This window comes from Acartia tonsa, chromosome 5 (genome assembly GCF_053477335.1).
Source record: "Acartia tonsa isolate MP-2025a chromosome 5, ASM5347733v1, whole genome shotgun sequence".
In the NCBI taxonomy this organism is placed as follows: Eukaryota; Metazoa; Arthropoda; class Copepoda; order Calanoida; family Acartiidae; genus Acartia; species Acartia tonsa.
The window spans coordinates 50585748-50657836 of NC_137264.1; the positions used below are offsets into that span (position 1 = coordinate 50585748).

The 72089-nt window shown below is 32.3% G+C and overlaps 2 protein-coding genes and 1 long non-coding RNA gene across 3 annotated transcripts; 2 read left to right on the top strand and 1 right to left on the bottom strand.

Annotated features, from left to right (window-relative positions):
* The first annotated feature begins 5548 nt into the window (after positions 1 to 5548).
* Positions 5549 to 8921, top strand: LOC145320193 (uncharacterized). Its single transcript, XM_080162632.1, has 4 exons — positions 5549 to 5675; positions 7251 to 7312; positions 8304 to 8463; positions 8860 to 8921. Exons 1-4 carry the CDS (start codon positions 5603 to 5605, stop codon positions 8919 to 8921), a joined length of 357 nt encoding a protein of 118 aa, XP_080018758.1. The 5' UTR covers positions 5549 to 5602.
* A 560-nt stretch (positions 8922 to 9481) lies between these two features.
* LOC145320375 (uncharacterized) lies at positions 9482 to 16872 on the top strand. The gene is made up of 8 exons (XR_013880176.1): positions 9482 to 9620; positions 10132 to 10193; positions 10594 to 10642; positions 14606 to 14679; positions 15447 to 15492; positions 15894 to 15939; positions 16372 to 16429; positions 16767 to 16872. It is a non-coding gene; the product is annotated as an uncharacterized LOC145320375 (long non-coding RNA).
* Positions 16873 to 18128: 1256 nt separating this feature from the next.
* Hn (phenylalanine hydroxylase) lies at positions 18129 to 38454 on the bottom strand. The gene is made up of 17 exons (XM_080162091.1): positions 38395 to 38454; positions 33429 to 33536; positions 32883 to 32957; positions 32123 to 32212; positions 31052 to 31104; positions 30432 to 30515; positions 29511 to 29546; positions 28920 to 29007; positions 27179 to 27287; positions 26223 to 26298; positions 25805 to 25865; positions 25368 to 25436; positions 20189 to 20245; positions 19736 to 19844; positions 19381 to 19501; positions 18991 to 19048; positions 18129 to 18606 (listed from the first exon to the last, which is right to left on the bottom strand). Exons 1-17 carry the CDS (start codon positions 38416 to 38418, stop codon positions 18508 to 18510), a joined length of 1317 nt encoding a protein of 438 aa, XP_080018217.1. The 5' UTR covers positions 38419 to 38454; the 3' UTR covers positions 18129 to 18507.
* Positions 38455 to 72089: the final 33635 nt, after the last annotated feature.

Here is a 72089-nt window from a genome sequence, read left to right on the forward strand (position 1 = left end):
TAAGATAAATAGTAAGAAGGAAAAATAATATTACAAGCATTTTCACACAAAGTGCACTGCTAAATGCAAATAGCATGAATATGATACATATATTTCCAAAAACTAGAGCTTATGACAATTCTAACGGTATGCATAAAATTTTTCTACTATTAACACAAGCCGCGCAATTTGATTTTTAAAAATGTACCCATTTTTGCACACTCTTTAAATTAGTCATGATCCAAAAATCTTCCAAAAATAGGTACTTTGGAAAAACCGGTTTTTAAGGCAGAATTTGTTGAAAATCGCCAAATATTTTTTTCTCATACAAAATGTCCCACATCAATAAAGAAATTAAGATATAGATTATTAATTTCTGTCAATGGCAAGTGGGTTAAATTAAGCAATACATTTAACTCAATAAAAAAAACACCCTGTATAAAGTAGTAAGTTTTTTTTTGTCTGGAGGGCCAAAGATCAAAATAATCAATGAATATCTTTTTTAGATATTGCTCGTTCAACTTAGTAGTACTTTTCAGGGAATCTTATTAATTGGAGGTAGGTTTTAAGGTATTTTTTTACCTCCCCGCCATCCCCGTGAGGCTAGGCGCGATGCAACTAGTATTCAATCAAAGTACATAAATTGATATTATGCAAGAAAGTTATAATTAATTATTTTTTGTCTGCGACAAATTATTAAATTAATTAAAAATGCGGCAAGGACTACTATGAAAGTTCGGAAGTGGAGGGGGAGGGGGGGGGGGGACAGGTTTCTTAATGCAGATTTTATTGCTTAGTATTTCCTTAACCTTCTACTTTAACCCTTTAAATACGCAATAGATTAATAAATTGCAACAATATTCATTGTTTAAGTGTCATCAAAAACGTTTGTATTTTGAATTAAATTTTATTTTAAAAAATTTAATCCGTAAAAAATATTATTTAAAATTTTGAATAGTGTTGGCATAGAAACATACATTTGGTGATAGTAGAGCTTGACGACTTTTTTTACTTACTTTTCTCCCACGGCTAAAGCTTAATATACATTAAAAAGGATATAGCCATAAATATCGCATCAAAATCATGCAAATTTTTAGCGGACTATCCTCCCCTGTGGAGTGAAAACGGCTTATACTGTTAAGGTTAACACCACCCCTCCCCCCTAAAGAAAATCGCCCATTTTAAAAGATGTCCCCCCCCCCCGTCTAAAATTTTTCTTCCTAATCTAAAATTAAAAGTGGGAGAGGGTCAATTTACTATCCTCTAGAGGCCTTTAGGGGCGTAGCCGCTAGTTAATAAATAAACTATTAACCCTTACAGATCGGGGGGGGGGGGCTCAAAGAGCCCCCCCCTCTAGTTTTTTTAATCTCATTTTTTTTGTAGGTAAGATGGAGAGCTATAACTTCATGACTTTTTAAGTTTAGTAATTATACGTCGGCAAGAGTTGATTTTATTAGGATATCTGGTCTGTGTCGGTCGTGGTGTCCGGTCAAAGTCGGTTGGGTAGCAAAAAAAATTAGAAAAAATTCTAAATAAATCTTAATTTCTACATTATGACTTTTGTGTATAAGGTAGAAACCTAAATATTTTTTGGTGAATACTTAGATATCAATGAACATCTGAGAAAAGTGGTGTTATGACCATTTGACCGCTCCCTGACCGACTTTATGACCGATTTTTGTCCGGCTTTTACTTCAGATATATATCATGAATATCGTGGCTTCTATTACAGCTAGAGACCTATAATTTTTTTTGGTAAATCCTTGAGCAATAATAAACAGATAAAAATATTAATTTGCGCCGCCAACCGCCGTTTTACCGCCGTAACCGCCGAAAATGGCGGTTTCCGTTATTTGCCGTTTTTCGGCGATGATCAGAAAAAGTAATTTTTTTGTTATGATAAATAAAAGTTCGCCCTAAAATTTGGTCATCCTAGCTGCAAAATTGGCCGCTCTACAGCTGTTTTAAAATTTAGCGGCTGGCCGCTAAAAAGCGGCTAAGGAGCCGTCTGACTGCTATGACTAGAAAAAGTAATTTTCTCTAAAAATACGAATGAACCACCAGAAAAAATTTTACGTCTTTATCTGTACCAGGAGCCGAGATAGAGGGGGGGGCTCAAAGAGCCCCCCCCCCCCCCCCCCGATCTATTAAGGTGGGAATTGGGGCCCGATCTGTAAGGGTTAAGCTAAATAGTAGATGATATAGCAAAATCTGAATATTTAATCATGTATTGTATTTTGAGACTATCAGGATGACGTACATATTATTAAAAGCTGTGCGAAAAGCTGTACGAAAAAGTAACATTGCATGTGACTTGACAAAAAAAAACATTTTTGTCAAATTGTTTCGTCTATTCAAAAAATTACAAAAGAATATAAACAATTAAATTTATTGTTTACCCATTTGTTGGAATATTTTCAGTAGCAAAGCTACTTAATAGCTAGCAGATTTTGTCCGACGTCCAGTTACTTTAAAGCATAATTAGAGTGCTTTATCTAATTAACACAACTGGAAAAATAAAAAAAAAATAAACCCTTTGCTTCTCATAAACATACTTATCCTTGAGAGTAACTACAAGGAACTATAGGAAAATAACAAATTTTCAAATCACATGCATTAACTTAAAAACTTATAGCCATTCTTGGTCATATATGAAGCTATCCTAAAATGGATATTTCAATTGGATTAGTGATTCTTAACAAGATCATAACGAAAAAAACAATTCATAAAAGGCTAATCTAAGATTAGTTGTTCATTTACAATACCTGTACAATGATGCTTCCAAAGATTTGTCTCGCAATATTGCTATATCTTTCTGTTTCTTCTTTATCCAAAATATTAGTAAGGCTCCATAACTTTTGGACACAACTGTCCGTGTTAAGTTATTTTTAAGCAAGCTCGTCTGTAAAGAGTTTATATTTAACATTTTATAATACTTATTTACCTAGTTGGTTAGAAGATCAATCTTTTGATAAAATATATTTAACTTTTACACAAATTAAACAACTCACAAAATAAGCCAAATAATCGAATACATTTTGATATACTAGTGGCTTTGCACCTAGCCTCTAGGGGCTGTGCCCCAAGAGGTTTGATTAAACCAATTTTTCTTATTTTAGATTTAGAAGAAAATTTTTTTTAAAAATTTCTTTGGGGGGGGAGAATTTTTTTTTTTGGGGGGGGGGAAGTCGACCCCACTATTTTAATTTTAGTTTTAAAAAGAAAGAACATTTTTTTATTTTTTTTGGAGGGGGTATTTTGCATTTTTGGGGGGGTTAAGGGTGTCCCACCCTCCAAGAAAATAGTTATAAACCTTCCCGGGACTTATGCGAAGCTACCCTGCAAAGGAGAACCCGATCGGTTCAGCGGTTAGCGAGATCCTTCGCTACAGACAAACAAACAGACAGACAGACAAACAGACAGACATCGTTCTACTTTGTATTATAGATTATTGAAACTGATAAAACTTTAGACGGGCCATGATAGATTGACGAGGGTGGGGGGGGGGGGGGAGTTCATCACCTTCATATTTAAGCTATAGGTGAAATTACTGTGCGGTTTCCTTTTTAGAAAAAAGATTGAATGACCAAAAAAATCACAGTCAGATATTTAACCCATTTATTTAGTTACCTTTTTTTGGCCTTTTTTATGCTTAAAATGAGTATAGAATTATCATTTTTGTTATAAAATAACGTCGGATTTTCACAAAAGTTTAAAATCTTGAAGTGTAAAAATGCAGTCATAATATGAGATCTTAGATTTCTTGGAAACCTGGAGGACCAGGGCCTGCAGAATCATACCCGCAAACTAAACTTGGATAGAGCACTAAGCTTGGATAGAGCACTTATCCGAACCGTTTGTACAAAAATCGATAAAAGTTTAGGGTATAGTCCCTTTCGTGGCAACGCTCCTTAAGGGGCGATTCCTCGTTTTTTCACAGTAGCTTTTCTCCTATTGCTAGCACCTGCGGGGGGGGGGCACTAACCCTGTGGGGCTTATTGCCTAACCCTGTGGGTAAATCACCTGACCCAATATAACCTAACCTAACCTAAAATAACCTATCAAAAGCCATTTTAAAGATACATCGAATCAAAGTTTCTTGGCTTTTGATAGCTTAATATACTTTTGTGATGTCGATTTTATTATTTGAGAAAACATTCCTAAGATTCCTAGACATTTATAATTGTTTTATTATTTAATAATACCTTTTTTGAGAGATATGTGCAATGTACAAGAAACTAACATTCTGCCAATAATTATGTAAATTTTACATACAAATAGATAAACTTGTAGAGTGTCAAAACTGACTAATCATAATTTAAATGTAAAAAATCGAAACAAAATTGTAAGTAAATTTGTTGGAAAACTGCCTATTACAGGATGATGTTTAAGGATATACTTTCATTATTAGGACTTGTTGTCCTGGGATTCAGTATTCCAAAAATCAGATCAATCGGATTATTATATCACACAAAAATTTTCTGTTAAAATCAGTATGTTTAAAATTGACGTTTGGACATTCTGGTAACGACTAAAGAGTTGCTACATTTTGCGCAAAATGGCACCAAAAAAATGACGTCATACAATAAAATAACCAATGAGAGGCGAGTATATATTTTACCATTGGACAATTACAATGTATACTGGCCTCTCATTGGACAATTTTATTGAATGGCGTCATTTTTCAAAATACCATTTTGCGCTGTCTCGTAATATCAATTATTTTCATTCTTATTTTTTTTCTGTATATCACTACAAAATAATATACATAATTATATATATATATATGTATTTATATATAAATATGTATATACAAATCCATGACAAAATCATATGATAATAAAATTCCACCTTAGTATTATTCTCCCCAGTGAATGGTTATCAACAAACAACCAAAGACAGTATAAAAATACACAAAAAGGAAAAATTTCAGCCATTCAATCGTTCAGTAGTCATTTGGTTGCATACAGACTAAATTAAATATTATGCCTACACATTTTAAAATGACAGTCTCTCTAACCGTATGATATAAATTTTTTTTTTATTTTTTCAGATGGTTAAAAATGGGAATTGATTCGGAAAGTATTTTATTTTTAAAAATGCAGATCTTACACGAGTAGTAACAAACGCTTTGTTAAAATCAAGCTGACATTTATAAAAGTATTATGTATTTTTTTCATACAAAAGTTTGCATCTTCAAAAGGAGAAAAAAAAATTGGGTGGGGGTGTTATTCTTTCTAGGGGTTATTACCCTCCCCAAATTAGTTATAAACCTGTCTCTGGGCATATGAGGTAGTTCACTGTTAAGAAGAATCATATCAGTTTAGCAGTTAACAAGATCATTCGCTACAAACATATATACAGATAAAAAATACAGACAGCCATTATGTTACTTACTTTTATATTAAAATTAAAAACCTAAGCTGGATCTTTAAATCATTTTAGTGGTGAGCCAAATCGGGGTGAGCCAACTTTCCACCAATGAGAGCACAGCATTTTATGAAATGCCGCGCTGTGATTGGCTGAAATTCGGCTCACCCCGATCTGGCTTACCACTAAAATGATTTAAAGATCCAGCTCTAAATTGTAACCGCTGTCATATCTTTAGGAGGAAAACAGAAGTATGAGTAAAAGTAGTTTCGGCGGAGAAACTGATTATTCTACGGAGAGTAATCAAAGGTCGTCTTCTAATTCAGGTTTAAAATGCTTTAAATTATTACTAGCGGTTACGCCCCCTAGAAGCCTCTAGGGGCACTGCACTGGTAGGAGAAGGAAAAGTCGACCCAAAGAAGATAAAGTATAGAATAGAATCCAGGTAGAAGATTCTGCCTGGCTAGCCTAAAGTAAAATTGGAACTTTTAAAAGACCAAAACGGCTATAAGGCTGTTAGTATATTACATGATTTCAGTAATTATACAGAAAAAAAATTTAAAATAAATTCCTTTTGCAACAATTTACTAAAAGCCATATAGCCGAGCATTCAGCTTTCTCTTCCCTATTCACAATGGATAAAATTGAATTTTATGTTCAAAGCCTTAAAAATTTTACTAAAGTAAGAAAATTATTTTTACTAAGTTTTTCATAAATATTGGTCTCAGAATTTATAGTATAGGTTGCGCTGCTAAGTTTGTTTTCAAACAGCTGATTTATACATACTAGCAACTACATTCATACATTGAGGTAGGAGAGGGGGGGGGGGGAAGGAAGGGGTTGACCCTTTATAATTATAAATGTGGTCAATCAAACTTTTCAAAATAAACAAATTACTGAACATTGCATCCTATAGTATTTGTTTAAACCAACCAAGCAACAATTGCTGTAATCACTTCCATATGAGGTGTGTACAAGAGATGTTAATTTTAACTAGATTCTGTATATATTAAGGGTCAAAGAGTACCTACTATCCACTGATTATGATATTAATATATTTTAAAGTCAATTCTTACAAGACACAATGCAAAATTTAAAGGCCTGAAGATGAAAGAAATATTTAACAGAATATATTTAAGATTTTGAAACAATTAAACTTTTCTAGTTTATCCAACTAGTCATTGTGATTTGTACTTTAGAATTATTGTCTTCACTGCGCAAGTCAAAGATTCCTTCAAATTTTCCAGAAATATTTAGGGTTTTTATTTCTATTCCTCCTTATTCTATGAGTCGACCTCATCCTATTTTAAATTTGACAGTTATAAAAATTATTTTTGGGTGGAGAGGGGGTGAAGACACCATCTCGAAAAATAGTTTAAAATCGGTTCAGCGGTAGCGAGATCCTTCTGGACAGACAAAAAACACTTACTACTTTACATAATAGGATATTAAAACATGAAAGATTACGTCCAATAGAAGCAAAAACTTATGTAACATTAAGCTTAACATTTGGACATGCTTGAAGAGTGATTGAGAGTTTAAAGGTAGAGGGATAGGGAAAAGAAAATTGATACAGATGATACCAATATTACCAGAGCTAAATTTTGATGAAGAAGGACAACAGTGTTATAAAATTGTAAGACATATACAAATGATTTGTTACTAAACCTGCCCACAAGGCCCGAAAAAGCAATATAATGTCTGTAAGTCTTCTAAAATTGATTTCAGAGAAGTTTGATAATCCAAACATATTTTTAGGACGTTGATAAATTGCTTTCCCCCACACATATTTTTAATGCTAATACAATTTAGAAATGTGCATCCCAAACCCTTAAAGTTAAAATTAATTTACTTACATTTAAATTTAATAATTAAGCCATTACAAATATTTTTTAATTCAGTGGATGCAAGTACCTACAGCGTTTTTACACTTTGCTTTCCTGGATGTAATAAAGCTGTAAAGGTAATCATTTCATTAGAAATTTTGATAGAAGATTTAAATTATTTTTTGTAACCCCGCAAAGGTCGTGCAATTATAGATTTGGTTTTATGATTTACAAAGATTTGGCACTTTACCAAAGTAAGTATTACACCGTAGTTTAGTCAGGACTGACAATAGTAAGGTCATATACAGTAAAGAACACTGGTTAAAATTCAGGGTTCTAAAGGGATAAGACAATGGCCGATAAACTGATGTACATATCGAAAGATGATAAAAATAAGTTGTTGAAACGTTTGAACACTCAACTCAATAATCCAATCAATCAAAATGCACCAAAGTCCCCAAAGTGATTAAGCTAACGAATAAGACGCTATTATAAAACTTTGGGGGCTAGTGTAATGAACAGCCCATTGTCCCTCTCTCTCCATACCCTTAATTCATAACCATAAAAATAAATGTCTGGAAATTTCCTACAACAAATTCATTAATTGCAGTACATAAAGTTTTGATGTAAAAAATAAAAAGCTGTTATCAATATGACAAATTTTAGCAAACAAGGTTATTTAATATGGAATATTCTACTCAAGTTTTTTTCCCATTAATTAATACGATTATCATTTTTTATAGAACAGTTTACTCTAACTTTTAACAATTTAAAATCTTAACCATAACATAAAAAAAATTAGAAAATACTACTGCTTCATAACGAAATATATTTCAAAGAAAAAAATCTTCATTGTCAATCGCAGCTGTAATAGAAAACAACATAAATAAATGAAAAAAAAGCTTTGACAATTATACAAGAAGAGTCAAATTGTTCAAATATATCATAAAGAAAGCACAGCTACTGTATAGAGGTCAAACTATTATTTATTCTAAACTTACTCCCTTGCCAAAAAGCAAATAACTTAAAAAGCAGAATTATTAAAACTGTATAAAGAGTATAGAAGTATTTTTTGTTTGAATGTCTTTCTTGTGTAAATTCTATGGCTAAGGTTAATGTTTAATTCAGGATGATTGTAGCGCAGCAAGTAATAGTTCATCCAACCACCAGTTTTCAGATCTTGACGCCAAGTTGTGCCTGAAATTGGCGGCAATAGAATCATCCTCTTCACTTTCATCTCTGGCAACTTCTAATGCTTCGCAAGCATCTTTTACTGATTCGGATACACGTAACGTTGCAGCGCAGATACTCTTTAAGTTGGATATCCCGCATTTGTCTAATATGAAGAGTTTGAATACAGTTTATATGGCTGATTGTCGTTTGGAAATTGCTTTTATTGAATATTTAACGTGATTGCTAATACTATGGTGTGTATATTTAGTACCCAGTCTTCTGGATTCTGTGTAAGTTTTACAACGGTGAACACTGTGAATGGTCAGACGTATGGACGGATATATCCTAATACATATATTTATATATATACAGCTTCGCTTCCTTGATTATAAGCAAGAACAGGATCATGTATAATATAACGAGTATTTGACTAAAAGGTCTAAATAGAACTTACATCTTCACTTTTATGAGGTATGGATATTGTTAACAAATTGAAAACATTTTTGTTTAGGTTTCAATTATGTATATAAAACTGGCGAAAATAATGGTACGATTGGAAATCATCAGCAGTAAGCTTTAATAATATTAATTATATCCTTATACTAAAGTAACAGGATGTCTGTTTGTCTGTGTGGTTGTAACGAAGGATCTTGCTAACCGCTGACATGATCGGGTTCTCCTTAACAGGGTAGCTTCTCATAGGTCCCGGGAAGGTTTATAACTATTTTGGAGGAGGGTACCACCACCCTTCCAAGAGAAATCATAAAAAAAATATAAAAAAAATTGAAATATTCCTGCCGCATAGTGTCGCTAGCGTAGTGGCGCTGCGTAGAGACATGAATTTAACAGCTGATCGTAACATAGACAAATTATTTCTCAAATTAGAAATTTAAAATATAAAAAAAAACATTTAAATGCCACTAGAGGCATCTAGGGGCGTAGCTGCTAGTTTAGAATATAACAGTTACGGTAGTAAAGCTAATATACAAGCCACATATGTACGTTGGTCTGTCTGTCTGAATGTTAAAATAATACTATGGTAGATTATCTTAAATTACATTGTTTTCGCCCTTCATGACATTGCAATACTTTTGTTTGTATAAAAATCTATTTTGCCCAAGTTTAATTATATTTGATATGTTGGCTAGTTTTTTTAGAAACTTACTTATAATTAGAAATAATCGTTCGTGATTTTTTAATTTGTTTAAATTTAATAGCAAAAATGATCATGTCTGCCCAGAGTTTCTGACCCATTTTAGACGCAGTTTACAGGTGATTTATAAAGCCATTCAATAACAAATTCAGGTCAATGTTTATATATTACAATTCTATTATTTTAAAAGTCCTAACTTGGCTTTTTTGTGCTTTGAAAGCAATGATTTTTCCTTTTACAAGGACTAAAACAATTAAAGTATTTAAAATCTGGTTTACCGTAAAAGAAGCTTATAAATGCAAAACGTTATGCCTATTAACATGATAATCCTTGGTGTTTATAATATGATTTATTGACACATTACAAACTGTCCCAATTTTGTATAACTTTTGCGGAACAAGTTCCATTTACGTCATATTTTTCTTTCCCGAAAAAGGGAAGAGGGAAAGAAAAAAAAGGGAAGGGGGGAAGAAAAAAGAGATGGGAGAAAAGGGGGTTTTCCCCATCTCTTTTGAAGAGATTTTCTTCCCCCCTTCTCTTTTTCGGGAAAGAAAAATATGACGTAACTAGAACATGTTCCGCAAAAGTTATACAAAATTGGGACAGTTTGTAATGTGTCTGATTTATTAGGTGCTGAATGCAGAAGAGCTTGTATGTGTTGGAGCCAAATCTCTTGCCAATTCGTTAAACAGGTATTTTTTCTCATGTTTTATAACTAGGCAATTAATAGGTAATCCTTTTATTTAAAAAAACTAAATCTAGTTAATTGAACATTATCTTTCTGTTCCTTTACCAATCATGCCATCCCAATCAGTTGCGTGCGCAGTGATTCGCATAAAGTGGTTTACTTATTACTTATAAAAGTGAAAAATAGGAAGGAAGCTCTTTCTAAAAGGACGGGATTAGTGCATTTCCCTTCGGGATTTTGCCGGTCCTAAAAGTTCAGTGCCCGCTGGATTTCCTAACCTAAAGCAAAACAACAACACACGTGAAATGAAACCCCAGTGCCTAGTTTTGCTCGACTAGGCACTTAGAGGGAAACTGCACAATCTACTTTTCCAATTTAGTAATATCTTGTTAATTTTTTTTCAGTTCATATTCTGAGTCCAATATATTTCAATCTCAAGCACATGTAGCAAAGGTAATCGATATATATATTTGTATGACGTCATTTTTATTAGGCAGTATAAGCTGCTTCTACGATTCTGGATAAATTAAAACTTGTTGCCTGCAGCTGAGTTAGTTTAAGGTTGTGGCTAAGGGCTAGTGCGGCTTAAACGGCTGATTCTTCCTCCAGCTTAGTCTGAACTGCACGGATGACTGCGGCCACGGGTCAAGCTTCTAAAATCCGCGTTACTGCGAATGGCTAAATTGGTGGCTGAATAGACCGTAAGGATCGGAGCTGCATGTAGCTAAGGGTGCCGAGCCCTGATTATATTACAAATATATTTAATATTTATTAGGAAAATTATTTTGAAAAGATTAGCTACAGACATGATGAGAAGTAATGACTGCAAATAGTAAAATTTAAACTTATTTCAACTAACTAAACAACTAACTAAACTAACAAGGATAATAATCTCCATACGTAGGCCAGCTTTTAGAATTTAGCAGGTGGTGTTATAGAATCCCTAAAAATGACACTATTGAACAAGAACTAAATTTTGAGATGCTGTGAGTATTGGTTTAAAAAATATGACGTAACAAAAAAAATTAGCCAATGAGAGGCCGTTATTGACCAATGGCGGCATGCGTAGTGGACTCTCATTGGCTAATTTTTTTTGTTACGTCATATTTTTTAAACCAATACTCACAGCATCAATTTTGAGTTTTGAAGTTTATCATTAAACAAAGACAATAATAGTTATTTCTCGCATCGTAAATTAAACGGCTTTCCGCGGATATAGAATGTACAATTATGAGATTAAAACCAGTTTTTTTAGCCCCGAGGTGCCGAAGGTATCTAGGGTCTTTGCCCCAAGAAGTTTGATCAAACCAATTTTTCGTATTTTAGATTTAAAATAAAAATAAAAATTCTTTGGGGGGGACGGAGATTTTTTTTTTGGGGGGGGGGAGTCGACCCCACTATTTTGATTTTAGTTTTAAAAAGAAATTTATTTTTTTAGGGGGGGGGTATTTAAATAGTTATAAACCTTCCCGGGACCTATTAGAAGCTACCCTGTAAAGGAGAACCCGATCGGTTAAGCGGTTAGCGAGATCCTTTGCTACAAACAAACAGACAGACAAACAGACAAACAAACAGACAGACAGACAGACATCGTTCTACTTTGTATTATAGATTGACGTAGTACGTTTGGACAACAGCATGACTATAGAGCAGCTGTTCTACTTAGATTGTATTCAGCAGATGTTTAACTGACAATAATATGCAAAAAAATTTAGAATATGATCACTAAAAGTCGCAAGAGAAACCTATTGACCCTAAAATATGAGATAATAAAATTTTCCAAATGCAAATTTTAACAAGACAGGGTATACAATATACAAGAATGAGATGATCTATATTGACATAGCTGGTGGCAAAATGAAATGCAACGGAAGGAAGGTGCCGACTCCTCATTAAAATGGGGAAAAACTGCCTTTTTCCCCCATCCCCTAACGCCCTTTGTGTATCGCTGTGCACGCCCAAGTTTAAAAAACTATGAAAAATAGAAAGGAAAAAAGAAAGAATTACTATTGACAACAAGATATATGACAAGGACAGACAGATGAAAGATTTAGACAATAACCAATGAAAGACATACATAAAATTGACATGTCATAGACAGATGGAAAGGAATAGGTCGTAGACAGATATATGTAACAAAACAAGGATGACAACATCCATAAAAGCGAAGCACTGAAACGGTAGGACAAACGAACACTAACACTTGTATACTAGTGTCAGAACTGAATAATCAGAATATAAATGTAAGCAAAATTTTAGGTAAAATTGTTGAAAAACTGCTTGATACAGAATAATGTTTATGGACATACTTACATTTTTAGGACTTGATTATAGAGTTGCTTCGCATATAATATTGTACTTTGTTGTTACAGGAATCAGTATACCCAAAATCAGATCAATCGGATTATTTGATCACATAAAAATTTGTTGTTAAAAAAGTAAAAAAATTAACATGTTTAAAATGGACGTACGGACATTCTGGTTATGATTATAGAGTTGCTACGCTTTCTAAATCGTACCTAACTACTACAGGAATCACCATGCAAAGTTTGAAATCAATAGGACAATTCTAACATGCCTAAATTAGCGAAAAAAGCTATCCGTTACGGACGGACGTACGGATGGACCGACCCTAATTATAGAAAAGCTTCGCTTTAAAAAGACCCAAAGGACAAAATAAAGACATAGACAAATGAACGTTACAATACATATGAATGTAGATATACATTTTGTCACATATACAAGCTCCTACAAAAATATAAACATGTAAAGTTAGGGAAGAGCACTAGATTATAGAGTAGCTTGCCTCTTTAAATACATACATTGTTAACAACTATATATGCTCTTGTTCAAAAGAGATAAAGGATCCATAGATTTCGCTCAGTTGGTGTATATAAACTATACCATTTATTAAAAAATGCCGCTGTTCACAATTTTTGATGAAAAATTTGATAAAAAACCAAAACTTTACCTGAAAAGTATCAAATATATCCAAATGAAAAATTATAAGGATTAAGTAAATAAGATATTTTTTTCTAAAGATGGCAAGTTTTTAAGATTATTATTTCTGGTAATTTTTGCTACCTAAAAGACTTTTAAAATAGTCCTAATATTTGAGTAATGGTGCTTTCGTGCAAAGTGTATGTTGAGCAATTACAATCCCCCCACCCCTTTAAAATAGATTGAATATAGGGATTTGACATCACAATATGAACTAGGGGGTTTCATTGGTAAACAAGTTACTTATTTGGTGTGTAAAATCCGAAGTAAGTTTTCTATCTTATATTGTTTCTTTTATTGAACTCCAATAAGATAAAATCTATGGGTCCTAACAACTCTTTTACGTATTGTAAAACAGAATAAGAAATAAACTTGTTAATGCCTTTTCAAGCCACACAGTATAAAAACTGTATAAACCCCAAGTGATACATTTAAATTAGATAAAACAGACTTAGAAGTAAAAACATTAATGTCTTTTTCTTTCTAAATATGCCGTCATGTAAAAGTTGATATGCTTTGCATTTTAACAAGATTGAAATCATTTATATGTAGCGTATCATAGAAATTGTACACTAATTATTTATTTATTTTAATATCAGGAAAAGAAAATAAGAAGGGAGGACATAATAACAAATATTTTTTTACTTTAAATAGAAAAAGGAAAAGTTAGATTAAAACGTAAATAAATGTGATGCGTTTGTACAAACTTATTATTCGATTATACATATTATTATGTATATTAGCTTTTCTTATTTTTTTATTGATAATTTGTTAATAGGCTAATTCAGGGCTCATTTTATAGACATATAGATTTTATCGGGTATAGAGGCGATTCTTCGTATTTTCACAGTAGCTTTTCTCCTATTTCAAGCCACTGCGGGGGGCTCTAAGCCTCTAACCTTCCGGGCCAATTGCCTAACCCTGTGGGGCAATCACCTAACCCAATATAACCTAACCTAACCTAAAATAACATATAAAAAGCCATTTTAAAAATACGACGAATCGCTCATTAAGGGGCGTTGGCATGAAAGTGACTATTCCCATTTTATCTAGTTCAGAAAAAAAGTTTATTTACTAAAGTGTAAAAAAAACCCTAATATAAATACAATTTTTATAAGCAGTAATTTAGTTATAATTTGACCTTTTTCTTTTCTTTCCATCTGGCTAATAAAACGACTATATTAGCAATGCAGAGCTGGATCTTTAAATCGTTTAGTAATGCGCTAAATCAGGGCGATCCAGTTCGGCGCACCTAGATATTATTAGATTTCAATCTTTAAATCAAAATGGAATGGGCGAATCAGCGCGCCTAGTGGTGAACTGGATCGCCCCGATTTAGCGCACCACTAAACGATTTAAAGATCCAGCTCAGCTAAAATTAAGGACAATATCCACGTTTTACATATTTGTTTTTAGGCATTATTCAGTGCCTATCCAGATCATGATAAAGAAATACTTCTCTCCTCTCCTGCTTTATCCATGGCTCTAAGGTATTGCTTCTTCTAGAAACTAATTTTTTTTAAGTAAAGATTTTTTATAAATAGGGTCAGTACTTTTTGACATCAAATATTTGTATGTTAAAATTATCCTGTTTATATGATTTTTGGAATACTGATTCCTATAACAACAAGGTACAATGTCAAGCATCTCAATAATCAAGTTCTAAAATGTAAGTATGTCTTAAACAGTGTAATGTATTTAAGCAGTCTTGCAACAAATTTACTTACAATTTAGTTTTGACTTATTATTCTGCTTATTCAGTTCTGACACTCTACAAGTTTTAATGTTCGTTTGTCCCTAGCTTTATATCTGAGCTTCGCTTTTATGAATGTTGTCATCATTGTTAGTTTTGAAGCCAATGAAAGTGTCTCCTAAAAAGTGTTACAACGTTCGGCAAAAATATTCCAATTGACGTCATATCAGTTGGAAATATGGAACCTAGTAATAGTGTCTAACTTTTTATCTTTGTGACGTAACAAAAATCCATCTCTTTTTTAGGGGTTTCCTTTCCCACCTCCCCTCTCATCCTTCGATTTTTGTTACGTCACAAAGATAAAAAGTTAGACACTATTACTAGGTTCGAAATATGACGATTTGGATACTTCGGCCAAAAGTTCTTTTATGTGTTTCCTTTTTAGAAGACACTTTTACCAGCTTCGAGCCTATTCACTTTAACATTTCTACTTTATTTCCATCAGTACGGATAATGAGTAAGGTTTTGAGATTTTAATTTATTTATATTTTTATCTTTTTATAGGAGTTGTTATGAGGACACAACTAAAGAAATTGTTCTGCCAATAGAAGTAAGATTTGAGATAACATCATCATCTTCAAGTTTTATATCTATTATCTAAATTTCACAGATTTATCACAGCGCAGCTACTTTACAACTATGGTATGTGAAACCGTCTGTATTTTTATAAAATGCTCTACAAAGAAGCATATGCAATGGCATGACTGTTTGTATATTAGGAAAGGATCAAATGCTAAAATATAATTGTTTATAAGTGCCTAGCGAGCAAGGAACCACTTTATTATTTTTAAAATAAATTTAACATTGGAAAAAAGGGGTATTTTCTATTTATGCCTAATCCCTTCGGGGAGCCTAAACCTATGGTGCCTGAACATATTACATTTTAAGCAAAAATATTTTTTATTCAACTTGCTGCGCTACTTATATGTATACATTATTATATATGTTTAGGTAATTATGGGATATATAACACCAGTAAATGACGTAGAAGAATTGGGTAAGACGTAATTTAAAATTGAAAGGATTTAACCATTAGAAAAAGTATTTTTGATTTACCTCTATACTATATTTGTGATAAACCATTAGAGCAAAATACTAGAGGTCGACTGGGTTAAATAACTGTATGTCCCCATCCCAAGGACCTTGTACCGACACTCAATTGGGTCTTTGAATATCAACGTATAGTGTCGTGAATATTAATACAGCCAAGTAGTACAAAAATAATTTGCTAGCAGACGAAAAAGGTCCTAGGAAAACGGAGGCAGGTAGTTATATGTATTTACATCAATACTATAGATATGTTGTTAAACCTGTTTTATGAATTAACTATGACAAACTAATTGGTTTAGCTATTTCAGAGATCTGTTGAAAAACACTTTTACTACTTTAAGATATAATACTTACTTTTTTAAAAGCATGTTATTTTCAGTATTTGTTTCCAAGGCAGAAATAAAACGTCACCTCACTTTAGTAGATTCTATTGATAGGTAACTTAATTTTAATTAGTTGGATGAACTGTAAAAAAAAATTAAACAAAAATGTATGGCTAAAATAAATAGTGACACCACTAACATTGACATCACCCTACAGATACTTAGTTGTCACCAACGAAAGGACCACCCCTTAGCTTTCCAAAATTCAGTATTAAACTGTTAAGTGGAATTTTGACCTAACAACCGACAAATAGATTTTTAAAAACTGATAAGTTGTTCCTGAAGTTTAATGACCAATTTTCAATTGATGTCCGTTGGACATAGACATATAAAACCTGCAAGTTAAGTATATACTATCTAGACCGTTGTTAAGTTTTTAATTTGATTTTAGAATGTTGGCTGTTTCTGATGTGGATGGTAAAACTCATGTAGACCCAAAATATTTACAATTTGCTACCTCAAACAATTGAATAAAACAAAGATACTTATATTAATAACAAATCAGACATAGACCGCACGTTCAGTGATTATGAAAAGAAGTCCTTGAAATTTGAAAGAGAAGAGAGAAAGATATTGAAGATATTGAAAATCACAAAACCTTCATATCTATAATACAAAGTAGCTTGATGTCTGTCCGTCTGTCCGTCTGTCCGTCTGTCTGTCTGTCTGTCCCTTAAGATCTCGGTAACCACTGAACCGATTGGATTCTACTCTTTAGGGTATATACCTATTGGTCCTGTGGTGGTTTTAAGCTATTTTCTTGGGGGATGGGACACCTAACCCCCCAAAAAACAAAACAAAATCCCCCCTATTTTTTTTTTTTTTTTTTGTAAGAAATATTCTTGGTCCTTTGTAGGAGAAATCCTTTGTGGAGGATTTCCTTTGTGGAATATTTTTTTTTACAAATTTCACCTTACACTTTTTTACCATCTCTTGGGGCTTCGCCCCTAGAGGCTAGGGGCGAAGCCGCTAGTATAATTATAAAGACAGTTTCTTTTTGTAGCATGACCGACAGACAGACGGTTCAAGTAAATTTTATACTGAGTGCTCATTGGCACAGGGAATATTCACAAAAAAAAATCAGCTGTCTACAGACAGCCAGAGGGACGGATGGACATTTTAAATTATAGAGTATGTTTGCTACTAAATATTAGATGTTTTGAGCTAAAAGATTAAACATATCAAATAGTTTATTTAACCACCAATAACTGAAAGTAGCGCAGCAATGATAAGTTGACAAATTTCCTAAAATTAACAGAAAACTGCAATTAAAATAAAAAATTTAAAAATAGGTTTTTATAACAAATAATCAAATCCAGTCAGGCCTTGTTATATGTATTTGGAGACTTTTATTAATTTTGATTTGTTGGTTCATTTAGTTGAGTATCAAACGTTTCAAACACTATTTGTAATCTACAGAAGGTGGAATTCGCAAAACTTAATATTTCAAATAAATAATTAATTAATTTTATGGTTGGGCATTAAAAATGCGTCACTAAATTAGAAAATTGTAGCCACTTGCTCGGATGAAGTGATGTAGTGACGGACAGACAAACGGACATACCCTAATTATAGGGAAGCTGTAATACATATTTTCATAATTATTTTTAGGATTCTGTAAAACTAATTCTAAAGTACTATATGTGTACTTTGTAGTGATTTATTGTTAAATTCTATGAATTTATATTTTAGATTTCTTTGTAATCATTTTTCGTGTGTGTCGCTTTTATTGTCTATTATAGAAAATAACAAATATATGTATTCAAAATTTATTATATGTATAAATATTTATTGAAGAAATGGGTTAGTAGGATTTCATTTATTTTGTCTTTTCTTATATTTAAGTCTTTTTGATTTTTGTACTTTTTAAGTTTTTAGGTTTTAGATAGTTTTTTTTTGTTAGTAATTAGTAATTTATTTACAAATGGTTAGCATACAACTTTTAAACTTTTATAATACTGTTCTGAGATGTATAAAATCATATTTACAATTTGATTCGTTAGTTTCAAAATAGATTTATTTAAACGTTCCGTAGTGATTTAGACGTAAGCTTTTTTCTAAAGTGAATTTGAATTTTATAATCTTATTTAGTTTTTGAGGGGGACATCGAAAATTTAGATTTCAAAAATAGCCTAGAACTTGCTGAAGGCATCAATGAGGGTCCTGATCTCACAGTTGATGTTTGTAATAAGTTTCTGAATCTGATATTTGGAGTCCAACAATTGAATACTCTGAAAATAGAAACTTATGAAATTTGAATGTATTTATTTACATTTGGATCTTTTTCGGTGTATGTGAGTACCAAAGAACCGATAAGGTTCTCCTTTACAATATAGCTTTCATAAATCCTGGGAAGGTTTATAGCAATTTTAGGGGATGGCGCCCCAACCCACCAAAAAATACTATACTAATATGATAGTTTTTTTTATGTCATTTGTCTGTTATGGAGGGACCTAACATGTAGTAATCTAACTTGTAGGGTTATTCTCTACCCAATTTAATCCTAAAGTAAAAGACAAACACAAGTATTAGAACCCTCCTTCCTTATTAGAGGGGTTCTTTACTTGACTTGGCCTTTAAGGGAAAGGACCGTAACCTCGTAAATACAAATGTACCTGGGTATAAGGATCGTATCTGACTCCAAAAGGACGTGGGATAGTTGCTGCAAAGTCACTAAAAACAATATAATTTATTTATAATTTGTTTTTTATTTTATCAATTCTAATATTTTTTTGACCCATTTCATGATTTATCTTTTACTTCAGTTTTAGTAGCTAAATATCTTTAAAAGTACAAAACAGGGGTTGTAATATTCCAAAAAAAGCTTATGAAATGAAAATGTTTACCACTTATAAATCCTAAAGGTCTACTAGAGGCTGTCCCTGACGTATGAACTCTAATTACTTTTCTTTAGCGAGAGCTAGCAGACAGACAGACAGGAGGCTAAACATTATTACCGTCATACCTTGGGTATAGAGTAGCTGTGCTATTAAAAAAAGACTTACATCATTTTCTGTTTAGCATCCTCGAATGATTCCGTGACAAAGTATAGAGGTTGATGCTGGGTGATGGGATACTCAGTCACTCCAGTCTTAGCTGGCTCAAATGCACGCAGCTCAGGGCCATCTGTAAAATAGGAAAAATGATGCCAATAACCATTAGAGTAGCATTAAACTAATGAGACAAAGTTTTTCTAAATGTAGGGTGCATTTGTCAGAAACCTTTTTTACCTTCACTCTCCTAAGAAAAATCACCCCTAGAAAACTCTCCCCCTGTCCAATTTTTTTTATTAAAACCTAAAATTGAAATTGAAGGTTCGAGTTTCGCCTCAAAATTGTGAAGGTACGTCTGTCTATCTACCTGACAGGCACCATTCCAGTTCTCCAAAGGAGGAGAGAAGTCCAGCTCCGTAGGCCTTGAGTTCTCCATTCTGACGACAGATTCCAAACTCAACAGTGAACCAGTAACACTAAAAACATGTTGTAAGAAGCGCTGCAATAACAAATAAACTAGATTTTTATTAAAAAAAAAACACTACAACAACCTCTAATACATTGAATTGAAATGAAAACAGGCTTAATTTGCAATCTTGCCGTGTAGAAGAAATCATTGAAATTGCTCGACGAGAAAATGAATCACATTTTTTTACTTGTACTTTAGTATTACATTCGATTAAAAAAAAAACCATGAAGCAAAGAATATGGATTGCAAATAAATTTCTAAAGGTGTAATAATTGTAATGTTAATAATTAATCACCATATTCTATGAAATTTTTAAGAAAAATATTGTTAAGCATTAAAATTATTACTTACCGTGGCTAACTTTTGAATATATTCATCTGATGCACCCAGTGACGCCAGTCCAATTTCCTAAACATTTATCAAAATCATCAGTATAATTAGCAGTTCCTGATCTGCTAATTAATTATATTTTTTTGTATTTTAAACCAGATATGTTGTAAAATGCGTCTTCGAATTGTTTGCAATCACAACAAAAGATTGCCCTAATTTTGGCTGCTGAAGAACAGCTGTTTCTATCAAAATATTATTAAAGGTGCCTAGCTTATCATTAACGTATAAGACTTAATTTCACAAATAAATTAGTAGGAAGATATGATTATCGTCACTTGTCTTATCTCTGAAATCCAAAGAAGACCAGAAAGGTTACTGAGATCTTAAGCTTCAGACGGACAGACAGACGGACAGACGGACAGACAGACAGACAGACATCGTTCTACTTTGTATTATAGATAGTCATATTAGCCAACAGAAAGAAAACTTATATCAGGGTATGCGAGAATCTCACACAATATCCACATTATATTTGTCCATTATTCCAGTTTAAGATTTATCTGAGATGGGTTCTTAAAAGATGCCGCGTTTTTTCGACAATTTTTTCGACATTGATTGATTGAACGAAGACGATGAGATTTCAACACAGAGTATACAACATAAGAATTTAAAATAATACAACTTAAATCCATTTTGCGCTGCATATTTATTAATGCATCTTTTTAAAGCTGTGTTAGACATTATACAAATGGCTAAAATAATAATTTAAAATTTTGAATTCTCAAGTTGAATACTCTGTTAAAATCGTACGGGGCATTGATCTTCGAGATGGAATAAGGTTTTTAACAGAGTATACAAATTTAGAATTCAAAATTTAAAAATTATTATTTTCGCCATTTGTATAATGTCTAATACAGATCTAAAAGGATGCATTAATAAATATGCAGCGAAAATGGATTTAAGTTGTATTAGACATTATACAAATGGCTAAAATAATAATTTTAAAATTTTGGATTCTTATGTTGTATTCTCTGTGTATCGTCTTCGTTCAATCAAGCAATGTCTAAAAAATTGTCGAAAAAACGCGGCATCTTTTAAGAACCCATCTCAGATAAATCTTAAACTGGAATAATGGACAAATATAATGTGGATATTGTGTGAGATTCTCGCATACCCTGATATAAGTTTTCTTTCTGTTGGCTAATATGACTATCTATAATACAAAGTAGAACGATGTCTGTCTGTCTGTCTGTCCGTCTGTCCGTCTGTCTGTCCGTCTGAAGCTTAAGATCTCAGTAACCACTGAACCGATTGGGCTCTACTCTTCAGGGAATATACCTACTGGTCCTGTGATGGTTTTAAGCTATTTTCTTGGGGGGTGGGACACCCCCAACCCCCCCAAAAAATGAAAATACCCCCCCAAAAAAAAATTTTTTTTTTTACTTTTTCTTTTTAAATCTATAAAATACGAAAAATTAAGTTGATCACACCTAGCAAAGCCTCTAGAGGCTAGGGGCGAAGCCGCTAGTTAGGATATATAAGTTGGAAGGAATTTTAATGTTAGAGGGAGATTCGAAATCTGCATCAAATTTTAAGGATTTTTAAAATAAAATTCGTTTTTTGTATAATTCTTATTATTTGTACAATTAAAGTTCATAAATTTTGACCAATAGGATAGGTGGATTGGAAACTACCTGAGCTCTAATTGGTTGAATGATGTGCGGCACTTAAGCTTCTCCAATCAGAGCGCAGATAATTCCAATCCACCAATCACAGATGTCAAAATTAATTAACTTAAATTGTATTTCCGCTTTTAGATAAAGAATTATACAAAAAATGAATTTTATAAAAAAAAATCCTTAAAATCTGATGCAGATTACAAATCTCCCTATAACATTCAAATTCTTTCCAACTTATATATCTTAATGACTATAACCCCCCCCCCCCCCCCATGACTTTACTCCTGACCACGGAGGAACGTACTATTTGAGGACTATGTTAGCAACCTTAATTGACGACAAAAACTGCCCTGTTACAATATCCACTTATTCTATATCCATTAATAGAATACTTTGTTTGACAAGCCTCCATATTCAAAACAACAAATCTGTTATATAATCAATTAAGCCAATTTTCAGGTTCTGACCAGCTCATACCAATAACGAAATTAATTCGGAAAAAATCTCGAAACCTACACGTGTTTTTCAGCTTTCGATTGGGGGCAACACATCGTAAAATTTACGACCTCTCCATTTGCCCCCCAATTATTATTTTATATTAATTTCGCTTGTTGGTTATACCTTATTCCTGGGTTCTGACGCTGCAGCTATGTTTTAAATCAAACCACAACCCTTTTCCTTTATTGAGTCATTTCGCAGCCTCACAAATCCTTGGATTAGCTGCAAAAACATGAAAAATCCCACAAATAAAAACTAGATGGTCAGTCTGCAGCCGTAAATACCAATATCGCGGCTTGATAGCAGATCTCCAACCAACCAGTCATTTACTAAGTATATTTGCGATTACTTTTATTTAATGAAATCTTCCAATTTTTAACATGTACAAAACGGCCTGCTTAATTGCTTCAAGATCCATGTCAGATCTATATAGGAAATAAATGTCTATAAACAAGCTCAAGTTTTCCAAGGAATATATGATTAAAACTCATAGTGCTCCAATAATCCATAATAAACTCTCATTGCCCAGAACGATAAGACCCATTATTTTACTTTATTAAAAATAAATTCATTTTTTTCATTTCATGTTGCTATTTACCTTATATTGATGTATTTAATTTCTAATCATAAAAAAGAAAATTTAAATTTATAATATGATAAATTTAAGAAAACTATGTTTTAAAAGAATTCGATTGTGGCGACATTTTGTGTGTTCAAATATTAAACTAAAATTGTAATCATCATCATTAACCCTTTGGTGATGGTAATGTAAAGAAAAAAATATAATTTAAAAAAATCTTTTAAAAATCATTTAAATTATTAAATATTTACTTTCTTTTAGATAGTAATGCCGGGTGAGGAAAATAGATTTATTGAGAAATAGATATGCATATAGAAAACTAGCCAATAGGAAGATAATTATATCGAGCCAACTCTAGTTTAAGATAACGACCAAGCTAATGTTGCTTGATTCACTTCTACGAGAAATAAAATTAAAAATGATTATTAAAATCGAAATATATCGTCATGTCTTAGAGTAGTGTATTAGTAAAAAAAATAGGTTGAAAAACTTTATAATAATCATTTAAGATCAAATGAAGTTTACAATTATCTTTATGAATTAAAAAAAAAAATTATATATTTTGACTGTGAAAGACAAACATAGTAATCAAATAACTGTTTATAATTCGCTCTGCAACGTCCCAAGAGGAATCTAGGGGCACTCAAGAGAATGGGACAGGTCTCAATTCAACCACTTTTAATTTGAGTTTTAAAAAATAAAAATATTTTTTTTGGTGGGAGGTATTTTTTCTAGGGGGAATTGCTTTTGAGAGGGTTGGTTCCCTTTCTCAAAAGTAGCACCAATTATAAGCTTCGTTGTAAAGGAGATCCATATCGGTTCAGCGATAACCAAAATCCTACGCAACACACAGAAAGATCAATGTTTAAGGAAAGTATCAATTGAATATTTGTTTTTTAGTATACTTATCCTATCCTAGCATTTAAAACCATTTTAAAAATGAAACAAGCCCCACCAATTTGAGCGAAGTTAAGTAATTAACGTGGGTATACAAGTTATTTCAGACTTGATTAGTTGGGATATAAACAGAAATTTCTTCCAAATATTGCATTTTTAAAAGCAAAGCTTTTCTATAATTAGGGTCGGTCCGTCCGTCCGTACGTCCGTCCGAGATAGTTAGCTTTTATTCGTTATTTTAAGCATGTTAGAATTGTCCTATTGATTTCAAACTTTGCATGGTGATTCCTGTAGTAGTTAGGTACGATTTAGAAAGCGTAGCAACTCTATAATCATTACCAAAATGTCCGTACGTTCATTTTAAACATGTTAATTTTTCTACTTTTTTAACAACAAATTTTTATATGATCTAATTATCCGTTTGATCTGATATTTGGTATATTGATTCCTGGGACAACAAAGAACAATATTTTAAGCGAAGCAACTCTATAATCAAGCCCTAAAGATGTAAGTATGTCCATAAACATTATCCTGTATCAAGCAGTTTTTCAACAAATTTACTTACAATTTTGCTTCGAATCTTATACTTTTATGTTCTGACTATTCAGTTCAGACACTATACAAGTCCGTTTGTCCTACCGTTTCAGTGCTTCGCTTTTATGGATGTTGTTATCCTTGTTATATCAAAGAAGATGTTGATTTGTTTCAATAGTACACATTAACAGAATTTTGGGTCCAAGAAAATATATAGCATAATGTCTAACACCATGTTTTAAGAAATAGGATTTTCGGATCATGGAGAGAAAAAGCGGTTGCAGGTTTTGTCATATTTTCACGGTAGCTTTTCTCCTATTTCTATCTAATCAATAAGTCGATTAAATGATGCTTAGTACAATCAAAGTTACCCGTACATTATATTGATTATTAAACTCATCCCCATAGTAGTTTTTCTTCCTATTTGCAATTTTTTTAAAACAAAATTAGTTAATAAATTTTATTGCAGTTTTGTACTCACAAAGTACTTTTTGAATTATAACAATGCAATACTTACACAAATTGCATTTTATCTTGTTCTAATCTTTATTTCAATCATATGATTTGCACTTTTTTTTCCTTAAGTAATTAAATAAAATCTTCTTTTAAAAAATACAATTTTATCTATTTATCAACTTTATAATTGTAAGAATCCATTGTAAAGGATAGCTATATGGGTTCAGTGGTTCACCAGCAATTGTAAATTTATTTCATATCAAAAAACTAAATGGTTTTAGAGATCTACATAGATAATACAAAGGTCGATAAATTGATGTACATCCCCAATAAGGATACATAAAATTACCCCTTCTTAAAATCAATAAAAGTCCCAAATGTTGCTAAGCCAACAAATAAGAAAAAGTTATTATAAGACATGTGTAATAAACAGCCCAATGTCCCCTCCCCCCCTTGAATGATATAGTATGATAAAATATGTACTGTGCCTATAAAAGAATAAGATCATTAATATTAACTTAATCCTATTAATTATATTAGATATAAGATGGTTTACCTGAGAAAATTGAGCAAAAGCAGGATCAGCAAATAGGGGAACGTGGCCAAGCAGCTCATGGCATACATCCTAAAAAAAAGCATATAATTCTTTTTGCATATATTTATGTCAACTTTTTACAAAAAAAAAACAATTATCATAATGAAGAAAGCGTGGCTTTTCAGAGGTCTTGTTGTGAAAATTCAAAATTCCAAAATACAAAAAATAAAAAGATAGACAAGAATAAATTTAACAGTTTTTTTGGAAAATTTTCAAGGGATAAAGTGTATGATGAATTATTAGTATAGTAGCATAGCTTTTAATCAAAAGTAGTGTACATATGTTCAATTTATTTGAAACTTAGATGCGGCATCTACAAATATTTTAAAATTGTTTTGGATGGATGGAGATAAATTTCTGCTATTGGCCTCTCCTTCCTTGTCATATTCCCGTCTTACCGGTTCCGGAGTGTAGTTAGGCTTGGTGTGATGTCTGATATACTGGGTCGAGTGGAAAACTCTATTTCCATGAAATAATTCTTTATATATAACTTTATCAAATGATTCTCTTAAATATAGTTTTTTTTAAAGAAAAAGCAAAAATTTAGTAGTTTTATTATTTTTTAGGGGTGATTTATTTTGGTTGGATGAAGGTACCTTCCCAAAAATAGCTGAAAACCTTCCAGTGAAAAGCGTCGATGTAAAGGAAAACCATATCGGATCAGCGGTTATAAATATTAATACAGACAAACAGATGACTCTGACCTTGGTTTTAAAACAATAAAACAAATCGTTGTAGATACAATCATAATTGGATGTTTGATAAGATATCATATAGACAAAAATTAGTTTTTAACATGAGTAAAGAATTATTTTCCTGAATGCCAGGCCAGCCAGGAAATCTCTGGAGGACAGGAGGCCAGCCACAGGTCTCAAGGTGAATCCTGTGACACCTGAAAAACGATAATTGTAGATGCTAAAGTAGTTGGATGAGTTTAATGTTTATTTTGCATGCATATGTGTTTGTAGTTGAATAAACAGCTAACTGAATTAAAATTTTTCAATCCTATAATCAATATCTTCGTACTCTAGACAGCTTTCGTGAAATGAATAATAAAAGCTGATTTCCAGTTTTGTTAGACCCGAGAGGCCGAAGTCCCAGGCTAATAAAACTGAACAATATCATAATATTTTTTTTATATTTTTCGTAGAATACTATTTCTCGTATTCATTCGAATCCGGTGGATAGGAACCGGTTCTCACCCATACGAAAAAACTACGTCTAGCATCGTATTATATCCAGCTTTCTACGAATATAAAAATGTACAATCATAAGATTAAAACCAGATTTAGATTTAAAACCCGGGCTAAAAAATTGGTTTTAATCTTATAATTGTACATTCTATATCCGCGGAAAGCCGTTTATAATACGATGAAAGAAATAAATATTAAATTTTATAATCAGCGGATATAAATCGGCTTCAAAGCCATACCGGAGTAAAGATTTGTGTTATTTTCGTGAATACCTTTTTAGCTGTTTTAACAACATATGTATGCAGTCAAAATGTAATTAGAGCACTCTGTATTATGTCAGTTATTAACAATGCTTTTTGATTAAACATTATCCATAATCTATAAGTCTGTATAGGTATATTGATCATTGACCAGAAAAAATGTAAGTAGTAGAAATACATGGAAGGGAGTATATAAGGAAAGTATAAGCACTACTAATGGTACAGCCCACCTTAGCGCTAAAAAAGAACAGAATGACACAAAAAAAAACACATGTTGAGTATCGTCGCTACTGAACACGTGCTCATAACCTAAACCTACTTTTAAGAAAATCTGAGACGGTCTGAAGCTGGGGAATATTGTCCGGGCTGTAGCCGCAGTTCTCTTCCAGCAGCGGAAATACGTGGTTGTGCTCATAGCAAGCATGGGTCTGGTGCATCACAGTTTTAATGGATTTTACAATAAATAATCCTTGAATAATAAAAATAGCATAATATCTGTTCTTGTATCAAATGGTTCTCACTGTCCGCTAACTATTTTGGGGGAGGGTAACTCCAAACTACCAATCTATATCGCCCCTGAAACCGCTGCTAGTAGCTTAAATACTCAAAACTCTTGTAAACAGTTTCTGCTTTATAAATCATACTAGCGGCTACGCCCCTAGAGGCCTCTAGGGGCACTAGAGGAGGAGAGAGTCGAAATTAATAATTCAATTTCTTTTTTTAGATTTAAAAAAAAATATAAAAAAATTTGGGGGGGGGGCGAAAATTTTTTTTTTTTGGGGGGGGGATTTTTCATTTTTTTGGGGGTTGGGGGTGTCCCACCCCCCAAGAAAATAGTTATAAACCTTCCCGGGACCTATGAGAAGCTACCCTGTTAAGGAGAACCCGATCGGTTCAGCGGTTAGCGAGATCCTTCGCTACAAACAAACAGACAAACAGACAAACAAACAGACAGACAGACAGATAGACAGACATCGTTCTACTTTGTATTATAGATTTAAACCCTATATTAATACTATATCACTTTGATTGAATTACAGCAAAATAAATTTTTATTGTGTCTTTTTAAACGCGAAGCTTTTCTACTAAACGCGAAGCTTTTTTATAATGAGGGTCGGTCCGTCCGTACGTACGTACGTCCGTCCATCCGTCCGGAGAATTGTCCTATTGTACGTCCGTCCGTAAAAAATAGCTTTTTTCGTTAATTTAGGCATGTTAGAATTGTCCTATCGATTTCAACTTTGCATGGTGATTCCTTTAGTAGTTAGGTACGATTTAGAAAGCGTAGCAACTCTATAATCATTACCAGAATGTCCGTACGTCCATTTTAAACATGTTGATTTTTTTACTTTTTTAACAACAAATTTTCATGTTATCTAATCATCCGATTGATCTGATTTTTGGTATATTGAAACCTGGGACAACAAAGTATAATGTTATAAGCGAAGCAACTCTATAATCAAGTCCTAAAAATGTAAGTATGTTCATAAACCTTATCCTGTATCCAGCAGTTTTTCAACAAATTTACTTACAATTTTGGTTCGACTCTTATACATTTATATTTTGATTATTCAGTTCTGACACTATACAAATGTTAATGTCCGTTTGTCCTACCGTTTCAGTGCTTCGCTTTTATGGATGTTGTCAGAGTCATACAACAGGTAGAAAGTTTCAACTGAAATATAGACAAACCAAACTTTTAATATGACGCGGAAACAGAGATAGGACAATGTACAGCAAGTTGATCATAACCCTAACAATTGTGTAAAATTTGGTTCTTTAACTAAAAGAACACAGTTGTGCATTGATAACCCCCCTTATTTGTTTAATTAGGAAGAGCTCCGCAAGGTTAGGGCTTCCCGCATGGGTTAGAATTGAAAAAAACTATTACCTTCTCTTTTTCATTCATTTAAATAAGGGGGGGGGGGGGGGGTTCAGCGTTCAAGAGACACCCAAAATTGTTCTTTAGCTACATCTAAAAAAACAAGGGGTAAGGTGGAGTTTTGGACTATTCCCCACCCACCCCCTGATAAAATAGAGAAAAAAATCCATCAAAATTCCTTGTAGAGAGACTTGAGTTTGTTGTAGACTGTTCCCCATGTCTTCTTCTCTACATCAGTATACTCTACTGTTGGGATGGGGGTGCCACTTAATAATTTAAATTTTTTTCCAATTTTTAAGCTTTTTATAGTGCCTATAAAAATGACATACTGGCCTACCATTGGTTAATTAAATGTGTACTGGCCTGCCATTGGTAATGTAGTCTGTTTATTGGCCTATTATTGGTATTATAGGTCATTTTCATTGTATGACGTCACTTTTATAAATACTATAAAGAGCTTCTTTATTTAGTGATGAGGTTATACAGAAGATTGCAATCACGTTTTTTTTGTGTTGAAATTTAGAGAAATACAGAAAATAATATTCAGTGATTCAAACTTATGTACCTCCCAATAATATTAAACAAATTTATCCATGATGTAGATCATAATTATAGGTTGAAAAGTTTAAACACTGAAATCTTTAAACAATACACAAGTTTTTAGCAAGATTCTTTGTATAATTATGGTTAATTTACCATTTGTGAAGTTAGCTTTTTTAATTCTGTCATCCTTGATTTAATTTTGTTTATCTAAATAATGATTACGTACTGCTTGTAGTTGAAGGCAATATCAGCAAACTCCTTCCTAAACAAACAAGTAAAAATTAGGGTTAGGCCGGATATCCGGTCTGGCCGGTTATCCGGCCGGATATCCGGTCATTTTCAATATCCGGCCAAATACCGAATATTAAAACTATCCGGTTACATGATTTCCGGCTGATTTTTAACGCCGGATAATCCTGGATATCGAACATTGGCCAGATATCCGGCCGGAACCTGATATCCGGCATTAGAAATCAGCCGGATATCCGATATCCGGTACCCGGCCAAAAAAGTATCCGGCCCAACCCTAGTAAAAATGTCGTCATATAAAATAACAGTATTTGAATTTGAATTAAGTCGATAAGTAAAGAAATGTTTTGTTTTTTCTTAATTTCATATTATATACAATATTATAGACGCCTCTAGGGTGGTATATGGACTCTCCACACTTTCAATTTTAGTTTTAAAAGGAAAAAAGTAAAACATTTAAAGAGAAATTATCTTGGTATAGCGTTGGTACCCTTCCCTTTAAATATTCATGAACCATCCCTGGAAATAAAAAAAAGGGGGGCCATGTCGGTCTAGCGATAAAAGAGATTTTGTGGTACAAACACACATACATCCTGTTACTTTTAGGACTATGTTGCAAATTATTTTAAGAATTTCTTTTGATCTTGGAAAGAAAACGAAGTAGCGGGTTTCGTCGTATTTTCACAGTAGCTTTTGATAGGATATTTTAGGTAAGGTAAATGTTAATGATTGCCCCGCAAAATTAGTAAATTGGCCCCGCTGGGTCAGAGCCCTCCGCATGTGCTAGAAATAGGAGAAAAGCTAATGTGAAAATACGACGAAACCCGCAACTTCGTTTTCTTTCCATGATCCGTTTTTTTTTCATTTAAATCAGATTTTACAAAAAGTATTTAATTACCTTCTAGCCCTGTAGACTTGATCAGTGAATCCCGGATGGTCAGAATCCAACTCTGAGCCATATGACAGGATCTGATTAGCAAACCTAAAAAAAACGGGGATAATCATGTCCATAAGTGGACCAACATGAACGGCTAACTTAAAAATGATTTATCAATTTCCTTTTGGTTTCTGCTCAAGAATATTACTGTTAAATTTTCTCAAAGTCCTCAAAACTATAGTTGGACAGGCATAAATCGCGTATTGTAGAAAAATTGTGCAACTAAAATTTTTTATTTATCTTTGGAGGGCGGTGGTACCCTCCACCAAAATAGTTATAAACCTTCCCAGGACTTATGAGAAGCTACATTGGAAAGGAGAACCCTATCGGTTCAGCGGTTGGTGAGATCCTTTGGTACAGACACACATACACAGAGATCTTGTTACTTCATCATATACAAGCGGCTACGCCCCCTTAGAAGCATCTAGGGGCATTTAAAGTGGGAGGGAGAAAAATCAGCCCTCCCCTCTTTTCAATTTTAAATAGAAAAAGTAACATATCAGTTCAGTGGTTTGCGAGATCCTTCGCTACAGACAAAAAAAAGCTTACTACTTTATATAATAGGATACTTATATACTTACTTGTCTAAATCTTTGATGTTAACGGGAAACCAAGGTAGGGTATCAGCGGTATCCTAAAATATTGCTATCATTACTATTAGAGTAAAACAATAGAGGAGGATGGGGTTAAATGGCTGTATGTCGAACACCACAAGGACCCTGTGTCGACTTTCAATTGCGTCTTAGATAATCAACCGATAGCGTCGGGAATATCAAGACAGCCAAGTCCCTACAGTAGGAAGCAATTTGCTAGCAGACGAAATGGTCCCTAACAGGTGGAACCCGGTAGTTGTCTGGTTATGCATCTGTATTTATAGGTTTATTTCATAACATACCCAAAACTAACGTTTAATTGTGGTTATGCTCAATTCCATAAAGCTAACGCTTCGGCTACAAATTGAAATTTTTACTTTATTGGTCTGCTAAGAGAACTAAAAGATAACTTTAAAATTCGGCTCTAAAATAAAAGTTTTTAAAGGTTTTTTATCTTTATCTCATCCTTAAATTCATAATAATACGATTATTTTCTTAGTATAATTATTCAAGCAAAATAAAGATTACCTTATAATTCGTACTAATAATTATTCAAGTAATAGTAATATTTCATGAAAATTTAAAATAAAATTTATCTTAAGAAATACTAAGATTACTTTAAAGCTCGTAGTAGTAAAATTTTCAAATAATATTACTATAGTCCATAGTAATAATCATTTCAAGTAATAGTAAGATTACCTTGTAGTCCTTAGTAATAATGTATTCCAGTAATAATAAGATTACCTTGTAGTCCCTAGTAATAATGTATTCAAATAATAGTAAGATTACCTTGTAATCCCTAGTAATAATTTATTTAAGTAATAATAAGATTACCTTGTAATCTCTATTAATATTTTATTCAAGTAATATTAAGATTACCTTGTAGTCCCTAGTAATAATTTATTCAAGTAATAACAAGATTACCTTGTAGTCCCTAGTAATAATTTATTCTAGTAATAGTAAGATTACCTTGTAGTCCCTAGTAATAATTTGTTCTAGTAAGAGTAAGACTACCTTGTAGTCCCTAGTAATAATGTATTCAAGTAATAGTGGGATTACCTTGTAGTCCCTAGTAATAATTTGAAAGTAAGTAGCATTCTTCCTGATTTCATTCAATGCTGAATCAACATCTCCAGATTTGGTATCAATCTAAAACAAGTATAGCTTTGATAAAGTACAGACTACTTTTTTGTCAATTAGTTAGACTATTAGATTTGATGTGAAGTTAAGTTTGTATGTTCTAGAACATATAAGTGGACAATGTCAGTTTATTCCTAGCTTTTGAAAATAATTCCCAAATTAGATCAATGTACCTCAGTGGGGCAAAATTGTTTTCGTGAAAAATCCACCAAAATCACATTAAAACTCTACAAAAATTAAACAAAATCATATTTTAATAACCCTTCTATGATTTTGTTTAATTTTTGTAGAGTTTTAATGTGATTTTGGTGGATTTTTCACGAAAACATTTTAAAGAATCCAATTCTGCAGGGTTAAGATCCTCCGTAGGGTTATGCACAGAAAAATGCCCAACCCCCTCCTGTAATTTTTTTTTTCTTCAAGATGTACGGTAAAATACCAAAGAATTAAATAATGATATTTCTCATATTCATTCGAATCCGGTGGATAGGAACCGGTTCTCATCCATACGAAAAAAACTGTGTCTAGCATGGTATTATATCCAGCTTCATACGAATATAGAAATGTACAATCATAAGATTGAAACCAGTTTTTTTAGCCCCGAGGTGCCGAAGGCATAATTGTACATTCTTTATCAGCGGAAAGCCGTTTATAATACGATGCGAGAAATAACTATTACCTCGACCATGAATTCATAACCAGGCAGCCTCATGGAAGACCTGCTCTCAATATGCACCAAGTTACATTTGTATTTCTAAACAAGAATAATTATATTTAAAAGTTGGAAAGTGTAAGAGCAATTAAAAGCAGCCTGTCAAGCTTATTTTGCCTGTTGGTTAACTAAATAAGAAAATTTAACTATTTAGGCTACATAGTAGGTTCGTAATTTTAAACTTATGCTAATCTTATCTTACTTTTTCTGACAAATGAACTAAGATTATAAAAGTTAATGTTAAATTTTAGCTATTCAACTAAAAGAAAGTTTATATTATCTACTGTTTGTATATCCGATATCATAGGCGTCCAAGGGGGGGGGGGGTAATGGGGCGAGACTCCCCCCCAAAATTTTTTTTTTTCATTTTACCCCCCCCCCCTAAAAAAAATTTACCCCCCCTCCAAAAAAAAAAGCTTGGACGCCCCTGTCCGATATTAATGTATTCTGATGGATGTATGAATAAAAAATACAAATTCTAAATTTTGATCATATTTATTACACGTGACCTACCGTAAAAATTCTCAAGCCCTCAGCAAGGGCGCCCACTTCATTTTCCAATGAAAAAATGATGGAAATGGAGGCCCCGGCGGCCATTGATTTCTTCTTCTCCTGTTCCTCCTAAATTTTCTAGAGTGAATGGATATAGAAAACTTGAATAGTGTTAGATTCTCACATAAACTGATAAGATCTGAATTATAATAAACGAAATAAACACTTCTATAGCTTAAGATTATTGGTTTGAACACTATAAGTCTCGAACCAACCAAAAAAAAAAAAAATAAAGTATTCAAATTTTTAAAGTAAAGGAATAAGAAAACGTGGTTATGAAACTTTAAGTAACAGTGTAATTTACACTCCAATGTACCCTCCCTTCTAAAATCCAAGCACTAGGGACATGTCAGCTGTATGGCTTTAAAAATGTAGGACTTTTATTCAATCTTTATAAAGTCAAACAAACCATTAATTTTCAAACTTTTGCATCAATTTTATGATTTTGAATTGCATCTATTATAGACAGATTTTTATAAATACATCTCATACAATTTTGGTAAAATAAGATAAAAAGTACTTTAAATTAAAGGTGTGTCGAAAATGAAACCAGATATACTAATGTGTATATACTTTTCAGTAAATAAGATTTAATAAGAAAGGACAATTTAATTATGCCAATGCACAGATGAACATTTATGTACATGCTATTTGTTGAAATATTATTTCATGGAGCATACACCAGATCATTATGTACTCAAATAAAGTGATCTTGTAGCTGGCTAAAATTAAATTCCCTTCATCCACTCCAACTTTACCATCCCCTCCCCTCCTACTCGATAAACGAACTAACCAATAAGTGATGTCCATGTTAGCAACCTTGAACCTAATTTGACAATTTTCCCCTTATCATAATATCCAGGCATATTCTATATTTATTGTTAAAATTCAACTGTGAAATGGTTTACATTAAAAGAAAACTTTTTTGAGAAGATTAAGATTTTAAATATTTATTTCAAAGCATCTATAAGCTTATTTTAGTTTTGCACATCTTCTTAATATCAAATATTTACCTATGAAAGTTTGGCTATTTTGCAAGAACGTTCAATCATTCATAGTCCATGTGTGAAGAAAAAGAAAATTTTGTAACTTAGAGCAGTCTAATTTAGATTTCAAGATAATTCAAGTAGTATGCATTCATTTCCTCAAATTATAGCATCTGCAAACTGTTTTATACAAAAAAGACACAATAATAAATATTTTATTAAGGAATCTAATGGGATAAGACAATAGCCTATAAATTGATGTAAATTCTCAATGTTGTTGGACAAAATTAACCCTTCTGTAGATTACAATCTATGGTTGAAAAGTTTTGAACTGTCAACTTAATAAACCAAACAATTAAAATTCACGGACCCCAAAGTTGTTAAGCTAACGAATAAGAAGCCGTTAATATAAAATTTTGAGGACTAGTGTAATAAACAGCCCATTGTCCTTTCTCTCTTTGTTTTTTTTGGCGTTTTTTAAGAGGGGAATATTTAAGCAAAGGTACTGGACATTGTTTGCTGTTGTAATGATTTGAACTTCTGAAGATTTGATACGACAGTGAAGTCACACTTATTCAAGTATATATGTAAGGACTCAGGAACTATAGGGATATCTTTTCGTCTCTTTGTTGCTCCGGTCATTTGATTTAAGGAAATTGGATATGTTTATCCCAGTTCATTGGCGGATTTCAAAAATTATCAAATTTAATTGCTGAAAATGTAATAAGTAATTTCACAAATACTTAATCATAAATGCCAAGAATTAAAAATTTAATAAATTATGACAAATAAACAACAAACTCTCTTTTTTTTTTACTGTGTATGACTCTTTGTAGCGTGTTATTGGTTATTGTACTTTCTTGTCATTATTTCTCCCAAAGCCGTGGTAATTGTGTTTATTGCTCTGGTATGTTTATACTGGTTTTCCAACCAAAACAAGAGGTGGGCTTTCACTTCCCGCATACCCGCAATTGTGACGTAATACGTAGAGCATCTGCTCGTTGACGGGAGAAAGTGATAGGTTCGAATCTCGGCCAAACACTGTGTCACAACTAAAACCGTTAAAAAGGTTTCTTACTGCTCATATGTCAATAGGGCGACTTAAATAGTTAGAGAAGGGGGAATGCCTTGGCCCAAATCAGATGCAACTCATTAACATGCACAGTTAACCTCGAGACAAAGGTTGTAGAATCAAGCAGTTGGTTGTAGGCAAGATTCGGTTCAGAGATACATCAAATCAATATCTTGCAGTGAATCCCATCCTTTATAGGCTACCAGAGGCTGACTATCACGTATTATCAAAGTATCTAAACTGAATAATATACCATTGTGACAGCACAACTGAAATCTTTCCCCAATGTTGAATCTCCTTATTTCATTTTGTCTCTGTTATTAATTTTAAACAGCTTGCAGCAGATGTAATATTAGCAGAAGTGATGACACACCAAACAAGAATATCTTTAAAGTCGCCATGGGCATCAAATTCAAGATTTCAATATTTGCCTCAATTTCAAATACGGAATAACAATTATATACCCTTTTCAAGTTTGCATTTGAAATTCAAAGCTAAATTTTTTTTTGAAAAAATGTAGGAAAGCTTATATAAAGGTTTACATTTGAATCATTTTTGACATATAAATTAGCAACTGAGTTTTAATTTTGAAATAGATATATAGATAAGAAAATTGCAAAGAATAAATCTTTTTTAGTTTTTTCATTTTAAGATGGCTTCAGCCTGTAGGTCCATAGAGGCTAGGGACGAAGCCGATTAATCACTAAAAGCTTACAATTCCTACCGGAAGGATATTATACCTTTTTATGTTAAATTACTGACCAACATTGAATAATGGGGTTTAATTTATGCAAGAAAAAATGTGTATCTGTATATTTTGAAATATCCTTGACTACAAATTAGTTGGCCCAAAGGGTTTACACTTCCAAATACAGGGGTAGGACAATGGATTATAAATTGATCGGCGGTTTCCTTAAAAGTACCGATTCGAGCACAAAATCCCACATAATTATTTAGGAATACATTGAAAATAGGGCGGGGGTATTTATTGGTTTATTATCTAAGTCAGGTAAGGTTTTGTAAATTAGGCTCTGGTTTAGGCATATAAGAACTACTATACTCACCCCCATCTCTTATTTTCAATATTTTCCAAATATATAAAGGGGGGGGGGGGGGGTAATGTGTTCGAAAGCCAATTTTAGGGAGCCACCAAATAATCTTTTAAGAAATTCTACTGATGATGGTTGCCAATAATTATTGGAGAAAAAAATTATGATTTGATAAATCAAGTTCAATTATCGTTGACAAACCCCAAACTGTCCCAGTTTTGAGCAAGACGATTCCAGGTACGTCATATACGTTTCGGAAAAGAAAAAGGGAAGGGGGAAAGAAAATCTCTTCAAAAGAGATGGGAGAAAAGGGAAGACATTGTCTTCCCCCCTTCCCTTTTTATATGACGTCACAGTAATCGTCTTGCTCAAAACTGGGACAGTTTGGGGTTTGGGGTTTGTCTTATCGTTTCCCTCCCTTTGTTCTATCTCATTTCTTCTATTTAATTGCTCTAAGATAATTAAAGTAAGTTTCATCGCATTTCCCTCCCTAAGTTGTTCAATATTTGTTGCATAATTGCTCCAAGAAAAAAAAAAAACAGAATTTCCATTATCCCCTCCTCCCCGAGTTCTATCATATATGATACAAAATTACACCAAGAAACTTTTTATTGTCCTTTCCCTCCATGATATATATCGTATGTGATGCAAAATTACTGTTAATTACATTGCCCTTTCCCTCTATATATGGATTATAGTATATGTGATGCAAAATTACTCCGAGACAATTAATGTAAATTTCATTGTCCCTTCATTCTCTGCAGTTTATTTTTGGATGCAAAATTGCTCCGAAAAATTTAATTTATATTACATTGTCTTTTTCCTCCCTTGCTCCAAGAAAATTGCTATTGGCTTCTTAATTTTGTATTATTTTTCTTTAATCAAATGTCAATCAGCACAAAATAAGTTCAAATAATTTGGACTTGGACAAAGACCAAATTGTGTCAAAAACGATCCATGTGACGTCATAAAAATGAGGGAGATAAAAGGAGAAGTGAGAAAGAAAACCCCTCATTATTCCTCATTTTTATGACGTCACATTGATCATTTTTGACACAATTTGGTCTTTGTCTGGACTTGAACTAATTTTCTTTTTACTTTTAAATGAATATGACAATAAATCGTTAAATATGATTTTATACATAAAGGAGAAAGTTTTTCATGACAAATTAAAAAATATTTTAACAGGCTTCCATTATTTTTACTAGAAAAATATTGAGAATGTCGTCGTAATAAGATCTCTTAATAAAAAATTTGAACATTACTTATAAAATCAATTCTACACTTACTGTAAGAGTATATATGCTAGTCTATACAGTAAGATATTCCGGAAGTTTTCCGGAATTTTAATGTTAGGGGGAGATTTGAAATCTGCATCAAAATTATAAGGATTTTTTATAAAATTCGTTTTTTTGTATAATTCTTTATCTAAAAGCGGAAATGCATTTTAAGTTAATTAATTTTCACCAATAGGATAGGTGGATTTTAAACTACCTGCGCTCTAATTGGTTGAATGATGAACGCCATCCAATCAGAGCGCAGATTTTTTAAATCCACCAATCACAGATGCCAAAATCAATTAACTTAAATTGCATTTCCGCTTTTAGATAAAGAATTATAGAAAAAACTAATTTTATAAAAAATCCTCAAAACTTTGATGCAGATTTCAAATCTCCCCCTAACTTTAAAATTCCGGAAAACTTACATATCTTACTATACAGGTATGTGTTAGCATATGGAACAAAATGATTGACGCTGGACATGCCTTAGTTGTAGAATAGCTGTTTTTTATCAGAATAAGCTGGAAAAGTAAAACGTACCTTTTCGGAAATATGATTTGCCATTGTAATATAAAATAATCTGTTATAATTTATCTGAAATTAAATAAATGAGAACTTCATAGTTATTAGTGGAGCGAAGCTTCTTTATGATTCCAAATGCCTGTCTGTATGTCAGCTAAGTTTATTGACAAACGAGACTTTCTCGGCTGCTAGGTAGACGACTGAATTTTTTGTACCAAGCATGTTTCCAGCATACATTCACCCTTTTATATTTATGATATCTCCTAACTTATTGATATTGTTATATTTAATGTCGTAATTCAAATAAAAATAGTACAAACAATGGCAGACTAGCTGATAGTGGCTACCTTAAAGAAAAACTAACGGCTGGGCCTCTAGCATTTAGGGGCTTTGTATCAAAGGTAAAAAAGCAGATAAATAATCTCTAAAATTATCACAGTACCTATAAAAAGTTTTCCTAAAATGGAATAATAAGTCGGTTAAACAAACACAAAAAGGAAATAAAAACCAGAAATCCCCTTTCTTATTTGAAATTGGTTGAAAATAAGGTAGTTGCGATGCAACACAAAACTTATGCACAAATTTTTACTTTGAACCTTCTTATTGGAAATGTCAGTACCAACTAAAATTATTATATATAGCAAGAACAAGATAGGTTACTTATAATTATGGAAAGTTTAAAATTTGGACCAAATCTGATGAAATATTTCATGGAATTTATTTAGCGCGCTGCGCATAATTCGTTTTAAAAACCTTGTGGGCATACTTTTAAAAGTAAGTAGTAAATTTGGATTTTACATTATTTTTAAAATCGAAGCGAAGCTTTCTATCGTTCAGTCCGTCCGTCAGTCAGTCAGTCAGTCCGTCCGTAACGGTTGTCTCTTTTCGTTAATTTAGGCATGTTAGAATTGTCCTATCGATTTCATACCTTGCATGTTTTTTTAACAGCGAATTTTTATGTGAAACATTTATCCGATTGATCTGATTTTTGTTGTACTGATTCCTAGGACAACAAAGTACAATGCTATAAGCGGAGCATCTCTATAATCAAGTCCTAAACATGTAAGTATGTCCTTCAACATTATCCTGTATTTCAACAAATTTACTAAAAATTGTGTTACAAATTTTATACATCTATATTCTGATTATTCAGTTTTGACACTTTACAAGTGTTAATCTTCGAATGACCTGCCGTTTCAGAGCGTCGCTTTTATGGATGTTGTCATCCTTGTTATTTTCTGCTTTATGACAGCAAAAAAGGAAATTGGTCTTATCATTTAAAGAGCTTAGTCTACCACAGCCACCGACCCCTTCTCCCATTTGAGATCAGGAACGTGTTTTTTTTTGTTTTTGTATTATATCTTAGACTAGGTTAAGTTAGGATGTATTGGGCACAGGATACCCCCGCATGGGTAAGGCATTATGAAAAAAAGTTTTCTACATTTTTAAAAAGTAAATAACGTTGTAACCCAAAATGAGTAACTACTGCAGCTATATCAAGATGAGTAAAGGGAATGCATTAGCCCATAATTGACGCTACATATTACACGACACAAACACTTAGCTTCCTGTCAAAAGACGTGCAATTAGAGGGTTGGTTATCTACAATAGAAAGGATATTTGTGCATTTAAATTGACTAACCGAGTTGCTCATTTTTTTACAACTATCTATCTAAGTGGGTACATGGCACTTTTACAACTAACAAAGATACAGTTATTATTTGTAATTTTGTTACAAAAACTGTCAACTGTGAATTTGACAACCTAATTGAATTGTATACAAACAAGAATGACAACATCAATAAAAGCGAAGCACTAAAACGGTAGGACAAACGGACATTAACACTTGTATAGTGTCACAACTGAATAATCAGAATATAAATGTATAAGAGTCGACACAAAATTTGTTGAAAAACTGTTTGATACAGAATAAAGTTTATGGACATACTTAAATTTTTAGGACTTGATTATAGAGTTGCTTCGCTTATAATATTGTACTTTGTTGTCCCAGGAATCAATATATCAAAAATCAGATCAATCGGATTATTAGATCACATAAAAATTTGATGTTAACAAAATAAAAAACAACATGTTTAAAATGGACGTACAGTCATTTTTGTAATGATTATAGAGTTTCTACGCTTTCTAAATCGTACCTAACTACTACAGGAATCACCATGCAAAGTTTGAAATCGATAGGACAATTCTAACATGCCTAAATTACCGCAAAAAGCTATCCGTTACGGACGGACCTACCCTAATTATAGAAAAGCTTCGCTTTTAAAAATGACAATATATCAATGTAGTAAAGGTATAATTTTAAATGAATATATTTAAAAGCGATTGTCATATATAAGTGTATCTATGATATTGACAAATACACAGTGACTTTGAGTTTTGCTAGTTGTTAAAAAGACAACACCTTTAGCGAATTTTATTAAAACTAGCGGCTACGCCCCCTAGAAGCCACTAGGGGCACTTAATTTAGGAGTGGTAAAATTCGACCTCATCCCATTTTAAATTTGAGTTTCAAAAAGGTAAAACAAAATTTAGGTGAGAGGGGGTGAACCCCACCCCTCCCAAAAATAGTTTAAAACCTTCCCAGGACCTATAAGAAGCTTCACTGTAAAGGAGAACAATACAGGTTTAGCGGTTAGCGAGATCCTTCGGTACAGACACACAGATACACAAACATCCTATTACTGTAGTATAAGGATTGTCTATATGATTAACAACCAAAAGACAACAGACAACTACTGACGGAAACTGGAGTTTAGAAGAACGTAGCAAGGAGATCTTATTAACACCAAAACAACATGTTTATTCAATACAACTAGAAAAAAATTCTTTACATCAAAACTAAGCAAAAAAATATATTTATAATTTAAATTTAAAGATGTTTGTCTTCGGCAAAAATCTTTTGAAATGTTATTTTTTTTTGCAAAAGAACATATTTTTGTAAAAGGACTTTAAAAATATTATACATTAACGTTTTGCCATATTAAACATCATACTACCATTATAACCATTTTGCTTCTGAATTAAAACAGCACAAAAATTGCTACCAACCAAATGCAAAAACACTTTTATTTTAGCTTCTTTACAAATATGACTATTTTTATCCTTTTTGTATGAACCCTAATTCATAAACACACGCTTAACCTGATTTGGGGAATTTAATTTTAGCGGTGGTCAACTAAAACTTCTTATTTTAAATATCAAGAACGATTTTGTCCGTTACTGGCAAAGTTTAGAATTAAAAGACAAACTCAATGTCATGATAATATTTTTATGTTAAAAGTGTCTAATTTCTTTTCTGAACATATTTACTTTACTTATTTTGTAACTTATAAACTAAGCAACACACTTTCTTACAGGTCTTACAAGGTATTATTTTTTTTAAAAAGAAAAGGATGACCAACATCTATAAAAGCGAAGCTCTGAAACGGTAGGACAAACGAATATTAATACTTGTAGTGTGTCAGAACTCAAAAATCAGAACATAAATGTATAAATGTCGAATCAAAATTTTAATTATATTTGTTGAAAAACTGCAGAAATACAGGATAATGTTTAAGGACATACTTATGTTTTTAGGACTCGATTATAGAGATGCTTTGCTTATAACATTGTACTTTGTTGTCGTAGGAATCAGTATTCAAAAAATCAAAACAATCGGATGATCTTATCACATACAAATTTGTTGTCAAAAAAGTTAAAAATCAATATGTTTAAAATGGACATACGGACATTCTGGTAACGATTATAGAGTTGCTACGCTTTCTAAATTATACCTAACAACTACAAGAATCACCATGCAAAGTTTGAAATCAATAGGAAAATTCTAACATGCCTAAATTAACGAAAAAAGTTATCCGCTACAGACGTATGGACGGACGGACCGACCCTAATGATAGAAAAGCTTCGCTTTTCAATAGAAAACGATGTCAAATCAGACATTTCTTAGCCAATGGATACAATATCAGATATTGGCTATACACAGATTTTATACTAGTGGTTATAGCCACAACAGCAACCAAATTTTAATGCAGCCACTCGTTTATTCAACCTCCCAATAAGCCTCAGAAATCCGCATACAACCTTAGATACGCGGCTTTTTTAGAAACTGAATCAGCAACTGAACTCTACCATCTATCATAAATAAGCTGAAGTTCTAGCCATAACGAACCGCGTAGATTCCAGATAGCTGAGTGGCTTTTTTAACTCGCGAATAAATTTTACTTCCCATACTTTTTATTGTTGTTTTTAAGGATCTTGGACAAAATAGCCATGGACAAAACAGCCTTGAACAAAATAGCCTCGGAACAAAATAGCCTCAGAACTTACTTAAGAAGCTTACTTAAGAAAATAGCCTCAACTGTTTATATAATAGGTGGTTTAGAATTTCGTGGACTTTTCAAAAAAAATAAAGTAGTTGGTACATTTTTACAATTTTTGGGGAAGGTTAGGTTAGGTTATATGGCTGGGGGGGGCCGAGTGCCCACGGTTAGTCATACCAGGGGGCCGAGCGCTGTGACCTTGTTGATTATTATCAGTTGAGGCTATTTTCCTTAAAGGGACTGTGAACGTAAATTTTTCTCATCTTAATATCAAATCTTAACATTATCTCATTCATAATATCTCACAGATAGAGCAAAACGCGCTTTTGTATGCTTAAAAAACGGCTTTTTCCGACGATTTTTATAAGGTACAGGGAAAAGAAGAAATTTTCTGCATTATTTAAAATGTGCCTTAAATTGCTTTTTTCTCCCAATATAGCTAAAATTAAACTTTTTCACATAGTTCTTGATTTTTCCTCACGGTTAAGCTGACTTTTAACATAATCCTTGCTTTAAACCAATGTATAGTTACTTAGAAATTGATAAAATAAGCAATATTTTTTATTGAAAACCAAATACAATAACAAAGCTAGAAACAGGTTTTTTATTAGTATCTAATTAACTTTAGATGGCCTATCTCTCGCCCACCTTTAATTACAAATTTGTAAATAATAAAGACGCAATATTTCTTTATAAACAGTCTGATAAAAGTGTAAACTAATTTTCCAAAGTGGGTTATTTATTGTCCAACACAATAAAAAAGGATATTATTATCTAAATAACCTATGAGATTCAACCCTTTGTAGACAGTGAGGTATTTTTTTTGTCAATATTACTAATTTAAAATAGGTCTTTATTACCTAATTACTACATTATAAAAAAAACTAATTGGCAATTTTATATCATAAAATAAATCCTTAACAGTAAGTAAATTGTTTCAACTATATATGACAAGTTAAATATCCCTACAACCATTATAAGAAACAAAAACGTTCAGATTTTCCCTGTTTTTTCCTTTTTCCCTCCCAAAATACCATAAAACCAAGGCATTATTCCTGGATATTTTTGTTAATAGGACGTTTTTGGTTGATCAGTGTAGTGAAATGTGCTTAGAAAATGTTAAGATTTGATAATTATATGAGAAATTTTTACGTTCACACTCCCTTTAAGAGGCTATTTTGTCCTGAGACTATTTTGTCCCGAGGCTATTTTTCCTAAGGCTGTTTTACCCAGGCTATGCTATTTTGTCCAAGATCCGTCTTTAATGATGATTACTGCATATCTGTAAGGAAAATCTATTTCTTTTTATTAACCCATTAGTGCCAAACCGGGTTTTAAAACCCGGTTCCAGAAAATGTAAAAAAAACCGGTTTTCGGCTTCATAATTGCATCATTCTCAGTATGAATCCCCCCTCTACTACCCTGGCTTTCATTTCCCCCTGGAGCAGGTAGTTTTGCTTACTTCCGTTTGCCGGTATAGATCAACAAAGTTTGAAAATAATGAAAATTCAAAATACCCCATCTAACTTTTTTGTTTTTATAGTAAAGTCTTTTTTCTGATTTTTTTCTAAAGTTTATTGACAAGTACATCTATTTGTGAATTCGTTTTATTTAAATTATTATTTTTTATATGATTTTTTTATCGTTTTTTTACGCCCTATATAAGCCCGGTTCGGCATTTCCATTTGGAGTCTGAAATTTTTTTTACCCGGTTTCACTAATAGATCTTTTTTGACAACAACAACAAAACAGGGTTTTTTTACCCGAAATCGCCGGCTAAACACTAAATTTGAAATAAATCGCTTCGTATTATACTTGTAGCTCTGTAGATTACATGAGGTTGTGTAGTTTTCAATTACGGATCGTATCAAAGTTCTAAAAAGTGTTCATCTCACTTTTGGCGTTCAAAAATTACATTTTTCGATTTTTGGTCAAAATAACCGGGTTTTTACAGGAAAACCGGGTTTTTACAGGAAAACCGGGTTTTTACAGGAAAACCGGGTTTTAACGCCGGGGGAAAGCACCAAAAACGGGTAATAATGCCTGGTTGGTATTTATGGCCGAGCTGAACCGGGTTTTTTTGCAACTTTCCTGTGCACGCCACTAGAGCAAAACAAAAAAATACGAATTCCGTTTTGACCATTATAAAGCTTCCCTGAAACTTTCAGCTCGATCGGCCCATAAAAGTGGCGCTCGGCACTAATGGGTTAAACAATCTTTTGATAATCTTATTATAAAAAAGGAAATTTAATTCCGAAGAAAGTATCATCCTTATACTAAAGTAACAGGATGTTTGTCTGTTTGTATGTTTGTTTGTCTGTGTGTCTCGAAAGATCTCACTAACCGCTGAACCGATCGGGTTCTCCTTAACAGGGTAGCTTCTCATAAGTCCCGGGAAGGTTTATAACTATTTTCTTGGGGGATGGGACACCCCCAACCCCCCCAAAAAATGAAAAATACCCCCCCCCCAAAAAAAAAAAATATTCCAACCCCCAAAATATTTTTTTTTACTTTTTCTTTTGAAATCTAAAATAAGAAATTGGGTTATCATATTCGACTCCCCCCTCCTCAAGTGCCCCTAAAGGCCTCTAGGGGCGTAGCCGCTAGTACTAATATATAATAATTAAAAAATATGTTTCATTATCTTTTAAATATAATCGCATTAATTTTTATTTTTGGAGAAAAAAAATATTAGAAAATATGAAAAATAGAATATTTCTATTCTAGATTATATTTTTTTTTAAATGTTATTAATTTCTTAAAACTTTATAATACGATTTTTATGATTATTTCAAATCACTTGAGAAGTTTTGTGATTATTGATTTCTTACGTTAGTTCAATTTAAGCTTTTTTAAGATTAATTTCACAATTTAAGAAAACTAAACCTAAACTAATGTTAATTCAAATAAATGACTATATGTTTTGGCATACAAATTAAGTTTTTTAACCGCACAATATCTTTATGCCTCAAAACTTTGGGTACTTTAACATAAAAACTTTGGGTACTTTAACGTAAATTTGATTTGTTATTAATCAGGGAAAAGGGAGTTTGATTCTGACAAACAATTTTAAGTGAAAAGTTCACCTCAACCTCCTTCCCTTTTTTCTCCCCTTCTTCCTTTTCAGTTACATCAAAAACAAGTTTTGCTCCAACTTTACTCCAACAAAATATTTAATTTTTTGGCAATTTCAAATGGAATTAATTGGCTGAATAGCAGTATCTGGTTATTAATAACTAGTTGTCTTCAAAAGTTTCAACCAATATTTTTTTATTTAATGAAAGGGCAATTTTGTTTATCATCAATGGGGATGAATACCAATTCATCTTCCTTTGTCTTATCTCTTAATTAATTAACTTAAAATGCATTTCCGCTTTTAGATAAATAATTATACAAAAAACGAATTTTATGAAAAATCCTTAAAATTTGATGCAGATTTCAAATCTCCCCCTAACATTAAAATTCCAGAAAACTTATATATCTTAATGTATATAGTTCCACCAGATTAAAACAGTTCTAAACCATGGTAAAAATTCATGTTATAGTTTGTAATGGCCTTTAAAGTAAACAATGAACAGGGTGTGTCTAAACAATGTCTATTAAAAGAAATAAAATTTTTTATTAATTTTTTTAGGGGGAGTAATTACTAGGGTGGGCCCATTTCACCCTTTTTTTAGATTTTACTGTTATCATAAGTTGTGGAAGTCATATATATGTATGATAAGCCCCATTCAAGTTTCAAAAGTGACTTGGCTCTTATGGCTGCCGGCGCGCGGGGGGTATAAATAGTACCCACCCCCTTATAAAACCTAAATTTTAAATTCCTTCAAACACAGGCATGGTGCATTGAAATGCTGATTACGAATCTGAAAACCGTTTTGAAAAATATTGTTCCTAGTTCATATAAGATCTCATTAAGTACCTAAAAACAGCTGACTTAGTCAAAATTGTTCATTTTAGTAGGTTATTTGAAAATCATTTCAGACTGAATCAATATTTTTCAAAACAATTTTCAGATCTGTAATCAGCATTTCAATGCGGTCATTTTGATATGCAACATGCCTGTGTTTGAAGGAATTTCAATTTTTGGTTTTATAAGGGGGCGGGCACATTTTATACCCCCCGCGCGCCCGTTGTTTTTGGGTTAAAAAACCTCTTTCAAGTTTTACAGGGTTTTATATTAGCCCAGTAACCCTTGCAATTGTCTACTAATGTGAAATTCCAAAATCGACCCACCCTAGTAATTACCCCTCCCAACAAATTCAGGGGAGGGGGGATAATTACCCCCTCCAAGCAAATTTTACCCCCTGGGTTAAAAGTTTTTTTATTTTGGGGGGGGGGAGATTTTTGTGAGCTTTGCACGTCATTTTTCCCCCCTCCTCACCCCCCCCCCCCAAATAAAAATGCTTGGATGCCCTTGACATTCATAATATAAGATGAACTGAAAATAGTTGCCGAATGTGTACGCAGTTTCCTGAGTGTTTCCTCATCCTAGCTCAATATTTACTACTAGCTAAAAAAGCTTCAAACTTCAAAAAAAAAATCAAAATTGTAAAAATTCAAATTTATAATGTATAAATCGTTTATACATTCAAATTTTGATTTTTTTAAGGGAAGTTTGAAGATTTGTAGCTAGTAGTAAATATTGAGCTAGGATGAGGAAACACCCAGGAAACTGCGTACACATTCGGCAACTATTTTCAGTCGACCTAATATAATTTTGTACCCACCAAAGCATATTTAATTCTTGTTCTATTATTTTATTGACTCAGCCACCATCAGACAAAAAATAATACAAAATAGAAAAATCATTGGTGGGGATTTATTTCACATTTATCCATCTGATATTGTATTTTACTTTTTTTTATATTGGAAAATATTTCTACCTAGAACGGTAGAAACATAGAAATGTCATATTTTTTTGTCTGTACAATCCGGAATCGCTGCCGCCAATAAAAAATAGCCAATCTTGACGGACAAAGATTGCGTTTATAATTAATCCTATAGATGTAGTATCAGGGTTTTCAAATATACTTTTAATTTATTTAGTAAATTTAGCATAAGAAAGGTAACACGTTGGTTTGGTAACGTAATAGGGGTGTCTTGGGTACAAGTGTAGACACTCAGCTTCATACTAGAGACGTTAAAAGGATACCTACTGATGCACGTAACATCAAAATTAAGATTAGGAATTTCTTGGTCTTTAAACCGGCACAACTCATTACCATTTACGTTAAGACTCCCAGGCAGAGGACGTTCAACGGGTTGGTTGCCTTTTTTGTGCGTTATATTACACTAGCGTCTGCGCCCCTAGCATCTAGGGGCTCTATATTCGAAGTGACATGGAATAACAGAAAAATAGACTAAAACCATACCCCGACTTTTCATAAAAATTTTAATTTATAACAAATGAAATAGCCTAAAAATCATTCTGACTTATAAAAAGCTTCACTTTAAATGGGGACCACATTGGTCCCCTCAGTTTTTTTTTGTTTTTTGACCTAACATTAGGTGTCATGAAGAGCAGCCCATCTCTGAGAAAATCTTTTAAAGACATTAATTTAGTAGGCTATTCACTGCAAATTTTAAAAGAAAAAAAGTTGACCCTTAAAATTCCACCTTGAAGTGATACTTTTCTAATAGTTTATAGTCCACTAAGTCGTAAGCAGTAAAAATTAAAATCCATTAAGTCCCTTCTAACGAGATATTGGCAACTTTTTGCACACATTTTCGCAAACGGCAATTATTTCCTTTATTTGGAGTTTTGGTTAATAACATTTTCATAAAAGTTTTCAGTAATAATCATTTAAGATCCATTGTTGAGAAGAAATGACTGAAAAAGTGTGTTTCCATGCAAAATAAGCTTAAAATCTAATGATTTTAAAAATTAGCGATTTAATAGTAAAAAAAAATATTTTTAACTTTTTGATAGCCTGAATATGTTTAATTTAGTTTTTTTATATAATCTATTCTTTAAAAAGACAGGCATATTCTTTCAGATTTGAAAAAAATTAAAAAAAATAAAAATCGGAATTATTCAAAATTAATCTATAGCCTTTAAAAAATACTTTTGATATTTTTAACCTATATAATCAATAAAATCAATGGAAAATAAAATATTTTTATAAAACAAACTTTTGGAAAAGGTTTAAGATAACTTCATAAAAGTAGCATTTAAGTAGGATATTTTTCTTGTCTTTTAAAAAAATGCAAATTAAACATAGTTAACGACTATTTAATTAGCAAGAATGGTAATAAAATATTTCAATAACTGCTTAAACCTTTTTGTGGCCATGTTATTTACTTAAACAGAAATTCTATTTTGTCAGAATTTTAAAAATAATGAAGTATTTTCAAAAAAGCTTGCAAAATAAACGTAATTTTATCAAACTTCCTCAAGGTTTATAGAGGGATTTGTTGTAAAATGTTAATTATCAAAATAAAATCTTCAATTTACAACGTTTAAAACACCTAAAAGTAAATTCTAAGCAAAATTAGATTTATTTCCTAGATTTAGAGTAGCTGCGCTACTTAAAAAAACATCTAGTATTAAAACCAATCAGCTGATCAAATTGCTATAGACATCATTTGTTGGGTTGTTATTAACTGAAACATTTATTTTCTTTTTAATTCTAAAACGATGCTTGCCATGCTAAAAACGCTACGCCCCCAGCAATCATTATGGGCACTAGAATTTAATCCCCTCTATTTTTTAATTTAAGTTTTACAAAAAAAAAAACAAGGACCACATCTGTTCAGCGGATAACGAGTTCCTTTGCTAGAGACAGATATACATACATCCCGTTATTTCCATAAAAGGACTAGCGGCTACGTACCCTTAAATCCTCTAGGGACACTTGGGGATAGGAAGGGGAGGGAGGGGGGGGGGGTGGAGAGTCGCAACTACACTTTTAGAGGGTTATTTTTTGTTAGGAGCAATTTTTATATTGTGGAAATACCCTTTCCCAAAATAGTTATAAACATAAATTTGTATATCTACTTATGTGGAAATCTATAGAGAACAAGGTCATATACATTTTTTAATGATTCATTGAGAAATAAGAGCTGCAGATCCTAAAAGATACTTTTTCGAGGGTCATACTGTAGTTTTAAAAATATCAAGACTTGAAAAACGTATTCTTGTGATATATGCAATTTATAAATAGAAAATTATATATGTTTGATGGTATATTTGTAACTTTTGCTTGAAATAATTTGCTATGCAAAAATTGTTAGGAGTTTATATGCCTTTTTGGATTTAAATCAAGAGTAATGATGTTAATATTAAGGACATACAAGCCCTTTTTAAAAAATGTCTTTACCTTATAATTCAAAATTACTTAAAATTTAAGATTTATTAGCCTTTCTAGTTAAAAAAAAATAAAAACATTTTACTTTTAAAAGTTATTCAAGTCATTTCATTTTTTTTTTAAACTAAACAAAAATTGCAAAATAACTAAAGTGTAATGAATACTTTTCATGGAAATAATCTTTATATACACATTATATAATTTTGATATGTTTTTGGTGTGAATTTTTGTAATATCTATGTACCAGTTGAACATTATTAGCCTCTTTTTTTAACTTCTCTTCTATATTCTACAATGAATGTTGATAGCAAAGCTACTGTATAAATTTGATTGTCCCTTCTTCCTTTAGGGGAAATGTAAACAAATGGGCAACTATTTTAGGTAGCTTTTTATAAAATAGAATTTTAAAAAAATATCTCTAATTCAATTGGTGTTTAATACAATGCACAATTAGAAATTATAATGTATATATTAAACTTTTCAAAATTGTTTAACTTGTTTATCTACCATGATTTTGTGCATAAATGTTAGCTTTATGAAAAACCAATTACTATTTATTGCAGTATTTACGAGAATGGCTATTTTCCTTTCCATTCAGTGTATAAAAGATAAAAATACTATATTACCTTCCAAGTTTCTGTTAAATCTTTTTTTTCACGCTTTAAACATCAGATAAACAAATACTCAAACTCATTTATTGTCTTAAAAATATTAGTTAATTTTTAATAATTATTTTCATACTAGAAGTACATTAAATAATGCTTTTCATGGGCGTTGAACGATTCCCCTCCCCCCCCCCCCCCCCCCTAGTTTTTTCTTTCTCATTTTCTGTGTGAGAAAGATAGAGGGCTAAAACTGAATGACAAATAACTAAGAATTTAAATTTTTTAAAGCCTCCTGTGACCGCAATTTTTGAATTAGATACTTCAAATTTTAAACTTAAGCTTTTCTTATATGTTCACATAACATATTTAAATTTCACAAAAATCCACCGCCGTTTTCCAGCCGACCGCCGACTGCGGCAGTTGCCAAATACAGCTGTGGCCGCTGATATATTTTTAGATTTCTAATATAAAATATTAATAATTGATAAAAATATTAACCCTTACAGATCGGGGGGGGGGGGGTCATATTGACCCCCCCCTCTAGTTTTTTCAATGTCATTTTTTTTGTAGGTCAGATGAAGAGCTGTGACTTCATGAATTTTTAAGTTTAGTAATTATGCGTCGGCAAGAGTTGATTTTATTAGGATATCTGGTCTGTGTTGGTCGTGGTGTCCGGTCAAAGTCGGTTGGGTAGCACCAAAATTTAAAAAAATTCTAAATAAATCTTAATTTCTACATTATGACTTTTGTGTATAAGGTAGAAACCTAAAATTTTTTTGGTGAATACTGAGATATCAATGACCTTATGAGAAAAGTGGTGTTATGCCCGTTTGACCGCACCCTGACCGACTTTATGACCGATTTTTGTCCGGCTTTTACTACAGACATATATCATGAATATCGTGGCTTCTATTACAGCCAGAGACCTATAATTTTTTTTGGTAAATTCTTGAGCAACAATGAACAGATAAAAATATTAATTGGCGCCGCCAACCGCCGTTTTACCGCCATAACCGCCGAAAATGGCGGTTTCCGTTGTTTGCCGTTTTTCGGCGATGATCAGAAAAAGTAATTTTTTTGTTATGAAAAATAAAAGTTCGTCCTAAAATTTGGTCATCCTAGCTGCAAAACTGACCGCTCTACAGCTGTTTTAAAATTTAGCGGCTGGCCGCTAAAAAGCGGCTAAGGAGCGGCCTGGCCGCTATGACTAGAAAAAGTAATTTTCTCTAAAAATACACATGAACCACCAGAAAAATTTTTTATGTCTTTATCTGTAACAGAAGCCGAGATAGAGGGGGGGGTCAATATGACCCCCCCCCCCCCCCGATCTATTAAGGTGGGAATAGGGGCCTGATCTGTTAGGGTTAATAAAAAATAAAATAAAGGCAGCCGTTAGTAATGTTTAAGTAAAAAAGGACCTAAAAACAAAGGTTGTTAAATAAAAGGATGAAGAAAGCGAAAATTTACTTTGACTCACTTATAGTCGGAAATTTATTAACAAACAGGGGACATACACAGAAATTTTAAGACCTCTAGCTCTAATAGTGGCTCAGGTAATAGGGGAGGGGGCGTTGAACACCACCCCCTCACCCCCGACCGATAAAGATGCGGCAAGGGGCCCGACTGTTAAGGGTTAAGTAAATTATACAATTTGACATTTAGTCAAATTTCAAACAAAGATTTTTTCATTAATTCATTTATAAAAATCAATATTATAAATATGAACTCACAAAGAGACGTTGTATATTATCATAATACATTTAGTCTGCTATGTAAAACAAAACAAATTTTTTTCTTCTTTCATTGCAGGGATGATTCTAGTACAAAAAAAAACAAAAAAAAATAAATTATTTTTAATTTAATTTGATATTACCGTACAATATTTTTTTATATACATAATTTAAGAAATATATTCATAACATCTTCACCTGTCATAAAGACGACATATTAAATCAACATCCTGATAAGGATATTAAAGTTTATGTTAAAAATTTTCAAATTCATTTTATGCTTAAGAAGGAACGAGAAGGAATTGAATCTCAACATTAACTTGTTATTTTGGTTGTATATTTATCATATTTGTTTACAGTTTATTGGTAAAGTTTGGTAATACTTTATTTCGAGTCTATCATGCAGTGTATTTCTGTCATTTATCTATAATTGCCCAACTTTTAGTTGAGTATCAAATCAAGAAACTACAAATAATATTTTAGATAATAAAAATATTTAAGAAATTATCATATTAAATGAAAAGATATTTATGTGGAATACCATTGCATATGTATGCATTAACTCACTAAATAAAGTTGAAAGGATTATTTGCTAAAATTAATGTTCTAGTGTTTAAATAATTCAACCAATATTCTAAGCAAGCCTTGGCTTCTGTCCAAAAGTTGTAAAAGTAAGGCCGGCTGTCGAGCTCTGAAAATAAACCAAATAATATTATTAAAAAATACTAGTATGTTAAAGAATATTTTGTAAATATTTTTTACAAAATATATATTAGGATGGATTCTTAGTCTGTGTATGTTCTTCAGAATCTTGATAACGGCTAGATCAATTTGAACTTTAATATTTTTGTTCTTTGTCTTTGGTAGATGGCGCAGTCACTTGTACTTTTTAAAGAAGTTATTATAGTTCAGCATATAGGTAAATATTAGATGATAGTTGCTTTGCACTTAGTCTATAAAGAGAAGACTAAAACTGCCCCAAGACATCTGAAAGGCTTTTCTGAAAAGCAAAAACAATTTGTACAATCATTTCCGAGATCTTAAATCATTAGAGGGTGCGGTCTAAGCAACGCTTTATTGAGCTTACATTGTTTTAATGAATTCTATACAAAATAGCCTAAAACCTAACCAAAAACATTAGCACTAACAGTTTTAAGGAAACACCTAATGTCCTTCCTACTCTAGCTTATGATCTTATATATGAATGCAATTTATTCACATTTCTCTTCCCTTAGGAGGTGGCCTTACAAAACTACAAAAAGAAATGATGATAACAACCAAAAGTTGGCTGTTTAGTACACTAGTCCCCAAAGTTTTCATATTTGTTGGCTCAACAACTTTGTGGACTTTTATTGATTATGATTGGTTGGTTCATTTAGTTGAGTGTCCAAACGTTTCAACCACTTATTGTAATCTACAGAAGGGATAATTTTGTGTATCATCATTGGGGATGTACCTTAATTAAACGGGCCATTGTCTTATCCCTTGAGATTCCAGGAATTTTAGTGTTTAAAATTTTTTAACAATTAGAGTTATTAATAAATATACTTTTCTTAACCCAGGCTATTTGATATTGCTATTATAGATTTTATATAAAATACTATTAGTTTGTTGTTGCTACGCTTGTTGTGGACATACCTGTCTTTGTTTGGTTATGAAAACACTACTTTCTTGGATTTAGATGTTGATATTACAGAGATCGGTTTTTAATAAATGCCGCGTTTTTTCGACAATTTTTTAGACATTGATTGATTGAACGAAGACGATGGGAGAGTATACAACATAAGAATTTAAAATTTTAAAATTGTTATTTTAGCCATACAACTTAAATCCATTTTCGCTGCATATTTATCAATGCATCTTTTTAGATCTGTATTAGACATTATACAAATGGCCAAAATAATAATTTTAAAATTTTGAATACTTTAGTTGTATACTCTGCTAAAAACCTTATTCCATCTTGAAGATCAATGCCCCGTACGATTTTAACAGAGTATACAAAACTTGAAAATTCAAAATTTTAAATTATTATTTTTGCCATTTGTATAATGTCTAACACAGCTCTAAAAAGACGCATTAATAAATATGCAGCGAAAATGGATTTAAGTTGTATTAGATATTATACAAATGGCTAAAATAATAATTTTAAAATTTTGAATTCTTATGTTGTATACTCTCCCATCGTCTTCGTTCAATCAATCAATGTCTAAAAAATTGTCGAAAAAACGCGGCATTTATTAAAAACCGATCTCAGGTGTGTATTCAGTTCTGAGCATATACGATACTATTTCACTTTCCAGTGACCTTAAGGGATAAGACAGTGTACGGTAAAATGATCTATGCCAACTAAGAAGTTTTCCCTTATGTAGTTAAAAATCATTGGTCAAAAAGTTTTGAATCAACTAGTTTGTAGCCAACCAAACATATTCAATATATTTACCCAAAGTTTTTGAATGAATGAACAGGGTAAGGTGTAGTTTGCAGTCCAATGTTCCCCAGGGAAAAAGGGAGGGGACAATGGGCAATTAATTCAATTTAAGAGTTTTTTCTGAAAAGCAATGAAAACCAGATTTATCAAGAAAATTTGACCAACATTGTAAAGGGATCATGGTAATATAATTTGGACCAAAATAAGTTCTAAGAAAATAATCATTTATTTGAAAATTAAATAACCAATACATCACAATGTAGTTAACATTCTGTAATTAATCACTAAAAAAATCTTGTTAGAACCTCGTCAACCCTTCTCATATATTTTAAACTGCAACCTAAATTCAAGAGGTTCTTAGATTGTTTAATACATAAATATCACAGTAGAGTTTCTATACATGAAATGACTTTTTCTTGGGAAAAATATTTGTTAAAACCAGTCATCAATAACAAATTTTTCTGTCTTTTATATTCAAAACTAACTCAGCTAGTTAGTGGGGCATTGATGCGCTAGTACCCAAAGTCAGTCAGAACCTGCTGAATTCGTGCACATTCCCTTTAAGCCAGTACCCAAAGTCTGAGACTCTTAAAAATTGAATATTAGATCCATTGCCCCCTCCCTTACTCCCTGAAAGTTCCCTCCCTCTCTACAAAAAAAAATCTTCTTTTGCGGAATAGATTTTACATCAATATTGTACTATGTATGCATGATTTAACTAATATATAAAGCAAACACAAATATGATATAGAAAAGTGAAAATAAGCTTAGAATAATATTAGTTTTCAATGATATTTGGTATGTAACATTATGTTTTTTTTTATATATTTGGAAAATATGATATCCTATTATATAAAGTAGAAGCTTTTTTTGTCTGTCCCGAAGGTCTTGCTAACCTCTGAACCGATATTTTTCTCCTTTACAGTAAAGCTTCTTATAGGTTCTGAGAAGGTTTTAAACTATTTTTGGGGAGGGTGGAATTCACCCCCCTCCACCCAAAAAAAATTTTTTTTACTTTTTTGAAACTCAAATTTAAAATGGGATGAGGTCGACTTTTCCCCCTCCTACCTTAAGTGCCCCTAGAGGCTTCTAGGGGGCGTAGCCGCTAGATATATATATATATTAATAAAAAAGGAATGTCTCATTTAAAACAAATATATCAAGCAAAAAGTAATGTTAGATAATACCTTATTTTATAAGATAGAATTATTCGATTGACTGCAAACTTTAATGGTCTTTTTATGTCAGTAATACCGAATTATAAAAATAGGAGGAAATTTTTTTTCTTCTTATTCTTAACCCCTGTGGAGAGGGCCTGTCCCTGATGACTAAATAGGACCAAATATAAAAGGATATGCATCTAAATATGTAATAAAGTATATGAAATACTAAACATTAACCAGTTTTATGGTAAAATATGGTCAATATCCCATTTATAGCCAATGTGGCACCGAATTAACCTTTCCATTGGTCAAGGGAACCAACAAAAACAAAACCAACATCATAGCTTTAATATCAACTGAGAAAATGATGTTGTAAGTATTGGTGCAAAAAATGGGGAAGAATTTCAAATTGATTTGACGGGGCTGGTTTTTTTACGTCACAAGTGAAGGGAAAATCCCATCTCTTTTCTAAAGGTTTCTTTCCCCCTTCCCTTTTCTTTCCCTTCATTTGTGACGTAAAAAAATCAAATCAATTTGAAATTCGTCCCCATTTTTTGCACCAATACTTACAGCATCAATTTTATGCATTTATTGCTAAGCAGCCGAGTGCATCAAAGCAAGGCAGACTTACAGACAAAGCGATTTATTTTGTAGTTTCGTTACCAAAATAGGGGGGTGCTATGTGGTCCACAAGGCTATTCAAGGGATACTGGCAAACTATGTAATGGGTTTGGCCTGGTTATACAGTAAAATTGTTAATCCTGGCGGAAAATATATATTTTACTTGATGTAGCACTATAAATCATTGGGTACAAGGAATAACCAACAAGCAGAATAACTCAAAAATAATTTGGGGTTAATTGTGAAAGGGTTTTTTAATAAGGATGGCAACATCCATATAAGCGAAGCTTTAAAATCAGACTGATGGACAAAATATAATATTTATACAAAATTTGATTTGTAACTCGTAAAAAAAGTTTAGTAAATTTGTTGCAAAATAGCTAAAATACATGATGCTGGTTCAGGACATAATTATTTATGTAGGATTTGTCGTGTGAATCAGCTTCCAAAAGATATTAAAAAGAAAACTTTTAAGATTAAAACCAGTTTTGTTAGCTCCCTAACAAAATTGGTATCAATTTTATGATTTAATTTTTTTTTGCGTAGATTATTTTCTATAATAAAGTGCTATACATATATTTCATTATGGCTGAGAACCGGTTCTAATCGAGCGAATATTAATCGGTTTTGAAGTAATACTGGTACTATTATTGAGTATTTAGTATTTAGATGGAAAGCTGTGACAACATGAACGTTCTAACCTGCTAAGATCAAATCTAAATCTTAAATCTTACTTAGATATAATTATCCTATGAACCTCGTAAAAGTGTCGAACTATGACGTCAGAAAAAATTAGCAATTAACCAATGAGAGACCGCTATCTATTTTACCATTGGCCAATTACAGTGAATACTGGTTTCTCATTGGTTAATTGTTAATTTTTCTGACGTCATAATTCGACACTTTTTACGAGGTTCTTATCCTATCAGTTAGAATTTTAATTTATTTTGTCCCTAGCTTAAGATTTTTTTTCGAACAACTCAACCGATTGAGTTCTTCATTTAGGGAAGCTTCACATAGGCCAGGGATAGGCTATTCTATTTATTTAAGTCTTAGAATTTGACTATGCTGAGCCCCTATATAGATGACAAGAATAATTATGTGAAATCATAAGTTAAAATAAAAATCTTCTCACCTCAAATACTTTGTTTAAGTCATTTATAACGAATTATAACGAGTTCTACACAATGCTATTGAGTAAATTTAGTTTTTTCGCTAGCATTAATATATCTTAATGTTTCTGTATCTTCAATGTTAAAATACGTTTGACCTATTTATTAGTTTAACAAGGATGACAACATCCATAAAAGCGAAGCACTGAAACGGAAGGACAAACGGACATTAACACTTGTATAGTGTCAGAACTAAATAATCATAATATAAATGTATAAGAGTCAACACAAAATTTGTTGAAAAAATGCTTGATACAGGATAATGTTTATGGACATACTTACATTTTCAGGACTTGATTATAGAGTTGCATCACTTATTACATTATACTTTGTTGCCCCATGAATCAATATACAAAAAATCAGATCAATCCCATGATTAGATCACATAAAAATTTGTTGTTGAAAAGTAAAAATATCAACATGTTTAAAATGAACGTACGGACATTTTGGTAATGATTATAGAGTTGCTACGCTTTCTAAATCGTACCTAACTGCTAAAGGAATCACCATGCAAAATTTGAAATCGATAGGACAATTCTAACATGCCTAAATTAACGAAAAAAGCTATCTGTTACGGACGGACGTACGGACGGACCGACCATAATTATAGAAAAGCTTCGCTTTTAATAACTTTATAAACAACTATGATAAAATTGAATGGAAATATATGATTCCATTTTTTAGATAAACTTCCTTTTAGCAGATATTTTCCCAATTTTATGTAAAAAATTAATTGTGAAAATTCTAAATTGAACATCAACAAAGAACGCAAAACCAATAATTGAAACCTTTTTACAAATAGAGTATTTTACATTCATCGGTCCTTACACAAATCTTATCATTCTAAAAGTGAATCTGATGGCAATACTCTGATAAAATTTAAAGAAAACAAGAATGCTAACCTTCATAAGTTAGCAAAGCACAAGAATTATGGATAGACTCAGTGATAACCTATACGTGGGTTACTTTATTTCAACTTTTACTGGATGGTTCAAAATAAATCCTATGGTTTTATCAGTAAAGGGGTTAAATTTGTTTATCATCATGTCTATATTTGGATGCGAAGTAAAAAAAGTATTAGTAAACCTTCCTCGAGGGTGGGGGAACCGCCTTTGGTGACCTCATATGTATATCACTTTTATTGTTAATTGTCTTACCCCTTAATATCCTTGCAATACTGCCCCCAAATGTTTGTATGTATTGCTGAGATTTCGTGATGAGGTTGCATGATTTTAATAGAATTGTTGGTCAGACAGACCTTCCCTTGTCCCTAGTATTGCATAATGTTTGCAGGAATATAATAGATATGCTGGAAACGTAATGTAATAAGTAACACCTGTTCTATGTACATATTCAGTGATTTTCCTGCAAGTGTCTGTTGAGCACTGAAACCCACCCACCATCCATTTTTTATAATAAATGAATAAAGATTTTTCTCGTATTCATTCAAATCCGGTGGATAAGAACCGGTTCTCATCCATACGAAAAAACTATGTCATCATATTAAATCCAGCTTTCTACGAATATAAAAATGTACAATCAAAAGATTAAAACCAGTTTTTTTAGCCGGTGCCTTCGGCCCCTCGAGGCTAAAAACTAGTTTTAATCTTCTAATTGTACATTCTATATCCGCGGAAAGCCGTTTACAATACAGTGCGAGAAATAACTATTCTCCCCTTTACATAACCCCTAAGGTGCCTATTCCTGCAGAACTACCCAGTATAACCTAACCTAACCTGACCAAAAGTAATTTATTTTTAAAACAAGTGGGAATATTTGCTCAACAAGACACTTTCAGGGAAAACAACAAATATTGTTACATATTATAATCTTGACCTGAATAACTGATTATTAGTTTCCGTCTTAATATTGAAAGCACAGATGGCTATTACGGCAGGGATCTAAAGGGATAAATTGATGCATATCCACTATGATGATAAACAAAATTATTACTTATTTAGATTACAATGGTTTAAACGCTCTACTTAATGAACTAACCATATAAAATTCAATAAAAGTCCCCAAAGTTGTAAAGCCAACGAATAAGAATAGGTTATTATAAAACTTTGGGGACCAGTGCACACTGGTCTGAAAACGCAGTTTTGGGTCAACAATTCGTTTCCAGCCGTCTTTTGGCCGATTTTAATGCCCAATACAGCAAATTAGGGGTTTTATGGGTCAGGGAGTCCATTTATGAAAAAAAAAATACATGACCTCGAAGGTCAAAGACCGTTAAAATGACCTTTAAAGTCTGATTTTTGCCGTTCCCGAGGTTTTATTGGACATTTAGGGCGGGAAGGAATTGTCAAATCAAGAAGACTCTGAAATACTTTTTTGTAGACAATTGCATTGGCTAAATATCATGTGAAGTAAAAATTTTTGTAAGTATAACCAGTTTTTCACCAGCTTCAAATTTCAAATTTGCGCGTTTTTAATTTTTAATATCTTGATTATTTTATCTAAATTTTCTTGATTTTATCCATTTAGAAAATATTTTAAATCATTGTTATTTCATCTTACTAGAGGCTAATAAAATTATGGCATATTTTTATAAGGATATGCATTTGTTTGTGTGTTTGAATGTGTGTGTGTGTGTATTCTTGTTTCTCCTCACTCTACGCTACGAAATAACAAGGCGCGAAACACACACACACACACACACACACACGAAGAAACATAAAGAGTAGGCTGAAAGAATAATATCAATTATATGAATAAAAAACAATAAAATTGACATTTAAAAATTTATTTTAACTAACCTACATGAAATATAACAGATTTTTATACTATTTAGCTATTTCGTATGTTTTCATTTTGTTTATTAGATATTACTCCGCAAAAATAGATCCTTCCCCCCTCTACGTGCGTCGGAATAATTCTAAATTACAACATCGATGAAATTTAATCGATCTATTAGTTTTTGAGATAATGCAAAAAACGAACAAAACCGGATGCCATATATATCGTGAAATATGAAGCTAATTGCAATACCAACAAATTCTCTTTAATAAACATGCGAAAAGCTCAGAGAGTACTCAATAAGAAAATTTTGCCAAACTTACCCTTATCTTAAAAACTAAGAAAAAAAAACACATTTTTGCATTTTGTACCATTTTTTGTGTTATAAATAATTTTTGAACTTATATAGGACTTATTTTAGTTGGACAATTTCCAACATGCGGATATTTGATTTTATCAGATTTAAGCAAGTATAGCCAATTTAACAATGTCAATAATACGTTCTTAGATTTTAGAGTTCTGCAGCTTTGGCCCAAAATTATTTCAAAAAACATATTATCAACATGGGTTGATATTTAAAATATAGGTGGCCCAGGATGTCTTTGAAGGCTGGCAGGTCAACTTTTGTCTAAATTGATGGGTAGGAAAAATTGAATTGTTGACCCCTCCGGACCAGTGTGAGTGTAATAAACAGCTCAATTTCCCCTTTCTACATGATTGGTACTTTACCTTAACCCTTAACAGTCGGGCCCCTTGCCGCACCTTATCTCAGTTCCTATTAGAGCTAGAGGGCTAAATTTTTTTGTACAAGTCCCCTGTGTTATGATGAATTTCCGACCTTAAGTAAGTCAAAGTCAATTTTCGCTTCCTTCACCCTTTTATTTAACAACCTTTGTTTTTAGGTCCTTTTTTACTTAAAAATTTCAAACGGCTGTAATTTTCTTATTTTTGAAGCTAGAAGAACAATTATTTTGCAGAAAATGTTTATTTTTATGTAAATATAATATTTGAAATGTCAAAATATAAATTTCAGCAGCCGCAGCTGTACTTGGCAGCTGCCAGCCGCCGCAGTCGGCGGTCAGCGGAAAAACGGCGGTGGATCTTTATGAAATTTTAATACGTTATGTAGACATGTAAGAAAAGCTTAAGTTTAAAATTAGAAGTCTCTAAGTCAAAAATTGAGGCCACAGGATCCTTTTAAAGATTTCTGGAGACCTGGAGGATCAGGACCTGCAGGATCATACCTGGAACCTGAATTTGACTTGAACACCTGTATTTCATATAAGGATGTACTACTAGAGGATATTTTAGTATTTTGGCAAGATAAAATACTTTGTTTAAGTCAAAAAAATATTTTGCTCTTTACCTGGATGACCCTGCCAGGTTTGCTGGCATCCTGTGCCCGCCAGGATGGAGATATTCAAAAAATTCCAACTCTCAGTTATGTGTCATACCCAAACTTAAAAAGTCACGCAGTTTGGGCTCTTTATCTTTCACACACAGAAAATGAGATAGAAAAAAACAGATGGAGGGCGTTCAACGCCCCCCCCCCCCCCGACCCTTAAGGGTTAATGTGCTTATAGAGCACTTAACCCCCCCCCCCCAACCTTTTATTCTTACCCTGAAGAACGTATCCATGCGAGTTTCATTTTATTTCAATATAAAAGGTGCAGTTACTGTCATTAACAAGGCACTTTGAAATTTATTTAGATTCATTAAAAATTTTATTTAATTAACAATTTACAACAATAAGAACTGAAATCATAATTTCCTTTATTATCACATAAATTACACTATTCCTTGACATATTATATTTAACTATAATGCCATTAGTTAAAATTACATAGTAGGAAAGTTGAATTATGCAAAACAAGATTTGCCAGCCGCCCATTTATTTTACTGCTTCTGAGGGTGAGGTTTAATTTAAAGTCAAGAAAACAAAACATTATTGTAACCGGTTCTACCCCCTCCCTTATTATCTTCCTCACTTTCAGGTTGGTTCGCGACACAATTTTCAAAAATGATTTCGCGATTTGAGAAAAATTTATCTTTATATTATAGCGAATTAAATAATCTTGCAAGCATCGCTTTTATCTTATGAAAAAAATTCAGCGAAATTTTTGTCACCCTTTAAATATGACGCATGACCGCTACGACCGCAAGACGTGGCATTAGATTGTCCACTATCCTTCTGATAATCATTAAAATATGATTATTGCTCGAAGTTTAAAAAAAAGGCGAAGCCCAAACAATGGATGGACAAATGGAAGATAGGGCTGATGTTCAGACGCAATAACAAATAAAAGTATTAGAGAGAATATGTAAAAACAAAAACCATTTAAAAATTGAGTATTTGTGTCCTTTGAAACATTGAACGACAGACAAAACAATGTAGACTAAATAAGCACAAGTAAAAGGAATCTTAATTTAAAATAGCAGAGGTATGAATTACATCCCCCCCCCCCCCATAGTGACGGACAGATAAAGTAAATGATAGGGTAGAATTAATACTAAAAATGTTAAAGAAAGGTAGGGTTAAATACAGATTCTTTAGCTGCCTGTACCTGTCTCAAGAGCAGCTACAGATTTTTTTATGTAGAGCAGTTGCAAAATATTGTCTTCCTGGCGGCTGCGACTTTTGTTTTGAGAATTTGCAACTTAACATGGCTGCAGTTGCCGAGCCCTTATGCAAAGCATTTGAATTCATTATCTGCCATCAGTGTTTTCTACATTTTATATTTAATATACACAAGCAACTAGGCAGTTATTTTAAACAAAAAACTACACAAATAAACTCATAATTAACTTTCTCGTATTCATTCGAATTGTGTGGATAGGAACCGGTTCTCATCCATACGAAAAAACTATGTCTAGCATCGTATTATATCCAGTTTTCTACGAATATAGAAATGTACAATCATAAGATTAAAACTAGTTTTTTTAGCCGGTGCCTTCGGCACCACGGGGCTAAAAAAACTAGTTTTAATCTTATAATTGTGCATTCTATATCCGCGGAAAGCTGTTTATAATACGATACGAGAAATAACTATTATTTAATCAGAATATCTTTCTGTTTGTATCCTATTGCTAGGCTCAGTCTATAACAACATATGGCACAACCTGTATTGTAAGTCCCATGTCCCTAATAGCCTAACTATTGCAGACCCTTTAATCGAACTACATTTGACTAGAAGTACTTACTTTGTATAGTAATGATGAGTTGCGACTGTTTTAGGCCAAAGCGTTCCTATTTTCTACTACTTTAATTTTGTGTATCTGAATGGAAATTTTTGCAATGCTTATTTAGTTTGAATTCATAGCCAATTTTCAAATTTTAATCGTTTTATAAAAACAAGGATGATAACAGCCATGACAAAAGCCCAAAAACAATACATGGGAATATGGACAAGGAGATTTGAAAAGTATTTGATGAGTTGTTAAAATTAAACAAAGTAAGAAACAACGAAAAATAATCACATATTTTTATATTTTACAATTTATATTTTGTGGCAGTACTACGGACAAAGTACATTACATAATGGAATCTTCGTAGAAAAAATGAAGTAGCCTATCTTAAGTAGCAGCTGTAAATCACAATTCCCCCATAGCGTTATGGACTGACTGACGGACTGACAGACAAAGTGAATTATAGAGTAGCTAGGCTTCATATTTATATAAAACAGATGAAATAAATATATCTTAATGAAAAAATGAATAATTCTTACTTGATTTTCTTGTAAGGATAAAAGTAAAATAATTTTACTAAGATGTCTCCCATAAATAAAACCTTTTAGGCTTATATTTCTCTTAACTAGGCAGAAATTCTTTTTCCTTTTTCTATTTTCATATCCAGAGATGTATCTGTGTAATTTATACATGTTTTAAAAGACAAGAATGACAACATACATAAGTGCCAAAGCTGCTAATAGAAAAGAATTTTATAAAATAACAAGAGAATATAAACCTTAGAAACAAATGCGTTTTGGTCATGGATATCTTTTTTTTTATTTATTCAATTCAATGCAGCCATGACAACAATCGTTTTATGGATGGACGGATTGACGGACAGACTGACATACTAAGTTATATACTAGATGTTCAAGGTAAAAATTTACCAAAACAATCAGCCATCTATCTAAGATAGCAGCCAGGCAATACTCCTATCCATTATTTTTTTAAGACGTTCGGACATGATTATAGAATAGCTACGCTGCATAGAAAAAGGAAGGTTATATTATCTGAATATCAACACATAACTTTAAATTCATTCTGGGCAACCTCCGAAATTTGAGAAAGGTTTCCAGAATAAATTAAACTCTACTACTAACTTGGTACACATTTTTTTTCTTTGTAATTCATATGTTGCATATTTTGAAATAAAAGTTTTATTAAAAGCGACGCTATTCTACATAATGTTTGTCCTTCGATACGTCTGTCCGTAAAACATTTATCTTAACTATAGCAGACTTGAAAATATTTTATAAATCCTTACAAAAATTTCAGAAAATGCTATCTTTATATGTACCGGCACAAGTCCTTTTTCTTACGTTGATCTAGAAAATGTTTTAAACACTGCGATTTTTTGCCCTACATTTTCCAGTTCAACTGCAATAAATCTTAAAAATTTTCCAATCAACTTTGCTTTTTAATAAAAATTGATATCTCTAGTTTCTAACATTTATGGGGGGCTGTAAACGCTTACCCCTCTCTCGAAGGATTTTTAGGCGAAATAGGAAGTTTTAAAAATAGTTTCTTAAGCTATTCTTTAATTCTCTATATTTCTTTGCCTTCATCATGATAGCAAAACATACAGGCGGGAAGGGGGATTAATTGTTTGTTGTTCACTATTTAAAGAAGGTATTTTACTAAGAATTCTTTTTTTAGGTTTTAACTTTGAAAAGAAAGTGCTGCTAAAATATATACATAACACTCTAAAATTTAGAACAAGCACACTAATATTATTAGAAAATATATATATAATTTATTCTGCAAATATTTAGTTCCAATGTAAATTTTAATGTAATTACTCAAGTAACCACTAACGCAGCTGTGGACATACAAAGTCTAGAACTGCGTGCACCACTTTCATTTTATTTTTAGCTTTTAGTAATAAAAAATCTTTAGCCACAAAGAAGCCGTCATTTTTTCAACTATCTAAAGCTGCTGATAAGTTACTAGTTTTCAATATTCAACAGTTGCAAACAGCCGCTCAAAGAGATACTAAGACCTATTTTTCTTAAGGGAAAAGAAAATGGACGATAAATTGATATACATCCCGAACGGTGATTAACAGTAAAAAACTTCTATATATATGTAGATTAAAATTAGTTTTAAACCAATATAGAGTACGATAACGTGGCATTAAAACTTTGGGTACAAGTGAAATTTACTTTCCATTGTCTCCTCCCACCCTGTGTTTTCTAACAGAGCTGAGTGGTGAAAATAAATGGAACAAGGATAACAAAATCCATAAAAGCGAAGCACTGAAACGGTAGGACAAACGGACATTAACAATTGTATAGTGTCAGAACTGAATAATCAAAATATAAATGTATAAGAGTCAAAGCAAAATTGTAAGTAATTTTTTTTAAAAAACTGCTTGATTCAGGATAATGTTTAAGAACATACTTACATTTTTAGGACTTGATTATAGAGTTGCTTCGCTTATTACATTATACTTTGTTGTCCCAGGAATCAATATACCAAAAATCAGATTAAGCGGATGATTAGATCACTTAAATTTGTCGTTAAAAAAGTAAAAAATCAACATGTTTAAAATGGTCATGCGGACATTTTGGTGATGATTATACAGTTGCTATGCTTTCTAAATCGTACCTAACTACTAAAGGAATCACCATGCAAAGTTTGAAATCGATAGGACAATTCTAACATGCCTAAATAAACGAAAAAAGCTATCCGTTACGGACGGACGGACGGACCGACCCTAATTATAGAAAAGCTTCGCTTTTAGAAAATATGAATTAACAAGGTTGTATGTATAGTAAATATGCCAAGGGAAATTGGACTGTAAAAGACACTGGTTCCCAAAGTTTTTGGATTGACTTGTTCCAGTAGAAACGTCCAAACTTTTTAACTAAAGAGAAAGGGTAATCTTGTTTGTTATCAGGGGGTATGCATATCAATATGTACTTCATTGGCTTATAACTTTATGTCCCGGAAATATGATACATAAAAAGCATCTTTGTACAGCTGCAAAATTATTTGTAAATCTTTTTTATTGATTGATTTTTTATTTGATTTGTAGAGCAGCCACGCTTCTTTAGATTAGATGTTTTGCTTTTGTCTTTGCATTCATTTAGTGTATAATGTAAATAAGTATAAACAAAGAAAATAATAAAACTGTTTTGTATTGTATACATATAAAAACAATAAATTTCAAATGTTTAGATTTGTTGTTCGTAACTTTAGTCTTAATCTTTTCGTAAAAATAATATTAAAATTCAGTGTCTAGCAAAGAATCTCGCTAACCTCTGGGCCGACGTTGCATTACCTCTTAAGAGAAATCGCCCCTTCCCTACACCCCATCCCTAAAACTGGACTAACAGACAAATTCTGAGTATAGAGTATCTGTACATCTAACAAACTGTCCCAGTTGTCATATTCATATAAATATAATGTATTGAATAATCCTTATAAAAAGACATTACCATTTGCAATTATTCGCTCAACAATTGGGTTCACAAACACAATACACAGAATAAACAGGTGATAGATACCCAGTAGACCAACAATGTACAAGTACACGGGCTAATACTCAGAATAAACAGGTGATAGATACCCTGTAGACCAACAATGTACAAGTACACGGGCTAATACACAGAATAAACAGGTGATAGATACCCAGTAGACCAACAATGTACAAGTACACGGGCTAATACACAGAATAAACAAGTGATAGATACCCAGTAGACCAACAATGTACAAGTACACGGGCTAATACACAGAATAAACAGGTAATAGATACCCAGTAGACCAACAATGTACAAGTACACGGGCTAATACACAGAATAAACAGGTGATAGATACCCTGTAGACCAACAATGTACAAGTACACGGGCTAATACACAGAATAAACAGGTGATAGATAACCAGTAGACCAACAATGTACAAGTACACGGTCTAATACACAGAATAAACAGGTGACAGATACCCTGTAAACCAACAATGTACAAGTACACGGGCTAATAACCATAAAATTACAGCTACTATTTTTTTGTTTGGAGGGGGGGGGGCGGGGGGGGGTAGTGACCAACCCCAATTTTTGAAAAAATAAAACTAAAATAAAAAATGGGTTAGTGATTTTTTTCTCGGGGCAATTTCTTTGGAAGGGTGGTGGTACCCTCCCCCAAAATAATTATAAACCTTCCTAGGACCAATAAGAAGCTACCCTGGAAAATAGAACCATTTCGGTTCAGCGGTTAGCGAGATTCTTCGTAACAGACAAAGAGATCCTGTTATTTTATTATAATTTTGAAATATTAATTATAAAAATTGAGACAACCCAATATGTACAGAAAATGTACTGTACAAAATTGAACCATGAATTTGCAAAGATCGTATAAAACACAGAAACAAGTATCATATCATAAATATATTTTAATGTATAATGTATAACATTATCAGGGGGTAAGAAACTAGTAAAATTAGTATCGTGTAGTTTCTATATCTACATTGTACTTAAAATAACATAACAAGGATGACAACATCCATAAGTAGCGAAGCACAAAATTTCGTGGATGGGAATGACCGTCATGGTTGTTTTCTTCAAACAACGGGAAATTTAATTTTGATATATAAAACAGAAAAAATTTTGAAAATCGGATCATAAACACCAAAGATATGGGGAAAAATGTAAAAAATTTGAAAATAGCCAAAACCCTGCAAAAAGGCAGTCTGGCCATTATTGTTGTTTTCTTCAAACGACGGGAAATTTAATTTTAACATCTTTAACTGAAAAAAAATTGAAAATTGGACTAAAAACACCAAAGATATGGGGGAAAATGTAAAAAAAAATATAAAATAGCCAAAAACCTGCAAAAAAGGCAGTCTGACCTTCATAGTTGTTTTCTTCAAACGACGGGAAATTTGATTTTGATATCTATAACTGAAAAAATTTTGAAAATCGGTTCATAAACACCAAAGATATGGTGGAAAATGTAAAAATAGCTAAAAACCTGCAAAAAGGCAGTCTGGCCGTTATTGTTATTTTCTCCAAACGACGGAAAATTTAATTTTGATATCTTTAACTGAAAGAATTTTGAAAATCGGACCATAAACACCAAAGATATGGGGGAAAATGTGGAAAATCTAAAAATAGCCTAAAACCTGCTAAAAAGCCGTCCGACCGCCAGTGATGTCTTATAGTTAATTGTGCTCCTTAATGATGGGAATATTGTCAAAAAATTTCAGAATTCTATCTTTTATAGGAGCTGAGTAAATCCCATTTCCCCCATAGCGTTATGGACTGACGGACTGACTGACGGACTGACTGACGGACGGACGGACAAAGTGAATTATAGAGTAGCTTCGCTACTAACAAAGTGAATTATAGAGTAGCTTCGCTACTAAAAAACATATAATAGTAACTAACCCCTTGAAGAAAAGAACATTTTGGAAAAGTAATTTTGTAAAGACTTCATTCTCTATTTTTTTCGATCCTTTACCACCAAATAATCTTAAACCTCTTCAGGTTCTAACAAAATTTCAATTTAAATTGTAATTCAATCCATTTCGAGATCTTACACATATACAATTTCCAAAAATTATCAATATATTTAAATGTTGCTATTTTTTTGTATATTTCCTTGAATAATAAAATGTACAGAAATATGCTTAGGTAATGTACTTGAAATTTTGAACTAAACCCAAAATGTGGTACAATTTGATAACACCGTGATAGTAATTTTAAATTAAAAAATCAGACTTTACAACATACAGAACAAACCTGTGTTATACTATTTTTTGGAGATTTTAATTTTGAAGATTTTTAAAAATTTCAATTCTTGAAACAGCCGTGGAAAGCATTTCATTTAAGCCCTTGAAGATTACAAAAAATTTACCTATTATATGTTTACTTTTGCTAGGTTCAGGGGTTAGGGGAAGAGGGGTTAGTTGACAAGAACATGGCTTACACCCCCCCCCCCCTTGTAAATTTGACTTTTTTGTGTTTTCACCTTTTAAAAGAAAATAACATTACCTGAAAACGGGACACTGTAATGTACATACACAGAAGTTGCCGATTCAATAGGCTTTACATTCTCATTAACATAATTTCTACATTTTCTCCCGCTCTAGCCTTTCGACATCCAGGGCCCTATTTCTTGCTTTTAGAACATAAAAGCATAGCTATTATACATTTACAGTGTTTTCTACAAACGTTAGAAATATATTTCATTGTTTTGTTGATCTTATATTCTATTAATCTATATACAACTTCTGCAACATAAACAACAGTTACTTCATGGTAATGCATGTTCTACATCGAAATTAGGTTTGAAAAAAAGCCATACTGAAAAAGCATGTATCGTATCATATTATATCTAGTTTTCTAGGATTATTAAAATGTACAATCATAATATTAAAACCATTTTTGTTAGACCGTGCCTTCTGCTTCTCGGAGACAATTAAACTAGTTTTAATCTCATAATTGTACATTTTTATATCTGCTGAAAGCTGTTTATAATACGATTTGTAAAGTAAGTAATAAGAATCTTACATTATGTTTATTTTTTCAGCTAAATTTTGCGACTTCTAAAGTATTTTCTGTTTGCTCAATGTTCTTATCCCTTTGTATGATTTATTTAGCTTTTATGGATTTAGTCAACCTTGTTTTTATCCAGCTTCACATTGTTGCCTCTGTTTTATTTCATTTTTTGGAATTTATTTTCATATTCAAAAATATCTATATCTGTGAATATTTTGGCTTTTGAAAAAAGTGCTGTTGTCTTTTCCACCAATAAGAAAATTCGGGAATTATCTCTTTCGTGGGCGATTCGTCGTATTTTTAAAATTGCTTTTGATATGTTATTTAAGGTTAGGTTAGGTTATGTTGGGTTAGGCAATTGGCCCCGCAAGGTTAGAGAACCCCCGGCCCCCCCCCCCCCCCAGGGGATAGAAATAGGAGAAAAGCTACTGAAAAAAACGAAGAATCGCCCCTTAAGGACCGTTGCCACGAAAGGGACTATACCCGAAAATTCCTACCGATTTATCATTATTCGAAAAAGTTGTTGCAGAATGGCCTATAGTAGCCATTTTACATAGGATTTTATTATTTAGTTTTATGAAGTTTATTTTTGTAACATTTTTGTCATTTTGCAGATCTTAGCCGGTTTTTGTATACTTTTCCATTTTCTAAATATCATAAAACTTTCAATTCTTATAAATGCATAATCAGTTTTTATAATACTGTCCCTTGAGAGTAAAGCCAGGGAGTAAGGGAGGGGACAATGGGCAATTAATTCAATATAAGAGTTATCAAAGAAAGGGCATGAAATCCAGTTTAATCCAATAAATTTGTAGGAAATTATAAAGGGATTGTTAATTGAATAATATTTATCCGAGACCGTGGCTCAACACGTAGCGCATTCGCTCGTCGTCGGGAAGGTGCTAGGTTCGAATCTCGGTCCGACACCGCGTCAAAACTAAAGACGTTAAAAATGGTTCCCACTGCTACTATGTCAAATGCGCGACGTAAATAGTTAGAGTGGGGGGAATGCCTTGGCCCAAAACAGGCGCAACTCGTTACCATGCACAGTTAGGACTTCTCAGACAAAGGTCGTGCATCACAGAGAGTTGGTTGTCTGTAATGTACTGTACTACGGGTGTGAGGTGAAGGACCAAGAGTCTGGCCTTGAGTTGACAAGTTGACTATTCAGTCCAGGTGCAACTCACCCAAACGACATTAGCATAATTGAATAATAGATTTCCATAGCGTCATGTAAAGTGAAATCACAACTTGTTTTTGATGAAATTATTGAGGTTTTTTGGTGTGATTTTTATATTAAGATTATTGGACCCGGCCAGCTGCTAGCAAGAATATGACTGCCCCTTTTTATTCTTTTTATTTCCCTTGCCCCTTGCCCCCACCTCCCTTCTCCCTTCTCCCCGTCTGCTACATTCCAAACTAACACAACGAGTGTTTATTTCCCTTGCCCCCACTTCCCTTATCCCTTCTCCCCGTCTGAAATATTCAAAACATACATAACGAGTAGCGGCATTTCATGCGCAAGTCCCCAAACTCAGTCAGAAACTGCTAAATTCTTGCACATTCCCTTTAAGCCAGTCCCCAAAGTCTGAGACTCCTAAAAATTGAATATTTGATCCATTGTCCCCTCCCTTACTCCCTGGAGTAAAGCACAATATCAAACGTGTTTTCCTTTTTAGCCTTTTTTTAGCAGAAAAAAAATAATGTAGATCGGTATCAATCCCCTTTTATATTTAGTCTATGAACCCCATGGTCGGTTGTAAGCATATTGGAGCCTGCTCGATCATGCTGCCATGCATATTTTTTTTACAAAACTTTTACCAAAATATTTTGCCAAATTATTTATGCATTTTGCCACAGAATAGAGAATAATGGCGTGCC

Excerpts from the sequence above, each read along its gene's own strand:
- LOC145320193 (XM_080162632.1), top strand. The coding sequence starts at position 5,603 with ATGAGTAAAAGTAGTTTCGGCGGAGAAACTGATTATTCTACGGAGAGT. Across the intron at positions 5,676-7,250 it reads AAGGTCGTCTTCTAATTCAG|TGGATGCAAGTACCTACAGC; the intron begins GTTTAAAATGCT and ends TTTTTAATTCAG. Across the intron at positions 8,464-8,859 it reads TTTTACTGATTCGGATACAC|GTTTCAATTATGTATATAAA; the intron begins GTAACGTTGCAG and ends ATTTTTGTTTAG.
- Hn (XM_080162091.1), bottom strand. The coding sequence starts at position 38,418 with ATGGCAAATCATATTTCCGAAAAG. Across the intron at positions 29,547-30,431 it reads CAAGTCTACAGGGCTAGAAG|GAAGGAGTTTGCTGATATTG; the intron begins GTAATTAAATAC and ends TTGTTTGTTTAG. Across the intron at positions 29,008-29,510 it reads ATTGCCTTCAACTACAAGCA|TGGCACCCCCATCCCAACAG; the intron begins GTACGTAATCAT and ends TAAATTATTAAG.